Genomic DNA, 62,201 nt, shown 5'->3' on the forward strand with positions numbered 1-62,201 from the left:
TCAATGTCTGCCCTTATCCCCATCTCAGGTCGCTCTTATTTCCCGCAAATAGATACCAACGCAGTATATTGTTAGGATCCGTAAGTGCCTTTGGCTATTCTTGAATTTATTCAAGCATATTTTTCTCACTTAAGCAATCTATGTATTACTATATATTAAACTGTGGATAATCTTTATAAGTGTTATGCGTTGGACGAATCCGTATAGATATAGACATGGTAGGAATAGGAGAATAGAACAATGTTAAGTTGAACTTGGAACGATCAATGGATGTGGAACTCTCCATCCTCATCTTCAGTTTCTTCCGTTGTTTTGTTGTTGTTTGATATTTATGCTGGATTGCTTTGATCTAGGATCGGCATACTAAAGAAGAACAATCGTATACTTCATTGAGTACTCCTCACACACCTCTGCACACACACTCCGCACTCCGCTGATGCGCTGTAAAAGGAGCCGCCTGGCCAAATGTTCCTTTTGCCAGCCACATTGTTTGCCTACCCGGGTGGACAGACGGAAAGCCAGACGGGGAACAAAGGATGTTCGAGTTATTAAAAACAATATTCGCAGGCTAAGCCGGGCATGCCTGGCTGGGCACTGGCAATGGCAAGGAGTCGAATGGGGAGTGGACTTATCTCGCATCTCTGCATTAACACTTCGCCTTCGACGCACACACATACACACACACACACACAAATACAGCTACAGATACAGATGCAGATACAGATACACTCATGGCACAGATACAAAATGGCAGCCGCGAATGGGATGGGATGGGATGGGATGTGGATTGGAATTGGAATTGGGATGGAGGGAGGCAGCTCTCACTGTAGGCCTTATCTCAGATCATCTCGGCACTGCAATCGCAGCGACAATGAAAATTTAGCACCTTTACCGAGTACCCACTCGACGACACTCACTCGCACACTGACTCGAGCACTCACACGACACCAGACTCGGAGACCTGAGACCCTGCCTGCCTGCCTGCCGGCCTGCCTGGCTGCCTGAACACCCATTTACAACTTCTCAAAGGCATTGGCATTGGTCAGCATCTCTCTGGTCAAGCGCCAGACCTGCTTGGCCGCCTGCTCCAGGGCGCTGGGCGACTTGCCCTTGAACATGTCCAGGCTGGGCAGAAAGTAATGGGGACATCGGCGGTATTGCAGACAGGAGATCAGCTGCAGGAAGATGCCATTGATGCGGTCGGCAATGCAGCTCTCGTCCCACTCGTAGTCCCGCGGATGCTTCTCGCACTCGTAGAGGAGCAGATTCTTCAGGTGATAGGCGCTGATCGGGCTGCCGGGTAGCTCCAAGTGCCGGTCACGCAGCGTCTTCAACATGCTCAAGCAGCGGCGGCGGCAGCCACCTTTGTGTTAGAGAGGGGAGAAAGAGAACCGTACGTATCGGTATATCATTTGGAATGGATCTGGAAAAGCTCGCTCTCACCTTGCAGCAGACGGTTCTCGGCCTCGTAGAAGCTCAGCACCCAGGCATCCCCCTCCATGCTGGCCGCATTGTTGTTCTTGTTCTGCATGGCGGCACTGTCCTTGGAGAGCAGATCGAATCCCTCCGTCTTCACCTCGGCCACGATATTCGGATGCGGCCAGGGGATGTGCGGCATGGGCCAATGGGCCGCCGAGCGTGGCCAGATACCGGAGCACTTGAAAGCCGGCGTGATCTGCACCACATAGCGCTCCCTGATCCTCAGTTTCACCTCCGTGGTGTCGCCAATGATCTTGACCATGTCCCGGTACATGCTCTTGTCGCAAGCCTGCGCCACCAGCGTCTGGAATCGGGAGCGGATCTTCCGCGACGATAGATACCCGGAGGCCGTGATGAACTCCACCCACAGCGACATGGAGCGCTTGCGGCCGTCGCTTAGCTTCAGCACCGCACAGCCGGGCAGGGTGCCGTCGTCCACAAAGTTGAAGACGCCCATCTGGTTGAGGTACAGCACAATTTCGAACTCATTCGGCGAGATGACCTCAACGCCTTCGAACCTAGACAACCCGAGAAAGTCAGAGAGAAACAGAGAAAGAGTGAGAGAGGGAGAATTGGAGATACGGGTGGCAAGAGCCACAACCGCAGACCCATTGAATCGACACTGGTTCTGCGTAATTCCGGTGACCGGATTGACTGTCATCGCACTGTCCTCCTCCTGCTGCTGCTACTGCTCGGTCCGCTGCGCCCGGGGCCACTGCAGAGTAGAGTCGCATCATTACATGCATCGTGCATCGTCATTGTCAGTTAACTGTCAAGTCATGCTCGTGCAGTGTCCGTCAGTCACTGTGCAAGCTCCTCTTTCCCACTCCGTACCGATTCATTGCTCCGCTTCGATGCGGGGATGCTTGAGTTGGAGATCGATCTATTGATCGGGGTCACCACTTTAGGAATTTATGTATATTGATTTCTCCAGATGAGCAGTTTATTGGTCAACTTTTAATTTGTTTAGGAAATAGCTTATTAAATTCAGGATTGCTTATTCGCGAAACTTTATATGTCAGTTAATTGATTGATCGTGGTCACCACTTAAGAGAATTGGGGCATGCTATGCTACTTTGCCACGCTGTAATTTGTCCTGCCATCGATTGATATTCGGGGTCACCAATTAAACGTCAAATTTAGATACTTTACTCATTTTATACAGTCATTTAAGTATTCCTGAATAGCTAACTATCTCACACCCTAAAAGGGTTATGTTGGGGATTAACCAACTGTATGACATGAAAAAATGCTCAATGGTCGGGGTCACCAGTTTCAATGTACGAATATGCACTCTTACTCTTACCTGCCATTGCACTCGACGAGACTCGAGATGAAGCGCGGCTCCTGCAGCTCCACCTCCTTGAGTATATCCTGGACAATCTTGCAGATCTCCCGTATGGCTGTCGAGGTCTTGAACATGCGGGCCTGGACACGCTCGGCACAGTAGCGATTCATCTGGTAGATCATGCGCGTCTGGGCGACCAACATATCCGGCGGCACCAGCATGGTGGAGGAGCTGTCTTTTGTTCTCTCCCTCTCCCTTGAAGCAGCGGAGTCGTAGCTCTGACCTGGCTCTGGCGACGCTCCGTCTGGCGGCCAACTACAAAGAAAAGCAACGAACGTCGGCAAGTGACTTTTAGCCAATTATGCGAAATTCGGGAGCAGGCAGGTCTCTCGGTCAGTTCAACCCGGAGCGGGAGTCGAAGTTGGAGTTGCTGTTGGAGCTGGAGCTGGAGCTGGAGCTGTGGCTATGGATTGATCTGCTGAATCTCTGATCAGGATCGTATGGCGGCGGTTGTGGTGCTGGTGCTGCTCTGGTGCTGGTGCTGTTGCTGTTGCTGGTGCGGATGCTATTGCGGATGCAGACAGAACAAAGGAACAATTCAATTGTGAGTTACGGTGACAGCCGGAGAGCGGCAACAATGGGCACAAGTGGAGCACGACAATCGCCAGCTTTGGTAGTGTCTGTGTCTGTGCCTGGACCTGTACTCGTGCTCGTACCCGTAGTGGTATCTGTATCTGTATTTGCACTTGTATCGGTATCTGCATATGGGCAGTAGCAGGGACTCCGCTTATGAGAGTTTTTGTTGTCTTATTGGATGTGCGGGGATACTGTATCTGTGTTTGCTAGCGAATTAGCCGCATACGGATGCGTTAAGCGAGTCGTTTTCGTATCGAATGCCTCTCTGGCAACGATTCCACAGAGCGATGCGAGTGCCCGTAGTCGTAGTCGTTGCCGCTGCCATTCCCCGATTCCGATACCGATTCGCACGAAAAGATACGCTACGCTGTCGACGCTGGCTGCTTGCTGGCTGCCGGGACTGGCGTTGTAAATCTCGCGGATATTTACAGCTTCGGGGCAGATAAAGCGCTGAAAGTGCAGCGCCTGCATTGCTGTGTGCGTGAGTGTGGCGTTGCATTGTATCTAACGAATGCGGCCGCCATCTCGTTCGCATGAATGGGCCACAGACACAGCTGCAGCAGCACCACTCACAGATACATCTCAAACTACACCAACAGCAACAGATACATGTCAGGCTGTCACGTGACAGGCGTCGCGTCAGTGTTTCTCTGTCTCGTGCCATGCATTCCAGCGCTCAGAGCCCCAAAAATCGATGCGAGATACTGTATCTGTATCTGTATCAGTCTCTACAGCCGGCGTATCTGTATCTGCAGCAGTAAAAACAAACTTCAACAAGAAAAATATAATAAAAAAAAAATAAATACAAATCACATGCCGCCCGCCGCCTCCAGGCACTGTATCTGTGTATCTGTGTATTTGTATCTCTCTCTCTCACTCGGTGGCGGTGCGCGTGTGTCTGTGTGAGTATCTGTGAGAGCGCTACTCGTGCATTGGCCCTGGACGCGGCGGCACAAGCTCCGCCCACAGTGCGGACCCCGACGGCATGCTGCTGCCTGCCACGCTGCGGCGAGCTCTTTGATGTTTTGCTGCTTCCGCTCTCTCTCTTTCTCTCTCTCTCTCTCTCTCTGTGCAGCTTTGGGGCTGTATCTGTTGTATCTGTGAGAGCTGTCGGTGTTACGGTGTTACGGTGTATCTGTATCTGTTTCTGTATTTGTGTTTGTGTGTAAATTTAATTTGTTAAATACATTTTGGTTTGGCTGTTGCCGTCGCATACGAGAGCTGTGTGCAATAATTTATCTGAAATGTGCACTCATTTAGCAAAGAGCAACCCTCGTCCATGTTCCCCGACAACCACAGCAGCAGCAGCAGCAGCAGCGATATCTTTATATCTCACGGATACACAGGCACAGGCAAAGGCAAAGGCACAGAGGCGGCAGACAGAGAGCCCCGGAGCTCAGAGCCAGAGCCAGGGCCGCCGCCACAGATACATTTACACTCATAAATATGTCGCGTGGATTAATGTGCCAGTTGGCAATTTTTGACAGCGTTCCAAGCAAGCAACTTCCATCCACTCCACTCCACTCCACTCGCACCATACCCGTACCGTACCTCGTACCCCAAACTCCTCCATCCATTCCTTCCTCTATTCCACTCCTTCGACCAGCGCCATTTTCAGGCTCCCATATACATAGGAGATATATGTATATGGACATACATGTACATTGATTGTGTATGAAGGGATATGGGATGGAGCTAAGGTTACTTTCTGTAAGCTTTCTTTCGACTCGCCGCCGACATCCGTTGTCATCCGTCCTGCCACACGCTCGCCACTGACTCATGACTGACGGACATGTGGCAACATCCAAGCAACAACATCAAAGCGCTCTGCAGTCGCCTGCAGCCTCCTCCAATTAGACAAATCTCTGGCGCTGTTGCCACTAATTTGAGATGAGGCAAAACACCGAACAGTAGAATAGCTGCTGCCCACGGAACACACTTTTTGGCATTGTTTTTGAAACTTTTCTAACTACACGTAGGTCGGTTCAAATTTGTAGATACATACATAGCTTCTGGGGAACATTTCCTTGATTCGATTAGATATCGATTCTCAAGTCAATTCAAATCTATTCCATACTCGAACTGATGGAACAGTAACATCTCATTTGAAGTTAGCTTCGAGGGAGCTGGAAGACTGCGATCGACACCCAACCATTTGAAAGTCTTTTGTTAAGGCCTTAGTGACATCAATTAGTGGCAGTTTTTCAAAGAGATTATGGCTATATCTAAATGGGATTCAGAGCCCTCCATTCTTATTTGTTGGTAACGCTTAACGAGACTCTCGGCTAATGGGATGAATGGAACGGAGATGGATCAGTCCAGGTGTCTCGATCAGCCGACCGCCACTTGGCTGATTTTTGGCGCAACAGAGAAAAGTGGCCGAGAGATGGTAATGGAGATGGGCCAGGGCCACAGCCAGGGCCACAGCCAGGGCCAGGGCTAGGACTGTGGACAGTGGGGACTCCTATCTACAGACAGATGTGGGCATATCTGCATAAATTGAAAACAAAGGTCGAGAGAGAGCCAACATTTTTGTTGGGTTCTGTTCGGTTCGGTTCGGTTTGGAAAATGTCAGGAAGGAGACACAGGAGGACAGGAGGGTGAGGATCGGTGATCGGGATAGCCGCTTGTTTTTTTTCGTGTGTCTGTTTGTGTGTGTGTGTTTTCCCGTATTTATATATCTTTTAGATCTCAAAGAAATTTGAATATAATTTATGTGCAATCGTCGCTTTTTTTCGGTTGGTTTATTTGCTCGATGCTCGTAGTCCGCTGTCCGCTGTCCGCTGACCGCTGTCCGTACCCGGCCCGGTCCCCGGGTTCGCCTCGTATCGGCTGGTACCCCCAAAATGAAGAACGATCCATCCATCTAAACGTTTGTCACTTGCTGGCGTTGTCGCCGAAACGTTTGTCTTCTTGCTTCTCCGCCAGCTCTGCTCCTTCGTCGTCGCGTCAGCGTATCTTTTGTCTTTTGGTTCCTGTACCCCGTACCCACCAGCACCATCATCATAGCAGTCGTTTATTCTACTGGAACATACAGACATATATCAGACGGGCCAACCATTCTCTGGAAAAACAAGTAAACCAGAATCTTATTAAAAAAGTAAAAACAGAAAGTGCTAAGATCTATTGTAGATACTAGCAAAAGGAAAGCTTACAATCTTTTACACAGATCAAGATTGAAATAACCGAAATTCTGTATATTTATTCTTTCTTGAAAGCCAACGCCTAGATGGGATCATCTGTGTACCAAAGTACTCCTTTCCGCCCAGATTATAATAATCATAGCCATAAACAGAACCCCTATCGGATGTCTTTAGTAGATGGGTTTAGATATGATAAATTGTATAGAGAGAGAGAGCGTAGAGTCTCTCCTGGAGACATCGCATGTCCAAGCGACACGGCGGCATGTGATGAATTAATAAGTAGAGAGAAACCTGCGCTACCCCCGCCTGCCACGATCCTGGTGCAGCCGCGGTCGCAGCCACTAAGCGGATTTGCGTTTCTGGCCATTAACCCTGGCGCTGATGCGTGCGTGTGTGTGTGCGTGTGGTGCATCGGAGTGAGTCGCCGGACAGCGGATGATGACGGCCGGGGAAGGCACATCAACATCCACATCGATGGATCGCTTGAGCCGTGCGCTTTTTGCGTAAGTCCAGCTGACATTTGACTACTTTATTGAATTATGACAGCGAACAAATCAGCGACACGATCCTCGATACTCGATCCCCGTTCCCTGATCCCATTCGAGAGGGTTTTTACTGGCCCGCGTACCTCATTACGCATGCGACGCCGAGTCCAAGTCCCAGTACCAGTACCAGTACCAGTACCAGTGATGATCTACTACTGCAGTTCCACAGCAGGGACATGGCATTGCGGACATGTGTTCGCCATCATCTGATTGGAATATTAATTGTGACGAATGCACCCGACGATCCGATCTCTTATGCGAGATCTCTCTGGTACCTTGCTGGCCTCCTCTTACGATCTTGTCGACAAGTGCACGCTAATCAAGTCTGCCTCTGAGAGGGCCCACTGATGTCATTTTACTTAACATTAATTTCAAATAATATCATAATTTATCGTTACAACAAAAGGGATGGATACCCATTCGGTTGATTCGCATTTCAGACACGTACTCTCGAATCGATCTCAATTTCGTAGTTCCAGATATCACGCGCACACACAGAGGCCGAAAACCCAAAGATCGACATCGACCCGGCTGGCCGCCACGTTCCAGGTTCCCTCCAGGCTTGCTTCTCTCTCTCTCGCTCATGGAGTGTATGTACATGGACTCCTCCCGGTCTACTATATGGCCAATATATGCGATGCGATGCGATCCAATGCGATGGGCCAACTCGGAGTCGGCGGCCCTTTTCAAGATGCCACGATCACGTTGACATTTTGCCTGCCGTTTGACTCGAGATGTGTACTGCGACTGGGACTGGGACTGGGACTGGGACAGGGAATGGGTATGGGTATGGGCTTGGCGAGGGTGTCCCCTCTCAGTCTTAGCCCCCGCCCCCGCCTCTGCCCGTGCCTGTGCCTCGCTGTTGACATGTCGCCTGGCCGTGATTGATTTAGGGCTCGTTGGCCGCTTTTTGTTTTCCGCTGAAGCGCAGCCGTTTGAACCCATTGTTTTTAACCCAAAAAAGGGCGTATGACGATGTCAGGCAACGTCGTCGACAACCCAGCAACCAGCAACGTGAGCTGCCGTCGTTTCTTGGACTCGGACTTGGAGCTTGCATTGGAATTGGAATTGGAATTGGGCCCCAATATCTGTCTGTCTTTTGGGGTCTCCCATGTTAATTGATATCGCTTTGGATTAGTTGGATCGATAAATGCAATGCATTTGATATGATTTCCTGGAAATTTTCTTGGTTGCTGGCTGCTCATTTGAATTATGAGAAATAAATGGGAACGAACTGAATTTGGGAGTAGCGGTATCGAAGTGGAGGCCTTTCCATTCATTTTCACTAGGGAATCATCTTTAAATACCTCCGCACTTATGAGGTTCTATAGTAAACACTGGGTTCTGGGTTCGTTGGTTGTTCTGGGTTGGTTCAGCGCGGGCTTTCTGCCTGAAATTGAAAGTTCTATGTGTTATTTATGAGATAGAGATCAACGCTGCGGTTAACAATTGTTCGACTCTTCCACAATCCGCCACCTTCCCTCTGTGTGAGGGTCTTTCTGTGGTTCGGCAGGGGGCTATCACCTGTAAATGTAAGACCCTTTGTTCAGGTGAAATTGAACAGCAGCCAAGAAGAAGCAACGGAGGAGTCGGTGTCGGAGTCGGAGTCGGAGTCCGTGTTCGAGATGTTGCCGTTGCCTTGCGGCGCTCTTCTGGCTCTCCTGCCTGGTACGAAACGTATTAAATTAATATTTACTTTTTGTCAAAAGGCTATAATCAAGCACGCTGGCGATGACAGGCTAAGAGGCTCTAATTACAGCTTGTTACCTTGATGCAGCGGCCACACAGGTCGTGGCTCACTTCAACTTCGACTCGGGACTTGGACTGGGACTGGGACGGGGACGGGGAAGGGGACTTCGACTGGTACTGGTACTAGGGTACTGATACTGGACCCCGCCCCGGATAGCGTCTTCCGTTTATGCTAAGTGGCAAGCGCCGTCTCCGTCCTCCCAGTCCTCCTCCGATCTCTCTCTCTCTCTCTCTGTCTCTGTCTCTCGCTGCTATTCGCATGATCCTCTCTGCAGAAGCAGGCCCTGGCTGCAGCGGGTTTAAGGCACAACATCAGCACTCAACTCCTTCTCCTGCCTCGAGACGTCTCCACCTTGTTGCAGTTTGATTGAAGTCAGCAAATTAAAATCCCCACAGCCAGGCTCGATCCCATCCGATCCGATCCGCTCCGCTCCGGTTAGTGGGATTCCAAATGCAATTCTCACGATTTGGCAGCAGTGGAGTGCCCCAGTGCCTGCCCCAGCGCCATTTGTTCCCCATTTGTGTACCTCGGGCCTCATCATCTCCTTGTAAGCTGCTCATTTGGCCGTTTTGCAACAAGCCAACAAGGCCACAGATGCGAGACCGGCCAGCGGTCGGCCGACTGGAGCTGATCAAATTAACCATTTAAATAAAACATTTGTTTTGATTTTGCTCTCAAATTGTGAGGCAGCAGCAGCAGAGGAGGACAAGGCAGCAAGGAGGCAGCAACATGCTGGCTGACAGGCGTGCAGAAGAGCAGTCTCAGAAGGAATGGAATGCAAATCCGAATGCAAGCCACGATATCCATATCCATATGTGGTATAATCTATGGATATATGTGTACGTGCACTCCAAATTTGTCATGCGATTGAGAGTACAGAGCACAGCATACATGGTTGGATATCGACAGTTTATCGATTGGTCCATTGATAGAGCGCGATCCCTGAGAAAAGGTTGTATCGATAAATCCAATGAAAGCAGCTTCCAATCTATGTACATATCTAGGACCCACAAATATATGCAGATATTTACTTTTAACGCTTGAAAAAAACCGAGCCTGTGACTTTGCTGCTGCTAAAAGTACAGCCTCTATAAATAAGTTAAGTTAAAATCATGATTTGAATATTCATACGTGCGCTCTTCTCCCATTTGGTACTGCCATAATGTGGTGTGGAAATAAAAATGAATATCTTTAATTACTCTGCCATATGCATATCTGAGTGGGTGATGGGGTATCCACAGGGGCTGGGGTGGCAGTGGGGATGGCATAACAAATTGTGTGTTTAAAATGTGATTATGAGATGTTCATAAAATTTGCTTTTGCGGCCATTAAAATGAATATAAATTGCATGGAAACGAAATTCATTAAGCAAAAGAACCACCAAAAGTGGGGAACAACAATTCAAAGAGGGAGAATGAGAACGAGAAGCGAAAGAATGACATTTAGTGTTGGCAATGCCGTCAAAAGTAGGGTTAAGTGCAGGGGAAGAGCGGAAATCGATTGCCAAATTATTATTTATTTATTTTAAAAATGTAGATCAACAGACCGAGAGAGATGTGTATAGAATAAAAGAATAAGACGCCGAAAGGTCACATTTGGTGTTGGCAGTGCCGTCATAGTGAGGTTATGTGAAGCGCAAGCGGAACAACTTGAACCGTTTGCCAAATTATCGTTTATTAAATATTAATTATTGTTTAATTTGTGTGGGAAGCGGCGTATCAAACAATATCGTCTCTCAATGAAACAAGTGGTCACAAAAATGTCCAAAATATCATCAAATACGAAGAAGCACGCACACGCACACGGCCCATCGCCAGAGCACAACAAATAATAAATTCTAATTCGGGCGAATCAAAATGCAAATCAAAGCCAATAAAACACAACTCATTAAAAGCGCAACTAGGCGGGCAACAAACCCAAACCCAAAATCAAAATCAAATCGAGTTGATATTCGAAACCGCCGGCGGCATAAATGGAGCCCATCGCCCACACGAATCCACAGTTCCGATCTGCCGTCGAGAAATCAAATAGTTTTGATATTTTCGGGAGGAATTTCTCCCTTAGAAACATCCTTGAAATACAGATACATCTATAGGCATCTACTGCTAAGCGGTTTAGCATAGTTTATTGGGATTACAGAGGGTAATCTTTGATCGTATGATGATTGGGTTGACCGATCCTTGACTTTGATAGGGTATTTCCAGGTGCGTCTAGCCCTATTTACCTTGCTCTTCCGTACTACTCGTACCTTTGCAATTGTCATTTGCAGAGTAATTTACAGCAATGAAATACAAAAGCCGCATATGCATAAATCAACGAGGGCCACAAAAAAGTATAAATTAAGCCAAAAAATAATGGAAAGCCGCAAAAGCACAAGACAGACAGCAAACCAAAAAAACCAATAAAACACCGAAACTGAAATTGAAACAACATCAAAAACAATGCATGGCAAAAAATGAAATTATTTAATTTATGAATGACATAAAATTTAATTTGAATGTTATGTCTGTCGCTCGAAAAGCGAACCTGACACGTGATCAAAATGTTGTATGTGCCCGCATCCGACCATCGATCGTCCATGCGAGTCAGAGACAGAGTCGGAGTCGGAGTCCGGCTCAGAGGGATTTTCTGCCACAAATTATGTTAAGTTTATTGGGATTGTAAGCTGTCCGCAGAATTGCTGTTAATTCGCCATTAAAATGCGCAACATGTCAACGTCCAACCAAATGTCAATCGTTGACATTTTCCATAGTCATCGGCAGCAATCGAAATCGTGTGTGCGCCTATCGATACCGGCAAAACATCAAACAAACCTGTACAATCAGGGGAGCAGAAACGTTTAAGGAGCATACCGAAATACTTCCCAAGAAAGCCCTTTATAGATCAAATGGAATAATGTGTAGTAGAAACGGCAGAGACTTAATAGATTGTATTATTAATGACACCCAATCATATCGAATATAATCGTATATCAAACTTGAGAAAGAAAAATGGAATTGATATCCAAATAATGTTCGATAAATTACGTCCAAGATCAAGCACTACTTATCGCCTTTGGAACTGACTATGGAATCATATGTATCTTATTTTGAAATACCTTAACCATTCTTACCTTACCTTCGCCCAGATATGTACAAAATACATATCTGCAGTACCTTCCACCGTAAAAGAGAAGTAGACAAAAGATATTTTCAATGAAAAACTTAAATTTTATTGACTAAACTCACAAGAAAAAGGCAAAAACATAGAATAAATAATTTATGACCAATCAAAAAATACTCCTCCATAGTTCTTCTTTCTTGCTTTCGTATCATCCGACCTAATGTTTAATTTTAGCTAATTTTGCTCTGCACTTTGCTAGCAATGGACCTCAAAAAAAAATATATATATTGTATGTTTACTCGTATAGTATGCTGGCAACTCTGGCTGCCGCCCTAGAGATGATACTCGTAGTTTGAGCGTGTGTGTGTTTGTGTTTGTGTGTGTGTGCGTGTGTGTGTGTGTATGCGGTAACCCTAGTCATAGGCTCTAATTGTAGGAAACTCTGTAAGCGGCGTATACTTTTCGAAAGCACCTAAACTTATTTACGATCTAGCGAAATATCAAATAGTATTTGGGTTACAATTTCACTGCTCCAATGCTCTCCATTCCTTCCTTCCTTCCTCCGACTGCTCTGGACTGCTCCGCATCCCTAGCTCCTGGCTCCTTTGGGATCCTTTGTTCAACGCTCCTCTCAAAACTAAACAAAAAAACTAAAATATTTGAGTCCACAAAAACAAAAATAAAAGAATTCCCAGCGGAGCCTGGAGGTTGGAGGATCTGGTGGGACTGCGGATGATGCTGATGCTACTACAGCTGTGTGTGTGTGCGTTTACCCCCCCTACAGCTCCTCCAGGCATCGGACATTGGTCAGCATGATGCGCGTAAGACGCCAGACCTGCTTGGCGGCGTTCTCCAGGGCACCGGGCGACTTGCCCTTGAACAGATCCATATTGGGCAGGAAGTAGTGCGGACAGCGACGGCACTGCAGGCACGAGATCAGCTGCAGGAAGATGCCATTGATGCGATCGGCGATGCAGTTCTCCTCCCACTCCATCTCCCGTGGATGCTTCTCGCACTCGTACAGCAGCAGCGTCTTCAGATGATACGATGTCACCGGATTACCGGGCAAATCCAGATGACGGTCTCGTAGCGTCTTCAATATGCTCAAGCAGCGACGCCGACTGGCCCCTAGAATTGGGTAAAAATATGGGAAAGCGATTCGATTAGCATTGGAGTATCTACATATGTGAGGATTGATGGTGATGGGCGTCTTATTCTAGCATTAATATGGAATGAAATACTATTGTTATTGCCACAAATCGTTTATGTTCTGTCAGATATGGCATTCATGATGGATCGTGGGATATCTTTTAGTTGGGATCTGTCCACTTATTCATGTCACAGATTAGAGAGAGGTCTTCTTTGCCATTAGACCAACCCAGGTGGATTGTTACCTTTTAGCTCTAAAAATCTAAGGATCAACAAGCTACAGCTCAGATTGGTCCGGACATTCCAGTACTCAACTACGAGTTACTCCAAGTGAAATTGGTTTATCTTCTTCCCATCCTGATGGACTTTTCTTAGTTAGAGTTTATTCTGGCAAACAATCAGGGTTCTTCTTTTTAGATTGCTTAGAGAAGGACTTTGACTTTGATTGATCAACCCTTCAACCATTTATTCGTAGTTTGTTTTCAATTTCGTGTACTTCTTGGAGCAAGTGCTACGAATATATGACGTTTATATGTATGTATAGTATGTACGATTCCAAATTTATTATGGCCAAGTATGTTGGAAACACATAAATCATGACTACGTTGGCACCATGTCAACCGGGCTAATCTCGGCTCTTGCCCGATAATCACGTCTGCCTCTCTCTCCAGCCTGAAGACTCCCGGGCTCCTATAGAGTGGAGGAGTGCTCCGAGTTCCGTTTAAAATTTTAGCCTAATCAATATTGAACGATATTGCCACAATACGAGTATTGGCACTCGACAAACAAACATTTCGGAGGTACTGTAGAATCGAGTCGATGTCAAGTGGAGGCTAATTTAGTGTACAAGTGACAGTGCTAATTATAGTCATGGATCGCATCGTATCGGATTGGATTGGATTGGAGCGGATCCCCCATCAATCGATACCTGATATCGTGGCCTTTTTCCGAGGAAAGTTACTCCAAATCCAAATGGCAGGGGGAGCATTCAATGAAATGACAAACACGCGGGGGAACAAGCCGGCTCAATATCGATCAGAGATCGAAGATCAGGGATAGGTAGAAGTAGAGGAAGATGAAGATGAAGGGGCACGGATTGTAGATTGGAGATCGTTGTCAGGGGCCCCCAGTCCCAGACCCAGAATTGATTTCGATTTTGGTTTCTGTTTCGGTTTTTGGTTTAATTTTCGTTTTTGTTTTGGTTTTTTTCCCATTTCTTTTTGTCTTAGCTCTTGCCTTGCTTTGCTGTCCATCTCCTCTCTGTCCCACTGTCCTCCCGCTTCTCTCTTCTCTGTTTTCGCGTTTTCTTCGTCTTCTTACTCTTCTTTCTGGCCAACGCGCGCTGTTGTTTTATTTATTTGTTGACTTTATCTAATCGCCGAGATTTAAAATATTTATAAAATCGTTTAGAAATTTATTTATGGCCCATCCATTGGCATTGTTCATATGGAAACCCGTTTTCCTCCAAAACGGTGGGGTCCGGGGGCCTCTGAGACTGCGCTTATCTCTCGGGGATCAGCAGATTTGTGTGGCGTTGTCGCGCTGCGGTCGGAGCGGAACCTGGGAGACACACGGAGGTGGTGGTGGAGGTGGAGGCGGAGACGGAGGCGGTGGTCGCATGGAGCTGTCCAAACTCCCCGAACGAACTCTTTTTCTCCGGTCTGGCCGATCGGATCGAACAACAGATTTATGATCGTACCCAAACCAGGCGTCGCTGAATCGTATCTCATATCATATCTGGGGCCCCCAATAATCAGATGTCTCGTTGGGCACCGGTGGCCAGTCATCGACTCGATGACTGGACCCCGTCTAAACGATCGTCATTCCGGGGGCTGCCTTCAAAAGACCCCCTATATCATATCATATTGATCTTAGAGAGCGAATCAATTGATCTTAACTGATCTCCAGTAGACGGACGCCATTCGCAAGCGAAAGACTATCGAATTATTTTAGTTTTGAGATGATTTCAGATGGATCTCTTGAACAATGTGATCTCAGTAATTGACAAGTATCTCTGATGACAAATACTCCGCATAACGGGTCCCTTTACAGAAATTAACTTGGTGATCTTCAGTAGATCAGCAAAACGCTCCTCAGGAACTGTTACCAACTTGATTTACAGACTCATGGGTCCAAGTAGACTTAAACGTTACTATGAATTGATATTTCCCCCAAACAATGTCCCGTTCTGCTTTTAAAACATTTCCGATCTAACGAAACGATCTCCCGGCCAAACTTCATTCCTCAATCTCCACCAGCCGGACAGTTTCGTGGTTAATTTACAATCAATTACGGGCATACCAAGCTGGAGGAGTCGCTGATTTGTTGGGAATAAATCAATTCCATTTAAGTGTGTCACTGATTACCGATGCGAGATTGGGGGACTGGCGACATAGAACAGGGAGCTCACCGCACGGGGAGTTGAGTTCTCTACTGATTTCTGGCGGATAATTTACTGCCGTGTAATGGCTTTCCGTGCGATCGTGATGGATAAGAACAGAGCAGAAACAGAGGAGTTAACTCACCTTGCAGGAGACGATTCTCGGCGTCGGTGAAGCTCAGCACCCAGGCGTCGCCCTCCATGGCAGAGTTCTTGCCCTGGAGGGCGATGCACTCCTTGGAGAGCATGTCGAAGCCCTCAGTCTTAACCTCTGCAACGATATTGGGATGCGGCCAGGGTATGCCCGGCAGCGGCCAGTGGGAGGCGGAGCGCGGCCAGAGGCCGGCGCACTTGAAGGCGGGCGTTATCTGGACAATGATGCGCTCCCTGATCCTCAGCTTCACCTCCGTGGTGTCGGCGATCATTTTGACAATGTCACGGTAGGCACACTTGTCGCAGGCCTGCGCCACCAGCGTCTGGAAGCGGGAGCGGATCTTTCTGGCCGACAGATAGCCGGAGGCCGTGATGAACTCCACCCACAGCGACATGGAGCGCTTGCGGCCGTCGCTTAGCTTCAGCACGGCACAGCCGGGCAGGGTGCCGTCGTCCACAAAGTTGAGGACCCCCATCTGGTTGAGGTAGATGATGATCTCGAATTCCGTGGGCGAGATGACCTCGAGGCCCTCGAAGCGACCGTTGTAGTCGTTCAAGGAGGATATGAAGCGCGGCTCCTGCACCTCCACCTCCTTGAGGACGTCCTGGACGATGCGGCACACCTCCTGGATCTGTTTGTGAATCTGCGCCTTCCGCACCTGCACCCGATCCGCGCAGTATTTGTTCATCTGGTAGACCATTTTGGATTGTGCCGCGATCATGTCCGACGGCACCAGCATAATGGCGGCCCCCGGTCCAGACGTCTTGGTCGTGGCTATAGAATATAGCCGTAGCAGGTCCGTCCTCCTCTCCTCTCCTCTTTCTGCTTATAAATGTATGTATCTCCTTGGGGTGGTTATTCTCTGAACAATTGGGTCATTATCTGGGATAATCACTGGAATAGCGGTTTTATTTTTACACTATATTTTTTAGGCACTGGCACACAGTCACACACAAAAAAGAACAGACAGTCGTGTCGTGGGGCCGCGGACGAGCGAGTGAGCGATTCTACAAATTCTCAATCAACTTTTGTTCCAATTTGTATTAATTTTTAGATGGATAGTTTTTATTGGAACTACTTTTCTGAATTTACAAAAATATTCGACATATTTCTGTGTTTCCTTGTCCGCGGCCGAAAAATTTGTGAGATACAAGATACAAGTTTTATACATTTCCACAGCCGTCGAGATCGCAGCTGGCGTCGCTGTCGCTGCGTTGCGTTGCTTTGCTGCCATTTGTTCGGAGAGAGCTCAGTTTTGCGTTCCACAATGAGTTCGCGAGAGCCAGCAGCTAGAGAGAGAGGGAGAGGCAAAATGTTAACTCCTCCCTCATGTGGTACGCTTGCCGGTTGCAGGGTATTGAGTATGGAAGTTTCTATACCCCTTGTCCTATGTTCCTTCCCAAAACTGAAACCTAAAATTGATGACTGATAGATTCAATTCCACATAGGACACCGACTGAGAGTTGAATGTAATTAATATTCATATTTTTGTGTGTTAAATAATAAAGGAAAATATATATTTTGTATAGCTCTAGCTTAAAAGTAGCTTAATAGTGATTGAAAAATTTAAGAATATAAACTGAAATGCTCAAATACAACGCCAAATTGAGCATCGTGCTCTCATTCAGCTCCTCTCACGCGCACTCCGGAGAGCGAGATAGCTGCAGCTTTCTGTTTCGCTCTCTGCGCGTGCATCATGGCTGGAGTTCCTTCATCTCCTCTGACTTTGTTCGGTTCTCTTTGTTGGTTTTGTGTTCTTCGTTTGAATGGTGGGAATTATGGTTATGTTTTGGGTACATCCTTTTGTCCAGGCTTCCCAGAGTTCCGTTCCCCTTGTTACCCCGGAAACATCAACCCTGGCCGAGTGGGCCCAACAACAACAGTAATGTTTTCATTATGCTGCCACTTGGCTCCGCCTCTTTCACACACTCTCACTCTCCCGCGAAGCATAGAGAGCCTCTCACATAGATAAGCACCAATACAGCAACGCACTCTATATCGCACTCTCCCTCGCACGCGCACTCGTCGGCCTGTGCGGGTGTTTTTGTTATTTGCTCTTGGGGGTGGGTGTGGGTGGAAACGGTTGGCTGGATAAATGGTCGAATCGGTTGACGGTTATTGGGGGATGTGAAGGGATTCCTTAGGCCACAGACAAATGCTGAATATGCATAAGGCTCTCCGGCTCGGGATAAGGAAAAAGAAAAACAAGCTCTTGCTGAAAAAGTGGCTAGGAATATTGATTTTAGGGCTACTTGTGGGTATTATGGTAACTGGAAAGGTGACCCCGATCTGGTCACTGTTTTAAAGGGATAATTCGTAAATCAGGTAGACTAAAATCGTTCAATTTAAGATTGCTGGCTAAAAATCAGAGATTTGTTATTATTTTCCTTTTTTAACCGAAACAGTGACCCCGATCTGATCAAAGAAAGGTCCAGTGGATGTTAAGATTTCTTTGGCTACATTTTCTGGAGCTACAACTTAAAAGATAACTATAAAAAATCTTGTTGTGATGGAAAGTATCCGTTAATATTTCGATTGTTTTTTAAAACGACTTTAATTCCATTGTTCGAAGTTTCCTTAGCTATATTCTGAGTCAAATTTCTGAAAATATGGGTGGGAAAGGTGTCTCCAATCTTCTGTTCCAAAGTTCTTCATCAAACTATTCAATAGGAATGGGACTGACTCCCACCCAAACACTTTTCAATGAGGCCCACTCAAAGCTGAGATAGAGCTACATACATATCTATCTCTGTCGTCCTCCCTCCTTGGCTATTCCGTTGGATACCGTCCTGAGTTAATGCATATCTAATGTGATTAATGAGCGTTTAACACGAGCTTGGAAGGCTGGGTGTACACTCCGCTCCACGGAATGGGATGGTGTGGTATGGTATGAGTTGGGTGGGGATATCTATATATCTGGGGGTCACCACTCACCGTCCGAGACGGCAGCCATTGCGGAGTCCCTGCTAGAGGGCCGGGCCTGCCTGCCTGTCCACTCGAAGAACATTAAGTTGCACTTTAAAGAGCGGCGAACAAATTATTATGTATAATTCAATTTGAACTGTGTGCCGGAACGTGCATTAAGATAATGCTAATTAACACCTCAGAGGGCCACAACCTACCACTACCCTAAAAGGTAGGACTACGACTACGATTACGACTCTATATGCATATTCCCCCCAAAGATGCTTTCCATCCATATCTTCCACTCTCTCTCTTTTGGCCCCCGATAAGCGAGGGGGAAGGGAGGGGAACCGCAGCCTGTCCAGAAATGGAAATGAGAAGAGCGCCGCGCTGATAATGGAGAAGGAGGAGTGGTAGAAAAATGCGGCTGGAATCATTTTAATGGCCGCGTAAATGTGGAAAATTATCAAAGGAACACGAACTTAATTGCGGCCATTATCGCTTTTATGGCATATAAATTGAAAATGAATTATGCAACGGTCTGGGGACGGGCAACGAACACGGCAACGGCACCTCTAGAGATCTTCATTAGTTGGGGGCTCAAGGTCAGGCTTCGAAGACGATTGCACGGGAAGACAAGGAGGAGGAGCAGGAGGAGGCTGTACCTGGGAGTAGGGTCCATCGTTTTTCCACCTTCCTCGTTTATCAGTCATGTTCATGGATTTATCGGCGATTGGCAATCAACGATCGATCCTCGATAGGTTGCAATCGATTGCTCTGCGGCTGTAGCCCGGTAGTCGCATCTTTAATTAAATTGTGTATGTTCGGGACCCGGAGACGACTTCATCTGTGGACTCGGTTCCATTTATCAGCTGCACGAGATCTCCATGGTTACTCCTCCTCCTCCACCTCCTCCCCATCCTCCATCTCCTGGTCACATACGCTTTGTGGTTCGCCTTCAGTGTGGACTCCGAAATGGGCAAATGGCGGAAAATTAAGCAGCCCGCAACAGAAGCGACAACTGCAGCACAGAGATTGCAATCGCTGCCACAACATCCCCATTCCCTCTTTCCCCTTCCTGACATTCCCTTGTTGGCCCTTCGAGGAAGCGATGTCCAGCAGCTGCTGCTTCCAACACGACACGCTGCCCCTTCTGCACCTTCCTTCCCTGTTTCCCCTTTTGTGGCGCTTTCGCAGGGCGACACTTTGACGGGGACAAGTTCATTTCGTCTGAACAGAGTCCCAGAAAGGAGTCCCAGGTCTCTCTGTATGCGAAAGGAGTCCAACTAGTGGTAACGGCTGGATATAACCAATGCCCTCAGGAAAGTGTTCTCTTTCTCAATTATCAATCGAACCTTTATTTAGAGCAGATCTTTTCGAGGGATATCTTTATCAATGCTGTCAAGAAAATGTAAACATCTCAGGTGTACTATAGTAATTCTTTAAAAAATCAATGGAACAATCGAATATCAAACGGTTCAGGATAACGTATTCTGGTTCTGTAAACTCGTAATTTCTAGCAATTAAAACCACTCCATGGAATCCGCCACGACAGATTGATACTTACAATATCAGTATAGAGAGGCCATCAGGCTTTCGTTGAAAACGATATCTGTCTATGAGACACAGGATTACTTACAGTTTATTCCTAGCATCAAGAAAAAGAGAAAGGTCTGAGGAAATCTTAGACAATATCTGAGCGGCTAGCCCACACACGATCTGTGGATTAGGTTCGTGTCTAGATTGGGCTTCCTTGGCGGCAGAGATGCATAATGAATGATCAGTCGATCGAAGATCGGAGACAAAAGCCGAAAAGGTTATTGGTAGTGGAAGGACAACGACAACGACAACGACAACGCCAACGCTTAATTAGGCCAAACAATGATGCACCTTGCAGGAGTCGAATCGGGGCACGATCATCGATCATCGATCATCGTTCATTTTCCGATTGAGCTGGCCCGAGAGCTGGCTCTGATAATCCCCCAGTACTTGGCCCTCTTCGGTCGAGAGAGCGGCAGCGGCTCCATTGTGCAGTCGAGTTTGTCATTCGATATGATGGCTACGTTGACAGGGCCGAGGGCTTAGCTGATGAAGACAACTGATGGCGCTTGGGCAAGGGGTCAAGCCTGGGCCCTTCTTCGCCGCTGCTGCCACTGGCCACTGGCCGGCACTTGTGTGTGTGGCATGTGCAAAGGTCAGCTGGTTGCAGAGGGCAATGGCATTCGGCAGCATTTTAACATTTACCTGCCATGTTGCCCTGTCCCTGCCCCTGCCCCTGCCCCTGACGTCGCGATCCGAATCCGAACCGATCCGATCCGACTCTGGCCAAGTGGCGCCTGCATCCCGTCGTGCGTCGTCTGCATATGCGGAATATGCGTGAGCGTCGCCCTGGCGGGGGCATGCCACACGAAATGAGACTGGCGAACAAGCTCCACTCCACTCCACTCCAGTCGACTCGACTCGCATTCAAATCTCTCCCGCTCCCCAGGCACCCCCCACCGGTGTGTCCACTGCCCTCTGTGGACAACACACACACTCCGACATTAAAGAACCAGTAAGAACGGCTTCAGTGGATGATTTAGACTGAAATATACCCTATACCCCACGGAATGAGGAACATTATCAGCACTCCTCCCACGATTGAACCAAGATGGGGAGTCCACTCCCTTTTGCTAGATCCTTCTAGGAGTATATTATTCCTTCAGGCTGTCACATGCGTCTGCACGATTACCATATACCCCTTGGGGGCCCTCAGAGTACCGGGTATAATCAGCGACATGCGGTTAAATATGCTTAAGTTTTTCCGCGGACAACTTGAAATTAAGTAGATGCCAGAGTCAGAGAAGGAGCTCAGAGACAGAGACAGATAGAGAGAGAGAGAGAGAGGGAGAGAGCGCCTAAGACCTGGCAAATTGTTAGCTTCGTGGCTCCTTCCCCCAAGTTCCAGTTCCAGTTCCAGAGTCAATCCCCATCCCCATTCCAATCCCTGTTCCAGCTCCCACTGTCAGACAGGTCCCCGTGGTCGAAAGTCTCATGTAGTTGCCTCGATTTATATTTTGTTTGGTCAGAGGAAGTATCAACGCGTTTGCGTAAATGCTGGCTTAATCCATTCATTATGGCCATTAGGCTTTGTATAAAGCTGATGTGCTTGTGCCCCCCTCTCTCTCTCTCTCTGCCTCTCTTTCCATTCCTTCGAGTTCCAGCTGGATCCGGGGATCTGGCTACCAATAATTGCAGAGAGAGAGAGAGAGCAATTGATTAATCTCGACTCTTGGGCCATGTCAACGGGCCGTAATCTTCTGCCACTGACACGTACGTAAAGTGCAGGTATCCGGGGGGAGGAGTAATGGTAATTGTGGGGTAACAGACATAATTGTATGGGCCCCCAGTCCTCTCTCTTTCAGACCTAAAGGAAGTTAGCTTCTGTGTCCTGAGGGAACTCTTGCGATGTATTTCGATAGTAATTTCAGGTTCTATAATTGAATATGATCGGTGAAGAACATTTAAACTGATGCTCTAAATGCTCTAAATATCCATAAGAATCAAACAAACGAGTCATGGATTGTGATTTTCATCACTTTCTGTTCTTTAGATCATTGAGTGGAATTCCGATATCTGGAATACATATACATACAATAAATTTATACCCATTCGACTACACGTCCCACAGAATGATCGTTTAGGATCACACGAAGGCACGGTCTTCCCACAGCATCAGACTGAGTCCAGGTGAGATCGCTGCGGGCTCGAGAGGCAGCGGTAGAGGTAGTCGGGAATGAGATCATTTAGCGATCGTTCTCATTTAAATTATAACCAAAAACACATGCAGCGCTCGCCGTCAGAGGTGGAGGTGGAGTTTTGCAAAAAAAAGAAGTTGGAGCTGGTCCAGGTCCATGTCCAGGTCTCTGGTAGGAGTCGGAACTGGTTGGGATTTGGTATGCAAAACTGGTGTGCGAGAGGCTGTTCTGTCTTATCGCCTGCCTTCATTTAAATTATGGCAAAGAATTTCAACTCCTCCCTGTCGTTGGTTGGGTTTTAATGCAATTCCTGCGATCGGTCTACATGCCCTGATGAGCCATTAGGCCATTAGTCGCCCGTAAAAGAGCCACCAATGCGAGGGGATCAGCAAAAGGAAAACAGCCGAGGACCCAAACATTTCCTCAGATAACAAGAGAGCTTATGGATGGAGTGTGTGGCGCCCATAAACATGAGATTGCTATTATAGAATGCACCCAAATCCTGCTACCAAGGGCCAAAGAGGGCTGGCACTTTGCATTATCGACGAGGGAATGCGAATTCTTCCTCTGTACATCGATCACTTGACTCCACTCCACACCATTCCACTCCACACCACTCGACTGCGATTCCTCCTGCAGCATTTCCCATTGTAAAATTGACCAATTTATGGGGCAAACACGTCGCAGTCCCAAATCCCAGTTGGCTCGGCTCGTATTGTACAAGTGTTTATTTTGATGGCCATCACAGTCAGTCGCTAATTAGGATGTCCTGTCCCTGGTCTCTGTCCCCCCTGGGTCTAACTCGAGCGAGCTATCTGTGCTATCGTTAAAATCAGAATCATGCAAACGTTTAACTGCGCTACAAAACTTGTCGCAACAAACCCCATGCACCATGCCACATGCCCCATGCCCCAATGCCCGTGGACGATGTGGGACGAATACTTACGATCATTATGAGCCCGATCACGAATCCACGATCAGTCGCTGTCTGGCTGTCTGGCTGGCTGGCTGGCTGGCCATACAGGATCGTAAAAATGAGGCAGTTACAAGGCAGTTGGGGCCATTGGCGCTGGACGAAATCCCCCATAAACTTGGCTAACTGATGGCCGTAGAAAGCTGAAGATCCAACCAAAAGACTGAAGCTGTTGAAGCTGGTGTCTGGCTGTTGTCTCCTGATGGTTCACAATTTGTAATTGAATGCATGTAAATTGATTTCATCTACCAAAAGTCATAATTTCCAGCATTTTATTGGGTGCACCCCAACCCCAATCCCAGACTCGGCTCGGCTCGGCTCTCTCTCCCTCCCCTTGCTTACGGACTTCCAACCGAGTTCCAGTTGCAGTTCCAGCTCCAGTCCTGGGCCCCTAAGTGATGCCCATGTGCTTAATATTATCAGCAAGTACACTTTAGGCCATTAGCAGGCCATTTAGTAGCCCCTGTCCGCCTGTCCGTGTCCGTGTCCGCCGCAGAAGATGATCATTTCACTCTCTGGAAAGGCGGGCGGGGGGCGACTGGGGCTGGGAAGTTGATTGTGATAATTCCTGTGAGAGGTGATCACGCTGCTATCTTGAATTATGTCAGTTTGGTAATTTTATGCGAATCTTGTTAATTGCGCATAAACCTGCAGACTATTGGCTCTCTCTCTCGCTCTCTGTCTCTGTCTCTATCCACACGCATGCGCACACGCACACGCAAGTGGCAGCTGCGCAGCTGGAACGAAGCTGTTGGAAAGAAGGAACACTGAAGGCTCCAGGAAGGGGAGGCAGGCCCAACAACATGCTAATGAGAAATGGCCAATTTCACAGGAAGCATTCAATCCTGTGAAAGGAAATCCACACTTTGCGCACAGGGAACTGTCATGCATTCGAAAGTCACTGGAAGTGCGCACAGGAAGCAGTCTCAAAACAAAAATATAAGAAAATCCAATGAGGTTTTCCCACAAGGATTGGAGTGCACTTGAATTGATTTTAAAGTGATTGAAACTGACCTGAAATTCTTTGCGAGTGATGATAAGTCGTCGACTGTAGAAAATGCCCTGGAAGCTCATGCGCTCTCTCTCTCTATCTGTCTGTCTGTCCTTTTCTGTCTCTAAGTGATTAAAGAGTAAAACCTGCATTGAATGAGTTTTCGTAGTGATGATAGTCCTCCACTGGAAGCTGCCCTCAAAAGGGTAAATAGAATAACACTGAACAAAATGTTCAAGCAGAGCGGCTGCACGATTTCTTCCAGATATTCCCCCCAATCACCAATCCCCCCAAATGCGAAGTATATCCAGATGTGCATAATGGATGCGGGAAATCAATTTATAAAACAACAGCAGAGCCGCCGCAGAACCGCTGGCGCCGGCATCGAAGTCGAAGTCGAAGTCGAAGTCGCCGTCGCTGTTTTAGTCGCTATCGCGGTTTCAGTCGCAGTCGCGGCTCTTCAAAATCGCATAAATTGCGGTTAATAACGCGCGCTTAGGCCACAACTCATGTCAAAATGCATCAAGGGGCACCGTATGGGGAATATTTATATTTCGCTGCAGCAGCAGCAGCGCCTTTCGACGCTCCCCCCCCAACCCCAAGCCGAAAGGAATGGAAAGGAGCCACAGCTACACAGCACACACAAAACCAATAAAAGGCTCCACAACTGGAGTCGAGGCTCGGGGCATCACTTCAGCTTGGACTGCAACTGGAGCTGGAACTGTGTGTGGACTGTGGGGACTGGACTGGGGGCCTGGGATAAATTATTTTGGGACAAGCAAAATATCACTTCGATTAATTCAAACAAAGGCCAGCGCTCGGACCCGATTGCTGTCGCTGTCTCTCTCTCCCACATCCCACATGATCTCTCCGTACCTCCGTCGCCGTCTGCGTGGATCGGGCCAATGCAAATAGAGTTGAAAGAAAGAGGGAATTGAAATTCGCTCAGCCACATCCCCTCCCACTCAGCCCCAATGGCGGCCTGATCTGCCACAAGAGAGCAGCGCACCGCAGTGTATACCCTTTCCGAAAGACATATTACTTCGCACAGATACTTGAAGGCATTTCCGTCTGCTCTTGTTTTGAATCTATAAAAACTAGACCTTATAAATCTGCTGCCAAGATTGGATTACTATATGGATGATGCCATAGGAAGCCCCCTTTAAAGATAATCCAACCAAATAACTCGCTCGAAGGAAGCTCAATATCGGATGCAAGGGTATGATGAGTTTCGGCCCACAAAACTAGCACCTTGTCTTCTGGTTATTGTTTTTTCTCTCCTGTAGATATCTTCCTCCACCTCCTCCGCATTGTTGGGTTGCTGGGTTGTGGGGGCTGTGGGGCTGTGGGGCTGTTGGGTGCGCTTGTTTATTCGGGATCGAACTTAATTTGGAAATGATAAGTTGCTCTCTGTCGGCTGGGTAGGGCGGCAGTCTTTTATGTTTTTGGTCGGGGAGGCTTCACAGGTTGGGCGTGCGGTGTGGCATATTGATGTTTTACTTGCAAATCGACAAATGCAAAAGCAATGTTCTGCTAGTCGATCTTTCGATTACCATAGTTGAACGGCATTTAATCGCAGAAGTAACTTGATTCGAATTTTATCGATTGCTGTTGAAGGAAGGTTCTATAGTCGCAGAGAATTGCAAAAAGTATTTGTAGTATAGATCTTCTTCAAACAGATTTGTTACTGTCTTTTAATCAGACTCAATATCTTATCTTTACCTTTATCGATTCATGCATATTTTTAAGATAGTCATCGGCGATAGTCATCACACTGATACTGCTTATCGGACAGGTTATCGATAGGAACATTACTGCCACCTCTTCCCCACTCTCTCGACCTTTCTCTCTTGTTAGCCACACACGCAGTTCAGTTCACAGCAAAAGTGTCTTAAATTGCATACCCAAAGCACATGAAAAACAAGCAATTTAGGGCAATTTCGATTAAAATCAATATTTACAAGGTTCGAGCTAAAAAAACAAAAAAAAAAACACCAAAGGATGACATGGGTCTGGAGACTCGGGAGAAGAGGTGCGCGAAGAGAAAGAACAGCTCCAGTCACGAGGCTCTGACACCACGGGTGGGGCCTGTGGGGCGAAGAGTGGGGTTTTCTTTGCAGTGCGCCAAAATTACAAATTTAAACATGAAATGTTATAAATAATGCGACGATGATGGGGCTGCAATGGGATGAGGGAAGCACCAAAAACCTACAAAAGAGAAGGCCCCAGCTCCAGCTCCAGTCAAAGCCCAAGTCAAAGTCAGAGCTGCAGAATGGAGAATGGAGACTCGAGACTGTTTCGTACCTCGATATGGGCCTGGGCCCCGAAGGCGGAAGACCCGATCCGATCCGATCGGACCCTACTACACCCAGGGGTGGGGCATACACGGCACAGGGGGGGCTGTGGCTGTGGTTGTGGCTGTGGCTGTCCTAAAGAGCTGTTGATGTGGCTGGGACCTGGTCTGGTGTTGTTGGTTTGCTTTGGTAATCACCTTTTGTTATAAAGACTGTAATTAGGGCTTCATTAAAAGGGTGGTCCAGGCTTGTCTTCGCCTTGGCAGGCCCAGGCCCATGCCCAGAACGTTGATTGAAAACGTTCGGACGGTTGATGGTCGCGGGACAGTGGGACATGGACAGGCACAGGCACAGGCACAGGAGGGGCCTGGTATGAAGCGCCGATCAACAAGCGGGCCACGCCCACAGCGCACGCCTCATAAATAAAGTGAAATGTGCGTGCGTGCGATCCCCTCCAATCCAATCCAGGCGGCACAGTGGTTCCACACCAGTCAGTGATCCCATCCGAACAGCAGGAGGAACTGAAGCATAAAAGTGGCACCACTGTAATCCAAGCAATGCCTTGACCGGGCCAAAAACAAATAGCAAACCCTGCATAATTATAGTCCGAACAAAGTGTTCTTTTATGAAGGGGCGGACATTTGCAGCGCAGTTTATTCACCTGCCACGGATGGATCCATGGATCCATGGATCCACGGACCCACGGACCCACGGCCCACGGTGGCCGAGCAAGACCCACCGCATGTCAGATCGAAACTGGGACTGAAACTGGGACCACATTGAGGAAATTTCACGCCTTGCAGCTATTTGCAACTCCAGGTTTTTGGGATCCATCTCCGTCTCGAGAATTGGACTCTGATTGCGGACTCTAAGTCTGGTCTGAGCTTGCTGCTCTCTGCGTTCTGTTTGCTCTGCTAAACGTCGGCCGCAATAATTAAAATGCCATCAATGCACCTGACGCACTAGACGAGGGCTGCTGCCTGTGTAGCCTGAAGCAATGCCTCATACCTGTCCCTCGCCGCGGCCATGGCCGTGCTGCAGTACCTCTGGACTCTACTCTGGTGTACCTGCGGTTGGGCCCCAGACTCTGTCTGTCTCTGCAGTTGGATTGATCGCTTGATCACACCGATAAGAACGGTGCAGGAAGAACGTAGAACGTAACCAGGACAGAGCCTAGAACAGAAAATGTCACCAGATGCGGGGCGTGGGTGGGGGGCGTTGGCTCAATGAACATATGATTTATAGATCGGGCATGTCGTTGACAGGCCGCAGGACAGGCTGGGCCCAAGGCCCAAGGCCCAACCCAAGGCCAACCAACTGTCTCACCATCGGGGCCTCCATCGACATCCCTCTAATCGCTTCTTGGACATTAGATAAAACTACCATCAGTCTTTGGCTAGGGAACTGACTGCCTTCCCGTCTGGATCTGTCCCGTGTCCCTTTCCTTCAAGCCGCGTGACCCAAAATATCCAAATGTTCCATTCCTGTTCGGCTCTCTTGCTCGGGGAATGAGTTTAAAGATGTCTTAGAGTTGACAGCATTGGTAGCTTGAGCAATCGATTGCCCCAAACTTGGATCTTTTAAATACTACTAAATCCAAGTCGAATCTAAGTCCCTAACTCTTTAAATATCTAAAATTTAATCATAATTGCAGCTATCATCAATATTTTGATTCTTTTTTAAGCTCCTTTTAGAGCCATTACACACTTATATTCTTTTATGTATGGATTTCTTCGAATTATTTCGTTATAATGTTGTGACTGCATGGATTGTGCCTAAACAATGGTTATTATCGATAGCTTGCCCAACCAATTTCCACTCTTCCCCCACTCTGGGGCTTTTGTCAGTTCATTATGGCTGCTGTTGTCCCATTGTGGCTCCCCTCGAGCTGGCCCTGCGGGTTGTCCGCTCGCCCGATGACCTGCCTGCCCGTTATCCCATTGAGAGAGTGGCGCCACAATATGGAGTGGAGCTATGAGTGGCTGCTGACCCGAGGCCTAATCGAAAACGTTTCGATGGTGGATTCCAGGCCAGACAATGTGTCATTTTAATGCTGTTCCAAATGATTTTTATTGTGCTCATTTGGGCTGTTGGGTTACACTCTTGTGGCCTCCTCAGCTCCTCTGCTCCGGCCTCTGAGATCTTGTTGGTATTCCTACCATGTCTGGAGGAGGGATCGTAAACATTTATTAGTTACGGCTCATTTCGGGGCGAATAAACAAACAAACAAATAAACGCCCAGACACAGGCACAGACAGAGGCAGAGGCAGAGACATACCCTGTGCACAGGGCACAGGGCACTGGAACCGCCACCTGCCGCCGGCGTGGATCTTCTCGGAGCACGGCTTTTGGGTTCCACGGATCGCTCCGATCGCAGATCCTTTCACTTTTTAATGAACCTAATGAACGGCCGCATAAATCATCGTTCGAAGAGCCCACAAATGTCGAAAGTTTGTCGCGCTCATTAAATGGACACACGACCACGGAGACCACAACCAGAGGGCCGCCACGCCCAGCTGACGGCGTTAGGTCTCATTTCACGCTTCAGGAGGAGATGGTTTCCAAGGAGTGGGGTGGGGTCCCGGCGAGCGATCATGAAATTAATGCTATTAATCTATTGGATTATGACCACTGGAAAATTAACTTGCCACATCATTTGTAGCCCTCTGCCTGTCTTCCACTTCAGTACATTTTATGGGCTCCTGTTGTGCCGCCGCTGGTCCTGGTCCAGCAGGTGGAAATGGCTAGGACGGGGCTCCTTGAACTGGCCAGGATTAGCATAAAGAGTGTGTGTTGACTAATTGCAAATATTCAGGATGGTATCTCGATAACGATAACGATTTCGATTAGCGTTGTATCATCGCTAATGGCTTCGCCTTGCAATAAACGGAAAATTCTCCTCTGAGGGCACGGCCCTGGATTCCTTTCAGCTTATCCAGTGAAAAGGTAACCAAATAGTTCTCTCATTGTTCCACTGCTGATCTCGGTGGTGCATCAATCATCATTTCATTTATTACAACAGCTGAGGCAATAACAACAGCCACGCCCCTTCCCCGAGAGGGAATAACGGAATAACAATAGACCGAACGTCAGCTGACAAAAGGCTCGCCAAAATGGCAAATTCTGGCAGTCCTCTCGTAATTGTTTGCTTATCGGGCTTGTTAATCAGTTTACAGCCCTGCCTGGCTTGCTGCCGCTCCCCTTCCCATTCCCGTTCCCGTTCCAGTTCCTGCTTCTGTTCCTTGTTCCTTGTTCCGGCTGCTTCTTATCGCAATGCCTCAGCTTTGGTTTCGTATTACCATCAAAGCGATGTCAAAAAGTAAGATATGCCCCTGGCGATTTGACACGTGATTGGAGATACATGCATATGATGAGAACAAGAGAGAGAGGGAGCTTCTCCCGCCATCTTCGGTCTGGATTCAGAGCCGCTTTGGTGAGTTCTTCTAACGCATTTCCATAAATATTTATTGCTGATTATATTACGGCCTGCCAGCACGATATCGGAAACATGGAAACATCTGTTTGCGGCAGTACCAGATCGATAAAAGACATTCTGGCCAAGGGCCCTTGGACAATACCCTCGGAGTCGAGAGGCGGTAGTCGGTAGTCGGGAGTGCCCATATATGGTACTATGTATATGGTCGCCACAATGGGCCAAGTTGAGTTGTATCGGGGCGTAAAGCAACATGTTCCATGTTCCACATTGTGACACGATACGCTTCGCATACCGCACACGCGCAGTCCTGTTCCGTTCGTTCTCAGTTCGGTTCCTTTACTGTTACTGTTACTGCTCCTGTTCTCTCCCTCTCTATTTGGGCCCTTGTCTTTCTCTGTCCCATGGAATTCCAAGGCATTCTGCTGCAGCTATTCTATTGTTATTGGTGTTTTTTGTTAATATCCCTGGATAGGGTAGTATGATTTGTCCCATGTGTTTGTAGTGCCAGCCTTATATGAGTATATGCTTTAATAATAACTCTTCGATCTTTCCAACAAGATTCCTTCTTTGTGAGAAGCTTTATACATAGTTTGTGATTGTATTGTATTGATATCTCCATAAAATGTGGTTACCCCAGGAACGAAACGATGAATCCGCAAGGGTATCTAAGGCTTCGGCCCGATACAACCCTTCCTTTCTCTCGGTTCTGTGCTCTGTTGTATTTGGTGTTGTTTTGTCGTGTTCAGTTGCCGTAATGTTTGTGTTAGTGTCGTTTTCTGGAAGTGTACGAGTCGTATTTGTTTGTTTTATGGGCGCATAAAATTTAATGCCGCATAAAGTTATCGCCTAACGAGCTCAATGGGCAACAGAGAAAGAGAGAGAGAGAATACAACAGCCAAAAGGAAGGAGACGGGGAGCTAAGCGGCTCTGAGGCACCCTGTAACCCAGCAGCAGGTCCCGTCTCCGAACGATCGACCGATTTGTGAGCAATTTTAATTTGCGTTGCATTTTCATTGCGTCGCAGCTATTTTCAGTCCATCTCTTTGGATATTTCCACTTTTTTCAGTCCGTATCTTTCTCTCTCTGTCTCTCTCTCTCTGGACATGTCCACTTTTTGTGTGCAATGTGCACCTCTCCGCCTCTTGTAATTTGAGCGTAATTCACGTAAACGACACATTCCAATGCAGCCTCGGCGGAAAGCCAGAGGCCTCGACAGTAGGGGGTAAGCCCATTCGGAGTTCAGATTTTAGTTGCCATTCCCCTCTGATCGACGCCCCTGATCAAGGCGATAAGCTCTGGCAGTCAATTTGCTTGACACCTCACGTTCATCAATGAATGGCGATGCTGATGCTGCTGCTGCCGCTGCTGCTGGTGCAGCCTGCTGTCGTCCGCAGATCTCTCACTTACATAGCTCCTCGTCATTGCTGTTGCTGCTCTGCTTGCTCCGCTGTTGCTGGCGGTTCGCTCATGTCGTCGCGTCGTCGTGGACGAATCAATCTGTAAATGTGTGCGTAATTATTCCAGCAATTTGTTGCTGTGCCAATTGCTGCTTGCATTCCAAGGCCATGAAGGCACACACTGCTCTCCCCCTCTCACACTCTGCTAGCTGAGGCGGCTGCTGCTCCGCTCTGCTCTGCTGCTGCTCACTCTCTGCCGTTCCGTACCAGTCTGTGCCTTTCTCTTTCTCGCGCAGTTGACAAATAATTATGTTAAGTTGCATGTAATTGGCAATCCTCGCATTCGCTCTCCTCTGGCTGTGATCTGTGGACTGCGGCAGAGACAGTGTGTCTGGAAATTGTTCGGCCACAGACCATGCGCAGTTGCTACAGGCCCCAAAGGGCGGAGACTTTCCGCCCTCAGTGTGGGTAGATGTACGAGAATGGGCTGTTTCTTGATTTCTTTTTTCTTTTTTTTTGTGTTGCTTTTTTTCTACCCTTTCCTTTGGTTTTCTTTTTCCTCGCAGAAATGTGCACAAAATTTATCGCCTGCAATTTGGCTGCATGTCATTCCAAAGGCGACGGCGACGTGGCAATAATTAAAAGCGGAAATGCCCTGATGAATGGCGGGGAGATCTGGAGATCTTGAGATCCAGGAGCAGTGAGACGAGTACTGCCCTGGGGCGTATCGTACAGCCCCGTGGGCCATTATGTCAAGGGCAGCCCTAATGCGTCCCCATCCATCAAGCGATCTCTGCTTCTACAGCAGATGTCTATGGGTGTGTGTGTGTGTTGGTGTCCATCAAACGGAGAAAATCAATTGCGGCCCTTAATGGATGGGTGCCTCATCTATCAAAATAGCACCTGCTCGATCAGAAATACAGGTAGCCACTGCACTGCGGCTTGTGGGTCAAGAATGGGCTCTGCTCTGAAGTTTCGGGGCACGCGCGACTCATTTATCATACGCAAAACTCTCCAAAAGATCAGCGGAAAGAACGGATAGACCGCACAGGCCGGAGGGTTTCTTCTGCGCTTATTAAGGGGCGCCCCAAAATTGACATATTGGCAACGCCCTCATTAGCCACAGTCGCAGACCCAGACCCAAAAGGTCACGGACCGGTATACGGAATCCCCATCGAATCGGCCAGAACAGAACAGAACAGAACGAGTCCAATCCGATGATGATTTATGCAGATTTTATTACACACAACAGAACTGAAGCCGGAATTCTCGAAGTCGAACCGAGTGGAACCCCCCGGCGCGCATCGATCCAAGGGATCGAAACTAAGGCAGAATTAAACTAAACGGCCACACGATCCATTAAGATAATCTTTATGTCAATCCTTAGTCACAGTTTCACTCACGGAGACAATCAGTGACTTTTGTTTTGGGCAAATGTTTTGCAGATTTAATGCCCCCATCTATGGTATGGGAATGGGTATGGGTATGGGGGGACTCGGAGGCGCCCCTGATCTATGGCCGAATGGGCGTTAACCATAAACTTTTAATTATGCCCCATAAAATCGACCGTCCGGACGCCAGAGTGTCCCAGGCACAGGCCCAGGCCCAGGTACAGATGAAGCCATAAAATCCAAAACAAAATTGAGTTGTTGGCCAACATTCTGCTGTGATCCCACTGACGATGATCGTTGTGGTGGATCGTTAAAATTACACAGGAGAATGTTAAGCCTGACGATGAGGATGAGAATGGAGATGGGTGGTCGCAGAACGAATCGGATGATTAAATGTAGAATTCAGCAAAAGTTTTTATGTGTTCCCCTGAAAGATTAGTCTACAAAGAGAGCTCTTACTGTAACATGGTCTTACTAGTCAATATTTCATTTAGTTTCATCAATACATGCTCCCTCTCTCTCCTTATATAGACCATTGCATTTGTCGAACCTAACGCGATTACAACACAAGCTCCTCCTAAGATCCAAGAATCCTCCTTGCCCCAGGTCCAAAAATTGAAACACTTCAAAGAAACTCGAGCGTAAAAACAGATCTGAAGTCAGGATAAAGCAAAGAGTGGTTGAACAACATTAAAGGAGGGAAAGGAGAGAACCGCTCCGGGTCCGGGTCCAGGCCCGGGTCCGGGCAGGTGCCGGTGCCGGTGCCGGTGTCCTACTGTACACTGAAGGGGAACGACTGTGGAGAACAAAGAAGACAGCGAACGAACCCTTTCCTATGAAACCAAAGCTGCCAGTTCGAATGCTGATGAAGTCTTGTTATCATTTTAATCCCCAGAAGCAAGACAGAGAGGGGCAGGAGGGATGAGGGATGGAGATGGAGATGGATGGATGGATGGAGACTATCGATGCGAAGTCGCGTTTCCTTTGAATGAAACCCAAAACCGAGAACGGCATGCCCTGATCCCGATTCCGATCCCAAGTCCGATTCCTCCAGCTCTCGGGTTTGTTTGGATGTTGCATCAAGCGTGAAAATACCGCGAAATTCCTTTTGTCTGTCCCGTTCCTCTGCTGCTACTCCTCCTTCTCCGTCTCCTCCCCAGACTCTTCTCTGTTTGCTGGTTATTCTTCTTCGGCTTCTTCTTTTGTGCCCTCTTTCACTTCTAAGCTTGGCTTCTTAAGCCCCAAACGACGACACAACGACTTTGCCAGCGTTGAAAATTATAAAAATGTAAACAAAAAATAAGCGTTAACATGGCAACAATGATGTCCTGCTGCGACACTGAAATATTGTTGTTTTAAATTTTTATGACACTGTCCATTTGGTAGTGGACTCACACAGATACGACTGTCCTACGTATGTAAAAATGGTTAAAATATATTATGTATCTGCATGTGCATCGTGGGTATCTGTGTGAGAAGCATCGCTAATTATCAAGCGCCCACAAGGTTAGACTCCTATTCCCGAATCAGTTTCAGTTTTCATTTGACGTGGAAAAATGTAAGATGTCGACCATAATGCAAAAATTTGTCTTCAAGTGAAACCGGTTGAACGTGGCCTCCTTCCTTAAATCAGTCTTTCTTTAAAGTTCTTCTGTGATTTATATCCAAAATATTGAAGTAAATTATTGTCTTCTTGGTCTTGGTTTGAAAATCCTTTGACATACGATCTATGCGATTTGATTCTCTACTATTTAAAGAATGGAAACACTTGCGACACAAAATAAATACCAATAGAAGGAAGGGTTTCTGTAATGGAGACTTGCAATTTGCGGAGTTGCTCTGGATTCATTCCCTAATTCCCTTCTTCAGTCAATTAACCAACACTGGACTGCAGGCAGTACCAAATGGTAGCTTAACTATGATTTAAACAACACTGTTTGGCAAGAGTTTTGGAAAAGAGATATCTATAAATATCTGCTGTGTTACGATCGCGCATCCCCCACTTTTGATTTTGGTATTATAGATAGGTAAATATCCAATCAAATGGTAAGATGCCATCTCTATGCAGGTGGAGGCGCAGCTTTGTTCTCTCCAGTTAGAACGTTCTCTAGTTACATTCGGTGGATTTTCAAAGCATCTTTCAGTGTTGTAAAAGGTGTTTCCTTCGGGTTCTACTTGCCTCCAATCTTAATGCATTTCGTGTGCACTAATTGGAGAAGAGTCGCAAAGGATTATGCATTGAATGGAGTGGGATGGGAGGGCATGGAATGGGTGACGTGACGGGCTGAAAAGTGTCGGAAAATGAGCAACCTCATAAACATCAACAGCTCGGCAATCCAATCAGAGATTAAAAAGCCGCCCCGCAGAGACAACGCCCACTGATTCCTGTGTTCCTTCCTTCCTTGCTTTCATCCGCTGCCTCATCCTTAATTCCCTGTCGCCCCCGGGGTTTCTGTTGTGTCAAAATGCAAAATTCAATTGTTTAGCCCTTCTTTTTGGCTAGAGAGGGGTTGCCGCTGCCAGTTCCCAGTCGCCGTTGAAGTGGATGGCAGCAGGAAGGTGAGTATCAGTAATTTGGGAAACAAAAATTGACATAAAAATCCATTTGTCAGCCCCTTTCAGATTAAAATCAAGGATTTAAAGTGTAATTTGATTCAGGGGCTGCAGGGGAAGAGGCTGGGGAAGGGGCTGCGATTGCGATTGCGATCAAAAAGAGCAAAAGCGTGACCCCAGAACAAAATCACACAATCCTCCGCCGGAGGAGGAAGAGGAAGGAAGGAAGCCCCGGACAACACCAATAAATGACAACAAACACACCCCTCCGCCGCCCGCCCCCACTAGCAACATCCGCCCGTCCTTAACATCCCATCAGCATCCCATCCTCCTCCAGGAGTGGGACGAGAGTCTGGGGTGGCTCATGGACTAACGCGAAACGGAAGAGTGATTTTAACGTGACTCCTGCGGCAAGAGGACGAGCACCACACACAGGAGGGTGTCCGTGGCCTGCCCTCTCGATTCTCCTGAGTGCTATTTTATGCTGAAGTGTGCCAGACGCACTGAACCAGTTCCCCGGTAGCTGGTGACTGGTGACTGGTGTCTGCTGGCTGCTGGCTGCTGCCTGCTGCATGGTGGCTAGTGTCCCTGCCCAAGGATGCGACCACGACGGCGCCACCATGGAGTTTCGATGGGATTTCCGAAGAGGGGAGCGGAAGAATGTGCTGTGCAACCGGTTGAGTCCATTAATCATTTTCTAATTTGTGGAATGCAGAGTGCGGGCGGACGGACGAGCACACTTGGGGGAATAAACACAAACATCCCCCTTCTGGGGGCAGGACACCGAAAATGAAATTTTCACATCTGTAATTTGTTAAGTGCGTTTGTTATTCCACCGAATTATTTCACTTTTATGGGTTAAGTGCTTTTTGAGTTACGAGTAGACCGATGTCGGGCAATCCTGGCCCTGTTTGTCTTCGTTTTCTGCTTTCTGTTCCTGTTCCTGTCTCTGTTTTGTGTTCCAGGACCTTGGGGTTATGCCGTGGCATGTTGTCCTGAGCCGATTCCGATTCCGTCTCCCGACTCCCCAGGAGATTGACATTAATTAGTTGTCTGGGAATTTGCCTCCCCAGTTGGTATTGGGAAGAGGCATTCGATAATGCTATTATGGGAGAAGTTCCAGGAAGATCGGAAGGAAGTGGGGAATGGAACTTGACTCATGGAATCTTTTTGTGTAAGGCTTAGTTTATATACCACCTACTACAAAATAAAGATATACTTTCCCACTCGGATAATTGGCATTTCCCTTCAAAGGGACGATAGCCTTAAGATATAGGTTCCAGTTGGGCTTTCAAAGAAATATTCTGTGGGATCCATTCTACATATACATATTTGTTAGATTTGCTTGATTAGTTTTTATGTCTAAGAATTTCTTTCGGCAAAGGCAGAATCTTAAATTTAACTCAGCATCATGGCATCATATGGAAAGGAATACAGCTCAATATGAGGATCATTCCCTGGGATTCCTGTAAATGTTTTCTCCTTCAAGCAGTGACATTTTCTGCGGATTTCTTTGGAAGAACATCAGCAACATAATCATCGCCCACTACAACCAAATGGATATGGAGATGTCATCATCGATCACAACATCTCTCTGAGATGTCTGGAGGGCCCAATGAGGCCTAAGGATGGAAATCAGACAACTGTAAACTAATGACATTTGCCGAATCCATTCATTCACCCTGCCCCCTGGTCCTGGCCCTGGCCCTGGCCCTGATGATGCTTCTGCTGTATGCTGAATGCTGGATGCTACTGCTGTGGTCTCAATGCGTATCCACTTACAAATGAGAGGATGGGGTGGATGTCCTGGCACTGCCACCACCAGGAACCAGAAACCGAGCACAACGAGGGTTGTTCGAGTCATTTGTTTGTTTTCGAGTGCGCTGCCTGTCCAAATATGCGGCAGCTTGTAACAATTACCAAATGACACCCTCGACAATCGGAAATGGCCATTGTAACGGGCCAAGGACACTGGGACACAGGACACAGGACACTCGGCACGGACCAGTGACAACAAATGCGCAAAATGCGCAATAAGAATGGATGAAATGGGATGGGATGGGATGGTATATGGATGGCATGAAGGGAATGAATCCACTTGTCGCAAAATCAATGGCAATATTTTCACCATTAGTTGTTTGTCCTTGTCCTGATGAAGTAATCAAGCGGGAATCAACTTAAAACTCAGTTTGAGGGTAAAATTTATGGGCTGGAAGTTGAAGTGCTTTACTCCCGTGGCCGGGCCAGGGCTGTCATGGCTGGTGGGGATTACAATGGGGTTGAATGTTGTCTTAACAAATAGGTTTATTCTGAGAGTTGGTATTAAGAGCGCTAGAAACCTGTTCTATCCTAGAAAGTCCTTGTTACTTACTAGAGCCTGTCTATTCTTTCAATTAGAGATGATCTAACCCCATCTTTCTGTTCCTGTTCCCCCATATCTTATGAGTTTCAACTAACTATTGGAAATCTCTTTCAACTATGTATATATCTGCTGAAGATCTATTACAACCAATGAAATGTTTCAAAGATCTCCACATCTACTATATACCCCCCCTGCCATGCAGCTGCTTGGAAAAAGCTTTCGAGCGGCAGATGACCCGCTCAAAAAAAAAAGGAAAAACATTATGAAAAACCGACAACATCTGCCGATGTTTCTTCTTTTGGTGTGGAGCTTCTTCTGTGTTGGGGAGCAGAGGCAGCAACAGCAGTCAATATGATTTGTGATTTACAACAGGTTTCAATTAACCAAAAGCATCCCCCCCTAGAGCCCCACTACTATACTATACGTAATAGAATTTTGCATGTTTTTGGGGCCACAAATATAGAGAGGGGAGGGGCGCCACTGGAGTGGCGTGAAGTGGCGGGGGGAGACAACGGTGGCAGCTGAGAAGCGTTGACAGGGACATAAATAAACGGCGGTTAAGTATCGTGTAATGCTAGACGAATAGTTTCTGGGTGTGGTGTGTGTTGTCGCGGCAACTGTAAGTGGAGATGCGATGCTCCCCGGGGTAAACAGCCGCTGTTGGAGACGATGTTGCAGTTGCAACTAATTGAGAACAAGGCGGCAACGGGCAGCGCAGGCGGCATAAATTAGACGCAACTTCCACTCTAAGTGGATTCGTCGGGGGGGCGGAGGCGTCGCGCCAGAAGCAGGCCATCTGATGGATTGTCAAGTCAGAGACTGGCGACATCTTTCAATTAAAAATGCATCTCTTCGTGCCCCACACCCCATACCCCACGCCCACCCACCCACAATCACTCATCTCAATCCATTCCATTCCAACTCTCTCTGGCTCTGATCTGTAATCTTTGGGCTCATTAAATTCAAATGGAATTTGTATCGAAGGCAGAACTTAATCCGCTCGTAAACATCTCCACTCCCCACCTTTCGGCGTCGGCGCCCCCACACACCCCACACACCCCATGAGCCCCACACCCGGTCAGGCTGCTGCCGTTGCACGGCTCCAGTCATAAATCAGTTCTAGCTAACCCAAGGATTTGCCAGGCTCAACTCAACTCTACTCGACGCCGAGCCGAGCCGAGCGAGATGGCAAGCGAATAAAGACAGCGAATGCATATATAGAGCTCTTAAGACTATGGAGTACCCGCTACTATTAGGATATGGAAACTCTACCACAGATACGATCTGCTACAAGGAACTTATCGTTCCAGCCAGCTTTTTCTTCTCTGGCTGTAAAAATCCATGAACTACAACTGGGAAAGAGGAGAGAAGTCAGGGACAGATATCCAGACACACCCCAAAAAGTAGGTTCCTTCCTCTGACAGTTACACAAGTCCCAACGAGTGCAACGTATCCATGAACCCTTCCGGAGTACAGGGTATACAGAAATGGACCAATTCGAATGGGAAGCGTGTGTCGCCTTCGGTTCGCAAAGGCCTCGTAACGAATGCAGGCTTGTGGCTGGGGCTGGGGCTGGGCAGCGGCAGAAATCTAATTTCAAGCACCAGAGAGCAGCGAGAACCAGAAGCAGAAGCTGCCGCTGGAGCAGGAGGACCAGGAGCAGTCCTCGAGCTCGTGGTGAACTTCTGTGCGCCTTTTCCACTTGGCTAGCTTAACGATTCGAACTGCTGTCAGGGTTTTTTGCAAGGCCCCCCACCATACACCCACTTTGTTGTCTATTTGATGTCTTAATGCGAACCACCCCCAGTACCATCCAGCACCATCCAGCACCACCCGGCACCCGCCGCATCAGTAGCACCAGTAGGTGGGGAAGAAGGGACGTATTATCCCAACCCACCCCCTGCAGGTTGCCTCTGCCCGTACAATTTTAATCAAATGGATTTTCTTTCTATCTAATTTTCTGCCTGTACCGTACGGAAATAGACAGTCCCTCCCCCTCCCCCGCCGCTGCCCTAGTCCCACTCTACCCACTTAAGAGCTGACAACAGGAGCAACAATTTATTACGTGTACCCATCTCTTCTATCCCGGGTATTAGCTGGCCTACGGGCAGCCATTATTCATGATTCTACGGATCGGAGTTCATGCAGTGGCAAAAAAAATTGATCTTCAAACAAGAGAGATATATGAACTTATGTATGTGTGTATGCTTATATATAAATATATGCCCTGTCCATCATTTATCGGAGATACAACAGATCTTCGGTGGTTTTTGGTCTGGCATTATGCTTGATTCAAATTACATTGTATATACAAATCTGAGGCAATTTTCCCGTTTTTGGTTAGACTGTAACTTACAAAATTGTTGGACATCCAGCAAAAGGATTTTCCCAGGGTTCTTTTGGACTTTAGATTCTAGATATTAGTATTATTCGTAATTTAAAAGTGTTTACTTCCATAGCACATTTTTTTTCGATTATTTAAATATTTAAATGGGGTTTGTCTCACGACAGAACAGTGTTATGGAGCAGCCAATACAGTTACCATGCAACCGGTTGTGGGCCCCGGTAAGTGCTCGTATTGGTGAGAACGTTTAATGGAGCAGCCAATACATTCACCATACAACCGGGTGCAGCCCCGGGTAAGTGTACGAATTGGTGAGAACACTTTGCTAAATACAGCCAATACATCCACCATTCAAAAAGTTGCGACCCCGGCTAAGTGTTCGCATTGGTGAGAACAGTTTTCTGAAGACAGCTGACTAAAATATTTAAAAAAATATTTAATGATTTTGGTTTAATTTATAACATCGAAATTCAATAAATAAGTTTATAATATAAAATTTATGTAAACACAGTACATAATTGTGGAATTGAGAATAGTGGGTTGGGGGTTTAGGGAATAGGGGAGTGTGTTGCCCAAATAAGTGGAATCAGTCTTTAGCATCTAGAATACTCTTGCCTTGCCTAAACGGTGGGCGCGGGTGTGTTGGGTGAATGTGTTTGGGGTGTGGGATGGGATTTCGTATGCATAGCATACAAAAATGCCGATATATAAGGGCGAATTTCATAGACTAATTTACAAATTGTGCTATCGGGATCTAAAACTGAAACTAATACATAATAAACTTAACTGAAAAGCTGATTAATGGACCTAAACATTGGTCCTAGAAGCGCAGGCCGTAGCGTCCCGGTCGCTTGGGCGCCACCTCGGTTTCACGCTGCTGCTGGCGCTTGCGTGTTGTGTATCCAGCACTAGAACTGGCGGGCATTTCTCCTGTGCCATCTCTAACAGGCGGCGGCGGGATTCGTGGCACTTGGTCCTGGGACTCGCACTGGGACTGCGAGCTGGAGGGAGAGGGCTCCACCGGAACGGGCTCGACTGAATCCTCCAATGGGTTTTGCTCCGGCTCCTCGCTCTCAGCCCTAGCGAAGAGAGTACGCCGCACACTGCGCAGATGGCTAAGCGGATGGCTGCTGGCTGGTTCTTCGGCCTCGTCATCTGTCAGGGGATTGCTTGAGATGGCAACAGATCCGCGTTGGCGTTGTCGTGGAAATGGGCGGTAGTCCTCGTAAATGGCCAGGCAGACTTCAATGTCGCGCAGGCTAATGCTGGCCGTCGCAGTTTGACGATATCCCAGCGTCAACAGGACGTGCTGCGTGTCGTACAGCTGAATGCCGCCGTCATTTCTGTTCCCCTCGACGTCCTCCATCACACCCCTGGCCTCGACGTACTGCAGCATATCCATGGCGGGTCTGATGGCTGGACGTGGTGGTGTAGCGAGATGGGGGGAACTGCGTGACTGCACCTCCTCCTCCCCTTCCGAATCGCCCACCGCAATGCGCCGTCCCTCCGAAATGGCGCGTTCTCGTTCCTTCTGCTCGTGCATCCGGCGGCGCACTCGCTCGAAAGTTGGACCAAACCACTCCTTAATGAATACCTCCTTCGATGGAGTGCAGGGGCGGGCGTCTTCAAAGCCAATGTGCTTGAAGCGGTTAAATATCTGGGTGCGGATGAAGCCCGTCACAGCCACGACGCCCCTAATTTGGCGCCCGAAAAGGCTGAGCATGCAGTCATCGGCTAGATCTGCACGCACAAGCCCAGTGTCCACGCCCACGATGAAGTTCTGCACAATCTCGCTTGCTGATGGCTGAACTAGAGTCGCGGAAAATTTGATTATTGGTTAGAGTCAGCCTTAGTCAGAATGGTCAGAATGCCTTACCCGCTGTCTGGTTGCTGCCGTTTGGGTCCATTCTGCCGTTGTACGAATTCGTAAAAAAAAAATATTTATACCAGGCTTCTCAAAATATATATAAGAAACTAAACTATATTTATATTATCCATTTAATAGAAAAATGTCAAATTGAAAACAAAGCCAGCTTGGCAGTGTGACCGAGGACTTATCGATAAAATATGCCGTCCAACCCTCAGAAATATAACGAAACATACTGTCTCAATTAAAAAATATATCGTAAATATACTGACGAATTCAAGTTCTATTTTACATATTCCTCGTTTGTGATCTTCCGTGGAATATTACTAGCTACATAGAACTTTCAACCATGCCCACATAAATGTATCCGATTAATAAATCAATTTTCTACTTAACTGGCTCATTTTAACCACTTGCTTTTATGGCATATTGTGTCAAAAGAGGTTTTGCCGAAAATGATCAAACAAAAAAAAAAAAAAACGAAAGAGCATAGTCGTTCCTATTGTTTAATATTAATATTAAGTCGAATACTATTAGCTAGATAAATCCTTTTGCCATTCCCACATAATTTGATCCGCTTAGTCTCCTATTCTTATACTTGCTTTTATTGGATTTCTGTAAGCCTTTTAAAATGTAATTAATAGATTGACGAAATTGAAAAACATACCATTATGTACCATTATAATTTTTACCTCTAAAACTACCGAAAAGTATTAAAAATACCGTAAAATACTGCCACCCTGCAGCATGGTTTTACCTGGAACCGATATGCCGACACACATTTTGTAGGGATGATAATAAATATATCGATACATTGATCTATAAATAGGTGCAGCCATTGCTAAAATAAACTTGCAACCTAAATCATACAATTTTATTTTATTCAATAAGAAAATCAGAAATCAGCTCTTAGAAATCCTGCAAAAATATTCCTGCTTCACTTCCCGAGCAAGCAGTCGCAATCCTCTCAGATTATACCATCGATCCGACCACCTATGTTATCGATAGTACTATTATCGCTGGCCCACCACTGCTGCCATTTTAGCTTATTTTGAGCTAGATTTAGCTTATTCTAAAATCAGCTTAGCTAATTTTGGCTTCAAACAATTTTTGTTTTTGGATTGTATTGTAATATTTGTTAATTTTTATCGAGAAATCGGACAAAAATCATATTTGTTGTTCGTATTTTGGTATCATCCAATTTTGTGTATAAATGTCCATTTACATTCATAAAAATGTTTATATAAATAAACAAAATTTCCACAATTTCTGGTTAAATTTCGATGAGTTTAGGGAGTGGCTACGCAACTGACCACACAAAATCGTACTGCTGCTTTTGTAAGGCAGCAATTGGGGCCAAGTTGTGCGAAGTAAGCCAGCATGCTGTCGCTAAAAAACATATTGCGTCCAGTTCAAGCATAATATGGATAATGGATAATATCTTGTCATTACTTTAATTAATAATTTAAAAAAAATATATCAATAGAATTCAATTATCCATTATATTAGTTTATTCTAGCTTATTTTTTTCTGCAATCTAGCTTATAGTGTCTCAAAATCTGACAACACTGTTTCCCACCTTTTAGCATCAGCTGCAGCACTCCCGGGTATTAAAAATTTTAGCAAAATGTTCAAAAAGTATGTATAAAATCTGAAGATTGGTGACGCAGTTGAGCTGGCACTAATTCAAATGAATATCTAGATTCGAGGAGAAGGACAGTATCTCGTCCATACAACAGCTTAAATCGTCCGTACAGAAAGGCATACGTGCCAAGCTGCTGGAAGCCTATCCCAAGTTAGAGACACACATTGATCTGATATTGCCCAAGAAGGACTCGTATCGCATTGCCAAATGGTAAGTTGAGAGTGCCGTGCCTGCCCTGTTTGTACAGGGAGTATAAAATGTATTCTATCCTACGGCTTGCCTCCCGACAGCCATGACCACATCGAGCTTCTGTTAAACGGCGCCGGCGAGCAAGTATTTTTCCGGCATCGAGATGGCCCATGGATGCCGACGTTGCGCCTTCTCCACAAGTTTCCCTACTTTGTGACCATGGAGCAGGTGGACAAGGGTGCCATTCGTTTTGTTTTGAGTGGCGCGAATGTCATGTGCCCTGGCCTGACGTCGCCGGGCGCCTGCATGACGCCGGCTGAGAAGAACACGGTGGTGGCCATCATGGCCGAGGGCAAAGAGCACGCGCTGGCCATCGGTCTGCTCACGCTATCCACAGAAGAAATGTAAGTGGGAAGTGGTGCACGGCTGATCTAGACTTAAAAAACGCTTTCCCTTCTCCGATCTATTCCCGCAGTTTGGCCAAGAATAAAGGCATCGGTATTGAGACGTACCATTTCCTCAACGACGGCCTTTGGAAGTCGAAACCAGTAAAGTAAGGAGTAAATCGGGACCCGGACCCCTGCACACGCACACACGCCATGTGCTCGTCGCTTTTAGTCTGAGAGCAAAGAATGGTTTTTTTGATATGCAACTAAATCCTGATCATACACTTTTTTTTGTCTTAATTTTAACTGTCAGTCAAACTATTTAAGCCGATGCGAAATATAATTAATGGCATTTAAAATAGTTTGTCCTTAGATCAGTGGAAGGTCAAAGCAAGAACCACCTAGTGGAAAATGGTACAGAACACATTGAATTATAGACTCTCTAGAAGCCCGTAGATGGAATGGAGTTTGCTGTGGACCTTTTTCCAGAGACTGGACAGGCCTTCCTGGAACTTTGTTTTACGGATCGTCTAGTTTTCATAGAATCAAACATAGACGGAGATGCCTCTATTATTCATATGTTATTGAGCAATCGTCATACATAACATCGGAAAGCAAATACGGAAATACAAAATTTTCGACAATGAAGTACGCCCTTGCCCACTTGCCCATCAAGGGACAGCCGCCAATGACCGAAGAGGAGCTTCGCAACGTACGCCGTTTGGCTGTGCAGAAGCGACGCAAGTTTCTGCGCCATCTAGAGTTCGACAAGAATCGAAATATCAATGATGTGGGTCTGGACCGAGACGATTTAAGCATGATGTCGAAGGCCGAGACATCGGTTGACATCAAGATCGGTTGAAGCATGTTTTTAATTTTGTATTATTTTGTAACACCCTGATTAATATCATAAACTATCTATCCATCTATAAAATACCAAGATGGTTTTTTATCAATCGATTAAATTCTTTTGTTAAAAGATCGAAAAAAGTCGATTTAACACAACAGATTCCTAGCATGGTATATCCCTGGCCCAGTTATCGATAGCAATGCTGAAACAGCTGTTGGCTGCCGGTCATGCGCATCGCCCAGAACTAACGGTTATAGCTGTTAGCTATGCTCTGCTCTGTTTTGTTCCTGCGTAATGGACCGCTTTTTGTTGCCAGCCCAGAACAACATTTGTGGTGTCACACGGCAACTGCAGTAGCTTGAGGCACCACACAAAAACACGAATCGAGGAGAAAGCGGATCCATCCATTCGCTCGGCTCTCACATCAAACCACAAGTGGCAGGCAGCAAGTGAAAAGTTGTTCAATACCACCTTCCGCTATCGAGGAAGTTTTATTTCAATATGGTAAATGGCGCAAGACTCTAAAAAACATTCAATAAACCATATAAAAATACATATTATGTTAAAAGTCTATGTCTGGGTCTGTGGCATATGGAATGTACGAGACGACTTTTCTCAGCAGCATTGAAAAATCACCGTTGCAGCTAGTGCAGTGCGTGTGTAATTGTGTATGTGTGGGTGTACGAAAAGTTTTCAAGGAAAACGGATACACACTGTTTGAACTTTTTGAAGGTGCACCCGAGATGCAATGCAGTGCAAACTTTTGCGAACAGTGGGAGGACATGTTGAGTCACGTACACAGATACGGTTACAGATACAGATACACAGATATACAGTTACACTGCTACGAGCGCACTTTCAAGGGGGCACATATGGCGGCATCTAACATAAACAATATCAAATCCCCTCTTGGTTATTTTATTGATTTTACTCCAATTTTGACAGGCGACAACAACAGCAACAGCAGCAGCAGCAGAAACAGCAACAGCCACATCGGCAATAATGGAGTTGTTATTGATGGCGTGCAAGGAGGCACTCGCCAACTAAGGCTCCCTCCCTTCCACCCCCCAAAAGTCAGCACCAAGCAGGAGCAGCAACAACAGCAGCAGCAAGGCCTACAATACCATACCCCATAACGGAACACGACACTCCGTGAGCAACAGTAACAGAACGCGAGCAGCAGCTGGGTGGTGTGAGAGCGAGAGTGCGGGACGGAGGGCGGAGGACGAAGGACGGAGGACGGAGAGGTGGCCGTGGCCCTACTCTCCCAGTGCAATATGGAGGACCTTTTTCTGCTAATTATCAAGGAGTCGACGGGCACGAAGCATAACGCGTTGCGACAAACGGCACAAATTGCTTACGGTATGTGTTTTTATGCATGTATATATGTGTGTGTGTGCTTGTGTGCCCGTATTCCTAGCACTGAGAGAGACAAAAGAGAGGGAGAGAACAAAAATGATTAAGAGCGAGCTAGCGATATTGAAAACATGCGAAGACGCCATTTCCTTTCGTTCATCATGCCTTTCCGCCTTTCTTTCCTTTTGTCGCTTGTTGTTGCCATTTGCCAATGTTCACCGTTACTATTTCCACTTCCTTTATGACTTTTTGGCGGGTTGTTGCTGTGGGGGGAGCATATTCGTTTTAGTATCGTTTTGATCTGCGGCTCTATGAAGGATTGTAACGTACATAGTAGAGAAGCCATGCTAAAACCTTTCTGTACGACCCATTGCCCTGATAACTCGCAACCTGCTGATGGTTCAGATAACTCTACCATATATTTACATAGCTACATACTCAGGTAGCTATACATATATCAATAAACATATGCATTGCCATATGTACATTTAAACTGCAAAAAAACAAGAAAATATATTTACGTTAGAAATTTGAGCAATATTTGACTACTACGTTTGTTCTAATTTTGGCATTTATCAGCAATAGATAATAATAACGAGGGGGAACGTTGTGAGTTGCCGCAACTCTACATTTATACCCGATACTTAGTCAGTATGACTCTCCTCTGGCAGACGCCGCTTATATTAAACGACGAGTGCGTGCGAGAGAGACAGAAAATCAGTCTGAGCGTGGCGCAGCCACTGCATTTGATTTGTTTCTTTTGGCTAAAACGTGATCCGATCTGTCCCTAGACGCTTTTATGGACGGACAGACAGACATGGCTCAATCAACTCGACTATTGATGCTGATCAATAATATATATACTTTAGGGGGTCGGAAACGATTCCATCTGGACGTTACACACATCCATTTTCACCACACATCTAATATACTTATTTTGAGTATCGGGTATAAAAAGATTAAAAGTAAAATATAACCAGTATTTAGGGTATTTCCCACTTCCATACGCACTCTTTCAAATTTTCTTGTTGGCGTTGTGGCTTTTGCTGGAATGTAGGCAATGATTTGGTCAAGTGCTGGGGCTCTGTCTGGACCTCGCCCGAAAAACACCCTGTGGCTCTCTGGTTCTGTGGCTTTGTGTCTCTTTTGGATTTTAATCACCTTCCGCTTATCGCGGGGAAATTTTAGTGTTTTTACTGTTTGGTTTTTACGAGTGGCCATGGATTGGCTGGCTGTAACGTTCCAATACCGATAATGGTTTGTGCTTTATGTTCTTGCAGATAAACTGTACCGCCAGCATGGCATCCACCGGGATCCGTCGCACGAGCTGCGCTCGGTCTGCTTCACGGCCCTGCAGATGGCACTGGACACCAAGCGGCCAAAGTTCATCACGATGGGTCTCAACGGGCTGCATGTAAGTGGCAGGATAATCAGATCCGGAAGGAAGGAAAGGAAAGGGAAGGGAAGGGGAGACTCATCATTGAATATGTACATATTTTGTACTCTTTGTGTGGCCCCCGGGGATTGGATTGGCTAATTGCTCGGAAATCTCTTGTGCCCTGGAGACCCGGCAGCCTCTCTTGTTGAGAGGAGAGGGGGTCCTTTCCTTTGCTTTCCCTTCTGTTTATCCACATTCTTCTGTATTTCTTCTGGTATTTATTCTGTTTGATTTCGGCTCCTTTCTACAGCGCGTTATCAAGGACGAACGGTTCTATATTGGCCTTGAGCCCGAGGACGATTCCGTATGGCTGCCATCGCAGCTGCTGCGTGCCACCAATGGCATCCTGCCATCGACCAGCAGCGAGGACACCGTCGTGAATGTGCTTCGGCTCTTCCTGGCCATGGCCTGCTCCCCGGCCTGCACCTTAAACGGGCGCCTGCTCATCGAGATACTCTCACGCTGTGGCGAATGCTGGGAGATGGGCTCCAGGGCCACCAAGGCGGCCTCCTTGGCGGCTGCCTCCCAATGCCTGCGCACCTTCTGCGCCTTTCTCATCGAGGAGGCCGAGGAGGTGAAGAAGACGGCGCCGGCGGGCCTTATGACCCAGACGCAGGCCTCGGCCGTCTACAACGAGGTGATACCCGTGATGCAGTGGCTCTGCAGCCGTCTGGTGGAGCCCAATGTCAACACATCGCCGAACAAGAAGTGCGAGAATCACAGCTCCCTCTACCTAACCGAATGCATACTGACCCTCAGCTCGGCTCTGCCCCGCAATGTCCATGCCAATCCGCACTTTACCTCCTTCCTGTGGCAAAAGTTCTGCCCCACATTGGCCGCCGCCCTGGGCTCCCCAGGACGCATCAATCTGGACAAAAAGTTCACCTACAAGTGAGTGGACTGGAGTGGCGGCAGCCATCGTCTTTTACACCATTCTTATATTCATTTCCATTTTTGTTGCAGAGACGCTCTCCACATGATTGAGAATGAGGCACGCGGCTTCTTTACGGGTCCTGGCCTGGACGGACCTCAGGCACGATGCGTATACCTGACGGCCATTCAGCTGCTGCGCATCGCCGGGGCCCACGGCTCGCTGCGTCCTATGCTGGAGGCTTTGTTCCATCGTATGCTGCTGCTGCCGTCGCCCCAGAACCGCACAGAGCCGCTGCGTTGTGTCCGCGAGATATTCAAGAGCCCCGAGCGGCTGATCGATCTGGCTGTCATCCTGTACGTGGACAAGAACACGGCCCAGGGCTGTAGCGATGAAATGGCCCTGTTCAGACTGTAAGTAAATGCGAAACAAAACGAGATAAAATCTATAAAAAAAAACCTTGTATAGCTTGGTGGATGCCATGGAGGAGTGCGCCTACGGGGCCAGCGGCTCCGGGGGCAGCGCCTGCACGGAGGCCAGCCTCCAGGCCAGCGTCGAGTGCATGGTGGCCCTGCTGGATAGCCTCCAGGTGCTGTGCAGCGGCGAGCTGACCGAATCTATGATCAGCGATCAGATTGTCCAGGTCGTGAACTCCCGCCACGATTTGCTGAAGGACGCCGACTATTCGGGACCTTTGACCTACCAGAGCATGGCCCGGCTGCCGGCGCCCTATCGGGATGCCATTGTGGAGTTCCGTCAGAATGTGTTCGAGACCTCCTCGGGGTCGGAGAGCGATGGCGAGCCGCCGAACGAGCAGGACGGGGCCTCCAATGGCTCGGGCGATACGGAGGGGCCCGAGGACGATGAGCACAGCAGCTCCAGTGATGAGACGTCGCGCGTGGAGAATCGCTGGCCCTACTCCCACCTAGAGGCCCCTGTTATGCCCATCCGTACGGACAGCGACAATGATCGACAGCATGCCCGGGACTTTGCTCGTGCCTTGCGGCAAGATCTGGTGCCGAAGCTCCTGCGCCTGCGCAGCTGCGTGGAGCTGGACGAGGCCATGCAGGAATTCGCGTCGGCTGTGTGCCAGGAGAACAGCATGAACTTTTCCGACTTTGACTACAATCTCACGGCCATCAATGCGGATGGCATCTACCTGGCCATCTACTCCTCCCTGCTGCTCAGCCTCCAGCTGATGCGCGCCGGCTACTACGATCAGGCTCTTCCGGCGCCCCCCAATCGAGACATTCTGGTGCCCATGTCCGAGCAGCAGTTCGTGACCTCCGTGCAGAATACGGGCGTTCTGGTCTACCTATCATCGCCGTGGCTCTGCGAGCTCTATCAATCTGTGACCATGTGCAACATCCTCGAGGCCATGTCTCGCCAACAGCTGGAGGGCACTGGGCCGCGGTGCGCCCTCGTCGATATGCTGTGCGATGCGGGCGGCCTGGGGGCCACACAGATGCTCTCCGAGTGGCAGCGCCTGCAGACGGCCACGCAGGTAAAGCACAGCGATGACGAGCAGCACGACAAGCGCCGGGAGGCGGCCAAGAAACTGTGCCGCCGCCTCCTCACCTGCTGCTGGGACTCCATGGTGATTGTGCTCAGCTCGGGGCTGGGGGATCTGCAGACAACGTCTGCCTCCAACAAACTGGTGGCTCTGTCCAAGCGCACACTGAGAGTTAAGGCCAAGGCGAACAAGTCCAACGGTGAGGCCTTGTATGCCATGTGCCTGGACGGACTGCATTCGGTAAGATCTGTCTGCTCTGAGTAACCCCAAAAAGGACCATAAATATTCTTTTCATTTCTGGTACAGGCGGCCACGCTCAGCAACAGTCTCAATCTGCAGCATTTGGCCGGAAAGATCCTCAATCTGTTGGCCTCCAATGTGTGCCAGACCACGGGACCGCGCATCTCCGCCAGCCAGGCCATGTCCATGGATGTGGTGCTCACGGGTGGCCTAAATCTGGGCAGCTACAGTGCCGACTGCTGGCCGAGCATCTTTGCCGTCTGCCGGCACGTGAGCCAGCTGGAGCATGAGATCTTTAGCATGCAGAATCCATCCATATCCGCATCGCCGGGCAGCAGTCGCAGGGATCTGGAGACGGGCGAGAAGCTCAGCAACGGCAATGCCCAGGATAAGCTGAATCTCTCTTCGATACCCATCGATGATGATGAGACCTGGTAAGGCGTGGCAGTCTCCGAAGTCCATCTGCAAAAGTCTATACAAATATCTCTCTCTTTTTCCCGCGGCAGCGTCGATGTCTACAGCTTCCTGCAGGCGCCCATGCAGAGCCCCAACACGAACATCACGTGCATACTGAAGGTCTACTCGGGCACCAACGAGACGGTGCTGCTGAGCCAGTGCGACACCTCCAAGGTGCTGTGCGCGTTGTCCCATCAGGCGGAGAATCTGTTCAGCGATGCCGCCGAACGGCTCAGCCTCCCGTCACTGTGCCAGTTCCTCAAACATCTGTGCCGCGCCTCGCGCGACCAGCTGTACAAGAGCCAGGTGGCCCGCAAGGGCACGAGGGTTTGGTGGCCCAGCAAGGGCTGGAAGAAACTCGATTCGCTGCCCATGTCTCTGCTCCTGCATCGCATCGGAGACGTGACGCTCAAGGTATTTCGCAGCTCGAGGCCGCTGCTGCACGTGCTCAAGGTGTGGGCCATTACGGGACCGCATCTGATGGATGCCGCCTGCCACAGGGATCGCATGATCTCGAAGCGGGCCATCGAGTACATACACGACATAATAACGGCACTGCTGGTGGAGCAATCGGAGCTGCCGTATTTCCACTTTAACGAGGCCCTGCTGAAGCCCTTTGAGAATCTCCTCAGCATGGACACGGATGTGGATGTGCAGGATCAGATTGTGGCCTGCCTCTACGAAGTGGTGGAGGCACATCGCACCGAGATACGCTCCGGCTGGAGGCCGCTCTTCGGTACGCTGCGCAATGCCCGCAGCCGGATGCTCAACATGAGCAATATCATTGACATCTTTCGGGTGTTTCTCGACTCGGACAACACGCTGGTGTTTGCCAACGCCGGACTCGACTGTATTCTGTGTCTGCTCTCCTATCTGGAGATCTCAGGCGGTGGCACCAACAACAACAACAATACTTGTACCGGCTCCAGTAATGGCGCAGGAGGAGGAGCAGCTGGCGGAGGGGACGAAGATAATGCCTTTAGGCCCACAGACTTCCTGCACGAAACGCTACGTTTCTTGGAGCGCTGCTCCAGCATCCTGGGCTTCATGTACAGCATGCCCAAGTGCCCGAACTTCCACTCCACGTACAAGATCAAGGGCATCTCGTACACGCACATTATCGATGCGAACATCCCCAGTTCGATGGAGAATTTCACCTACTTTGGGAACGACTATCTGCAGACACGGAACGAGCAGTACATGATCTCCTACCGCTCCCTGCATATCGACAAGGACACCATCGTGAAGATCGATGAGATGGACAAGCCCTCGGGCGTGCTCAAGGTGTGGTTCCTCCTGCTGGATGGCCTCACCAACTCCCTGATCGTCTGTCCCTACTCGCACCAGGCGCCCATTCTGCAGACGATCTTCAAGCTCTTCAAGAACCTGCTGGCCACGCCGGGCATCGATTTCGGGTTCTATTGCATCAATCATCTGCTGGTGCCGATGATCCAGGACTGGCTGCGGTACATCAACAAGACGGGCGCCTCCTGGCAGCTGATCGAGAAGAACTTCAAGCACTGCTGCTGCATGACCACCGATCTGGTGGTGGAGTTTATTGAGAAATCTGTGCCCGAGCAGCGTCGGTTGGGCGCTGGGACCAAGACGCGTCTCGCCCAGATCGTCCATCCCGCCGATAATCTCATCTACTCGAAGCTCAAGTTCGTGACGGAGCGGATCGAACAGCAGGAGCTGCCGAATCTGAATCTTAATCCCACCACACAGGCGGGTCCCGACAGTAGTCGGTACGACAGCAGCTCCAGTTCGGCTAGCGAGGAGCAGAGCAAGGGCTGCTCGGGGGTGCCCCCAGCTTCAGCTGGGGCTGCCTCCACCTCTACCGGCAGCAGCAACCTCATCGAGTCCCCCACCAAAATATCCAGCTCGGCGACGCTGGCCCTCAAGCAGCTCCTGCTCGTACTAATCGAGTGCGCTGCGCAGTCACAGGAGGCGATTGCACGGATTTCGGTGTCCTGCCTGAAGCACGTCATCCTATCGACGGGCATGCTGTTCAACGAGTCCCAGTGGATGATCGCCTGCTCGGCCATCCATCGCGCCTGCACCGTGACCATCGCACCGCTGCGACAGCTCTCGTTCGCCTTCCACGAGAAGTCCAACAGCTTCTACGGGGACTGTGCCAACGTGAAGGTGGCCGCCCGCCGCGACAGCAGCCTGGAGGAGCTGGCCCGCATCTACTCGCTGGCACAGCAGGTCTTCCTGTCCGACAATCAGCGGGAGCCCGGCCAGGGACAGGGGCCCAGTGGCACCGGACCCGGTACGGGTGCGGGAAGCCAATGCAAGCTGTCGGACGACCGGAGCTACTCCTTCCTGCTGTACCCCCTCAACAATGGCTTCAATTCGAATCTTGACAACTTTGTTATTCGGATTCCGTTCAAGAATCTGGTGGTGGGGCTGCTGGCCAACCAAATGCTGCTGCAGCTGGTGGCTAAGCTGCTGCTGTCCCGGCTCAAGTGCGTACCGCAAGCGGTGTCCACCTGCATCTTCGACAATTATGCGGGAGCGGCGGCCACGCCCAGCCACGACTATGATCTGGACTTTCGGTCCAAGGAGATACTGCTGCGCTGCGTCAAGCAGTACCTGATGTCCGCCCTGGAGTTCGACTCGCGGCCTGGCCTCAAGTTCCTCATGCAGAAGGTGTCCAACATCGAGTACGCGGCCAATTTGTACAAGCAGATGACCTCCTCCTGGATGATCTACTACATAGCCCTCGTCGACTCGCACCTCAACGACATTGTGGTGTACAACCTGGGGCCGGAGGATCTCAACTTCATTCTGGAGTCCTGCTCGCGGCTGAACACCACCACCGTGAAGAAGAAGGAGAACTTTGTGCGGTATCTGTTCTGCCTGCAGGATGCCTGGAATCTGGTCTGCGAGCTCTACTTGAGCAATTCGGCCCTGCACGACCTCGAGACGGGCTCGAGCAGCAGCAGGCTACGGGGGCCGGAGCAACAGTCAGCGACGGCGGCGGCTTCCAAGAAGCCGCCAATGGCGGCGCCGCCACACCATCCGCACCCACACATCCACCCCCATGCGCACCAAATGGTGGGCAAACCCATGTGCATATCGCTGAACGGGAATGGCAATGGGACTGCTGATGCCGAGATGACCGAGGCCTCAGGATCGGGTGGATCGCCCAGCAAATGCGTTCAGCTGCAGGAGGAGGAGAACGTGACGATGACCACGCTGATCAGCGAATTCCAGCCAAAGTGCCGGAACAATCCGTTCGATACGAATCGGCAGGCCAAGTCCGAGGCCGAGTCCATATCGCCGGAGATTGAGCAGCAGCGGGCCAGCAGCATTCTAAAGGACTCGAACTACAAGCGGGCGGCGCTCGCCCAATTGGTGGTGGCCTCCATGGAGCTGCTGCGCTCGCTGCCCGGCGAGGCCGAGGAGAATCTCAAGCTGCTAATGACGCCCACCATACGGGAGGCCTTCCGCCTTGTCCAGCTGCAGGGCAACGAGCTGAAGGTCAACCAGTTTTAGGCAATGCTTGTTGAGTTTTATTTTGATCTGTAGGCGCAGCTAAAACCGGCCCCTACTCCAGAATCCAGTATCCTGTATCCTGTATCCTGCTACCAGTTCCCAGTTCTCCTAATCCTAAATCCTAGTCCTACTGCCAATGGCTAATTTACAGCTACGTCTGCATCTTGAACTGCTCACGCCCTTGCCAAAGGTCACCCTCTAACTCTCTATCTCTATCTCTCACTCTCTATCTGTATCTCTGTGTCTCTCTGTCCGTCTCTATTATTCGCCCGCAGTTCCCCAGCACAGCAGGCAAAACCATTTCAAAGTAAAAGCTCAACATGTCAGCCAGCACAAAGCAAAACTAAGCAAAAGTACAACGGTATAAACGAAACCGAAGGAAAGGAAGAAAGATCACTAAGGTCAGGATTCTGAAGAAGATATGTAGATGAAGATGAAGAAGTAGATGACTAGAAGAACTAGCATAAGCAGAAGCAGCAGTAGCGTTAGTCAAGAACGTGTGTAGTCCTGTAAATTATATTTAGTCGAAAACTTTCTCTCAACCTGAAAGCCGCCCCTCCTGAAAGCACTTTTCCCCAATGTACGTTTATTGTAAAGAACTGTTAGCTAGCACTGACTCCCAAGCAGATCCCAACCCGACCCCCAATAGCAACCCAAAGAAATCTAATATAATATAATATAATATAAAATAATATGCATTAAGATTATAGCAAACTGTAAACGTATGTAAAACTTATAGCGAATGTTAACTAACACAAAATCAGTGCCGCCCATTAATCCACGATTACCACCATTAACGATTAGACACACTAACACACACACACACACTAACAAACACAGCCTAAAACATATAGAGACATACGATATGATACACATATTGTGCTGCAAATATAGCATGTGCATATGTGTGTCCGAGTAGTCCCGTGCTGCCTTTCAAAACTTGCATACCTATGTACCAGTGGGTACCAAACCCAACCAAACCAAAGCAAACAAAAATTAAGGATAACCTATCACCTCCTGCACTATCCGAAGCTTATTAGCCTCTCTGTATTTTCGAAGAAAAACCCCAACTAAACTAAGTGGAGCTGATCCGTAGCCGATAACCAAAGAAAGTAGCTCAAGGAAGAACTGGAACTCTCGATCTTTTTGGGGGATCAGTCCTACTGCTCTACCTTAAAAAAAGTAAACGCACTCCCACGCCCGCGCTACATACATACAGACATATACATATACATATACATCTACATAAATATATATATGAAGCTATGTGCCCTACATAAAGATCTAAAGAGTTAGATGTCTATATATACTATATACATTAAAACTATACATATAAATGAATGTACTTATACATATGTATTATAGTTGTACTCGATGTTGTAAATGTCTAAACGGAAAACATTTTTATATGTGAAACTATTAGCAACAGCGCTACAAATCTATACATATACCATATACATATAAACTATACATAAATATTTATTTATTTTCGCTTCGTGGTATATACACATAAATTTACAGACATACATATACTATATACATATACATATATAAAGAACTATGTACTTGTGTTATTTACTTGGCCCCATCTTGCCTCCTCTCTATAAGCATTACTCGTCTTTTGTCGCTCTCTCTATCTCCAGCCCTGCCCCGTCTCTTATTATGAGAATCTCTAACTGTACTCGAATCTATCTTAAAACTGTAAAACTGTAAGTGCGAGAAGAGAGTGTAAGTGAAAGTGCAAGTGCGCAAAGCTCTGTCGGAAGAACGATCACAGGACCGGATAGTAGTATGGAAGGACCATATGCTAAGTAACCATATGTTAGTACTAAAACTCTCCAAGAGTGTGCATATGTAATGTGGAATGAAAATAAAATGATTTAACAACGCTTTCGCAACTTAACTAAACAATTTAAATGTGTTTTTCAAGGCAGGGAGACTACACATATGTATGCATATTATCTAATGTATTTATAAACCTAAAAGAAGAGGCCGGTACAAGTGTGCGCACTATAGTGAGTCGCGGTAATAGGTCAACAATCACACTGTGCACAGTATCAAAGCTGTCATTTGAATTCCGCTTGCTCCTTTTATTTGCTGACTGACTGACTCAGTCCTGTCGTACAGAAGAAACCAGTATTTTAATGATATGCCGATCACGAAAAGAATTGCCACGCCCAGATCGGCAACTGTTTAGTCGAGATATAGCTTGTAGAAAAAACCAGTATTTCAAAGATACGCAAATCGAAATCTTCGGAAGGCTATATCGTGGACAAATAGGGCCAGATCGGTGAAGGACCTACTCTCTCAGGATCCTGAGAACCCAGTCGATTTGCAGGACTTTCCCGATCACGGAAAGACATGCCACGACCAGATCAGCAGCTTTTTAGTCGAGATATAGCTTGTAGAAAAAACCAGTATTTCAAAGATACGCAAATCCAAATCTTCGGAAGGCTATATCTTGGACAAATAGGGCCAGATCGGTGAAGGACCTACTCTCTCAGGATCCTGAGAACCCAGTCGATTTGCAGGACTTTCCCGATCACGGAAAGACATGCCACGACCAGATCGGCAGCTTTTTAGTCGAGATATAGCTCGTAGAAAAAACCAGTATTTCAAAGATACGCAAATCCAAATCTTCGGAAGGCTATATCTTGGACAAATAGGGCCAGATCGGTGAAGGACCTACTCTCTCAGGATCCTGAGAACCTAGTCGATTTGCAAGACTTTCCCGATCACGGAAAGACATGCCCCGACCAGATCGGCAGCTTTTTAGTCGAGATATAGCTCGTAGAAAAAACCGGTATTTCAAAGATACGCAAATCCAAATCTTCGGAAGGCTATATCTTGGACAAATAGGGCCAGATCGGTGAAGGACCTACTCTGTCAGGATCCTGAGAACCCATTCGATTTGCAGGACTTTCCCGATCACGGAAAGACATGCCCCGACCAGATCGGCAGCTTTTTAGTCGAGATATAGCTTGTAGAAAAAACCGGTATTTCAAAGATACGCAAATCCAAATCTTCGGAAGGCTATATCTTGGACAAATAGGGCCAGATCGGTGAAGGACCTACTCTCTCAGGATCCTGAGAACCTAGTCGATTTGCAGGACCTTCCCGATCACGGAAAGACATGTCCCGACCAGATCGGCAGCTTTTTAGTCGAGATATAGCTTGTAGAAAAAACCGGTATTTCAAAGATACGCAAATCCAAATCTTCGGAAGGCTATATCTTGGACAAATAGGGCCAGATCGGTGAAGGACCTACTCTCTCAGGATCCTGAGAACCCAGTCGATTTGCAAGACCTTCCCGATCACGGAAAGACATGCCCCGACCAGATCGGCAGCTTTTTAGTCGAGATATAGCTTGTAGAAAAAACCGGTATTTCAAAGATACGCAAATCCAAATCTTCGGAAGGCTATATCTTGGACAAATAGGGCCAGATCGGTGAAGGACCTACTCTCTCAGGATCCTGAGAACCCAGTCGATTTGCAGGACCTTCCCGATCACGGAAAGACATGCCACGACCAGATCGGCAGCTTTTTAGTCGAGATATAGCTCGTAGAAAATCAGTATTTCAAAGATACGCAAATCGAAATCTTCGGAAGGCTATATCTTGGACAAATAGGGCCAGATCGGTGAAGGACCTACTCTATCAGGATCCTGAGAACCCAGTCGATTTGCAAGACTTTCCCGATCACGGAAAGACATGCCCCGACCAGATCGGCAGCTTTTTAGTCGAGAAATAGCTCGTAGAAAAAACCGGTATTTTAAAGATACCCAAATCGAAATCTTCGGAAGGCTATATCTTGGACAAATAGGGCCAGATCGGTGAAGGACCTACTCTCTCAGGATCCTGAGAACCCAGTCGATTTGCAAGACTTTCCCGATCACGGAAAGACATGCCACGACCAGATCGGCAGCTTTTTAGTCGAGATATAGCTTGTAGAAAAAACCAGTATTTCAAAGATACGCAAATCGAAATCTTCGGAAGGCTATATCTTGGACAAATAGGGCCAGATTGGTGAAGGACCTACTCTCTCAGGATCCTGAGAACCCAGTCGATTTGCAGGACCTTCCCGATCACGGAAAGACATGCCCCGACCAGATCGGCAGCTTTTTAGTCGAGAAATAGCTCGTAGAAAAAACCGGTATTTTAAAGATACCCAAATCGAAATCTTCGGAAGGCTATATCTTGGACAAATAGGGCCAGATCGGTGAAGGACCTACTCTATCAGGATCCTGAGAACCCAGTCGATTTGCAAGACTTTCCCGATCACGGAAAGGCATGCCCCGACCAGATCGGCAGCTTTTTAGTCGAGAAATAGCTCGTAGAAAAAACCGGTATTTTAAAGATACCCAAATCGAAATCTTCGGAAGGCTATATCTTGGACAAATAGGGCCAGATCGGTGAAGGACCTACTCTATCAGGATCCTGAGAACCCAGTCGATTTGCAAGACTTTCCCGATCACGGAAAGACATGCCACGACCAGATCGGCAGCTTTTTAGTCGAGAAATAGCTCGTAGAAAAAACCGGTATTTTAAAGATACCCAAATCGAAATCTTCGGAAGGCTATATCTTGGACAAATAGGGCCAGATCGGTGAAGGACCTACTCTCTCAGGATCCTGAGAACCCAGTCGATTTGCAGGACCTTCCCGATCACGGAAAGACATGCCACGACCAGATCGGCAGCTTTTTAGTCGAGATATAGCTCGTAGAAAATCAGTATTTCAAAGATACGCAAATCGAAATCTTCGGAAGGCTATATCTTGGACAAATAGGGCCAGATCGGTGAAGGACCTACTCTATCAGGATCCTGAGAACCCAGTCGATTTGCAAGACTTTCCCGATCACGGAAAGACATGCCCCGACCAGATCGGCAGCTTTTTAGTCGAGAAATAGCTCGTAGAAAAAACCGGTATTTTAAAGATACCCAAATCGAAATCTTCGGAAGGCTATATCTTGGACAAATAGGGCCAGATCGGTGAAGGACCTACTCTATCAGGATCCTGAGAACCCAGTCGATTTGCAAGACTTTCCCGATCACGGAAAGACATGCCCCGACCAGATCGGCAGCTTTTTAGTCGAGAAATAGCTCGTAGAAAAAACCGGTATTTTAAAGATACCCAAATCGAAATCTTCGGAAGGCTATATCTTGGACAAATAGGGCCAGATCGGTGAAGGACCTACTCTCTCAGGATCCTGAGAACCCAGTCGATTTGCAAGACTTTCCCGATCACGGAAAGACATGCCCCGACCAGATCGGCAGCTTTTTAGTCGAGAAATAGCTCGTAGAAAAAACCGGTATTTTAAAGATACCCAAATCGAAATCTTCGGAAGGCTATATCTTGGACAAATAGGGCCAGATCGGTGAAGGACCTACTCTCTCAGGATCCTGAGAACCCAGTCGATTTGCAAGACTTTCCCGATCACGGAAAGACATGCCACGACCAGATCGGCAGCTTTTTAGTCGAGATATAGCTCGTAGAAAATCAGTATTTCAAAGATACGCAAATCGAAATCTTCGGAAGGCTATATCTTGGACAAATAGGGCCAGATTGGTGAAGGACCTACTCTCTCAGGATCCTGAGAACCCAGTCGATTTGCAGGACCTTCCCGATCACGGAAAGACATGCCCCGACCAGATCGGCAGCTTTTTAGTCGAGATATAGCTTGTAGAAAAAACCAGTATTTCAAAGATACCCAAATCCAAATCTTCGGAAGGCTATATCTTGGACAAATAGGGCCAGATCGGTGAAGGACCTACTCTCTCAGGATCCTGAGAACCCAGTCGATTTGCAAGACTTTCCCGATCACGGAAAGACATGCCACGACCAGATCGGCAGCTTTTTAGTCGAGATATAGCTCGTAGAAAAAACCAGTATTTCAAAGTTACGCAAATCGCAATCTTCGGAAGGCTATATCTTGGACAAATAGGGCCAGATTGGTGAAGGACCTACTCTATCAGGATCCTGAGAACCCAGTCGATTTGCAGGACTTTCCCGATCACGGAAAGACATGCCCCGACCAGATCGGCAGCTTTTTAGTCGAGATATAGCTTGTAGAAAAAACCAGTATTTCAAAGATACCCAAATCCAAATCTTCGGAAGGCTATATCTTGGACAAATAGGGCCAGATCGGTGAAGGACCTACTCTCTCAGGATCCTGAGAACCCAGTCGATTTGCAAGACTTTCCCGATCACGGAAAGACATGCCACGACCAGATCGGCAGCTTTTTAGTCGAGATATAGCTCGTAGAAAAAACCAGTATTTCAAAGATACGCAAATCGAAATCTTCGGAAGGCTATATCTTGGACAAATAGGGCCAGATTGGTGAAGGACCTACTCTCTCAGGATCCTGAGAACCCAGTCGATTTGCAGGACCTTCCCGATCACGGAAAGACATGCCCCGACCAGATCGGCAGCTTTTTAGTCGAGATATAGCTTGTAGAAAAAACCGGTATTTCAAAGATACGCAAATCCAAATCTTCGGAAGGCTATATCTTGGAGAAATAGGGCCAGATTGGTGAAGGACCTACTCTCTCAGGATCCTGAGAACCCAGTCGATTTGCAGGACTTTCCCGATCACGGAAAGACATGCCCCGACCAGATCGGCAGCTTTTTAGTCGAGAAATAGCTCGTAGAAAAAACCGGTATTTTAAAGATACCCAAATCGAAATCTTCGGAAGGCTATATCTTGGACAAATAGGGCCAGATTGTTGAAGGACCTACTCTTCAGGATCCTAGGAACCCAAACCGTCGATTGGCATCAAAATCTCGACTTCGAAAATGAGGCCGATTTTTTGAAAATTTAATGATGTAACCATCATGATTTTTTGCGAAAATCGTGAAAAAATTGATGTCCCTTTTTCCAATGGCAGTCGATTTGCAGGACTTTCCCGATCACGACAAGACATGCCACGCCCTGATCGGTCCATAAATAGTCGAGATATAGCTTGTAGAAAAAACTAGTATTTCAAAGATACGCAAGTCCAAATCTTTGAAAGGCTATATCTTGGACAAATAGGGCCAGATCGGTGAAGGACCTACTCTCTCAGGATCCTGAGAACCCAGTCGATTTGCAGGACTTTCCCGATCACGGAAAGACATGCCCCGAACAGATCGGCAGCTTTTTAGTCGAGATATAGCTTGTAGAAAAAACCAGTATTTCAAAGTTACGCAAATCGAAATCTTCGGAAGGCTATATCTTGGACAAATAGGGCCAGATTGGTGAAGGACCTACTCTATCAGGATCCTGAGAACCCAGTCGATTTGCAGGACTTTCCCGATCACGGAAAGACATGCCCCGACCAGATCGGCAGCTTTTTAGTCGAGATATAGCTCGTAGAAAAAACCGGTATTTCAAAGATACGCAAATCCAAATCTTCGGAAGGCTATATCTTGGACAAATAGGGCCAGATTGGTGAAGGACCTACTCTCTCAGGATCCTGAGAACCCAGTCGATTTGCAGGACTTTCCCGATCACGGAAAGACATGCCCCGACCAGATCGGCAGCTTTTTAGTCGAGATATAGCTCGTAGAAAAAACCGGTATTTCAAAGATACCCAAATCGAAATCTTCGGAAGGCTATATCTTGGACAAATAGGGCCAGATTGTTGAAGGACCTACTCTCTCAGGATCCTAGGAACTTAACCCGTCGATTGGCATCAAAATCTCGACTTCGAAAATGAGCCCGATTTTTTGAAAATTTAATGATGTAACCATCATGATTTTTTGCGAAAATCGTGAAAAAATTGATGTCCTTTTTTCCAATGGCAGTCGATTTGCAGGACTTTCCCGATCACGGAAAGACATGCCCCGACCAGATCGGCAGCTTTTTAGTCGAGATATAGCTTGTAGAAAAAACTAGTATTTCA

The 62,201-nt window shown here is 47.7% G+C and overlaps 5 protein-coding genes and 1 long non-coding RNA gene across 9 annotated transcripts in view; 3 read left to right on the forward strand and 3 right to left on the reverse strand.

The window, feature by feature from the left end:
- The window catches only part of LOC117184734 (uncharacterized), a 1,094-nt gene extending 539 nt beyond the window's left edge, over positions 1-555 (forward strand). The window contains exon 2 of the long non-coding RNA XR_004470167.1: positions 1-555. This exon is cut by the window's left edge and continues 166 nt beyond it. This is a non-coding gene — a long non-coding RNA (uncharacterized lncRNA).
- LOC5614322 (protein mab-21-like) lies at positions 69-3,921 on the reverse strand. 2 transcript variants are annotated; one of them, XM_001354811.4, is made up of 4 exons: positions 3,484-3,921; positions 2,786-3,332; positions 1,444-1,997; positions 69-1,363 (listed from the first exon to the last, which is right to left on the reverse strand). In XM_001354811.4, the coding sequence occupies exons 2-4, from the start codon at positions 2,986-2,988 to the stop codon at positions 1,014-1,016; spliced, it is 1,107 nt and encodes a 368-aa protein (XP_001354847.1). In that variant the 5' UTR covers positions 2,989-3,332; positions 3,484-3,921; the 3' UTR covers positions 69-1,013. The 2 variants fall into 2 exon arrangements, with proteins under 2 accessions (XP_001354847.1, XP_033239345.1); XM_033383454.1 differs by having other exon boundaries at positions 2,786-3,921.
- An 8,421-nt stretch (positions 3,922-12,342) lies between these two features.
- Positions 12,343-16,857, reverse strand: mab-21 (nucleotidyltransferase mab-21). The gene is made up of 2 exons (XM_001354812.3): positions 15,618-16,857; positions 12,343-13,071 (listed from the first exon to the last, which is right to left on the reverse strand). Exons 1-2 carry the CDS (start codon positions 16,363-16,365, stop codon positions 12,722-12,724), a joined length of 1,098 nt encoding a protein of 365 aa, XP_001354848.1. The 5' UTR covers positions 16,366-16,857; the 3' UTR covers positions 12,343-12,721.
- Positions 16,858-40,448: 23,591 nt separating this feature from the next.
- Positions 40,449-42,079, reverse strand: rux (roughex). The gene is made up of 2 exons (XM_001354810.4): positions 41,885-42,079; positions 40,449-41,817 (listed from the first exon to the last, which is right to left on the reverse strand). Exons 1-2 carry the CDS (start codon positions 41,913-41,915, stop codon positions 40,829-40,831), a joined length of 1,020 nt encoding a protein of 339 aa, XP_001354846.3. The 5' UTR covers positions 41,916-42,079; the 3' UTR covers positions 40,449-40,828.
- Positions 42,080-43,285: 1,206 nt separating this feature from the next.
- Positions 43,286-44,454, forward strand: MCTS1 (malignant T-cell-amplified sequence 1 homolog). 2 transcript variants are annotated; one of them, XM_002134112.3, is made up of 5 exons: positions 43,286-43,302; positions 43,462-43,513; positions 43,578-43,730; positions 43,811-44,113; positions 44,185-44,454. In XM_002134112.3, the coding sequence occupies exons 1-5, from the start codon at positions 43,299-43,301 to the stop codon at positions 44,264-44,266; spliced, it is 594 nt and encodes a 197-aa protein (XP_002134148.2). In that variant the 5' UTR covers positions 43,286-43,298; the 3' UTR covers positions 44,267-44,454. The 2 variants fall into 2 exon arrangements, with proteins under 2 accessions (XP_002134148.2, XP_015041718.2); XM_015186232.2 differs by having other exon boundaries at positions 43,287-43,302; positions 43,417-43,513.
- Positions 44,455-45,116: 662 nt separating this feature from the next.
- Positions 45,117-56,223, forward strand: LOC4814746 (brefeldin A-inhibited guanine nucleotide-exchange protein 3). 2 transcript variants are annotated; one of them, XM_001354808.4, is made up of 8 exons: positions 45,117-45,449; positions 45,891-46,307; positions 47,582-47,715; positions 47,990-48,630; positions 48,703-49,023; positions 49,079-50,363; positions 50,430-50,797; positions 50,870-56,223. In XM_001354808.4, the coding sequence occupies exons 2-8, from the start codon at positions 46,223-46,225 to the stop codon at positions 54,318-54,320; spliced, it is 6,285 nt and encodes a 2,094-aa protein (XP_001354844.3). In that variant the 5' UTR covers positions 45,117-45,449; positions 45,891-46,222; the 3' UTR covers positions 54,321-56,223. The 2 variants fall into 2 exon arrangements, with proteins under 2 accessions (XP_001354844.3, XP_015041717.2); XM_015186231.2 differs by lacking the exons at positions 45,117-45,449; positions 45,891-46,307 and adding an exon at positions 47,295-47,425.
- Positions 56,224-62,201: the final 5,978 nt, after the last annotated feature.

Source organism: Drosophila pseudoobscura, chromosome X (assembly GCF_009870125.1).
Source record: "Drosophila pseudoobscura strain MV-25-SWS-2005 chromosome X, UCI_Dpse_MV25, whole genome shotgun sequence".
NCBI classification, from domain to species: Eukaryota; Metazoa; Arthropoda; class Insecta; order Diptera; family Drosophilidae; genus Drosophila; species Drosophila pseudoobscura.

What these genes read in the sequence shown, in the direction of transcription:
- LOC5614322 (XM_001354811.4), bottom strand. Translation starts at nt 2,988, where the DNA reads ATGCTGGTGCCGCCGGATATGTTGGTCGCCCAGACGCGCATGATCTAC. An exon ending in CTCGTCGAGTGCAATGGCAG is followed by an intron (nt 1,998 to 2,785) that starts GTAAGAGTAAGA and finishes CGGGTTGTCTAG; the next exon opens with GTTCGAAGGCGTTGAGGTCA. An exon ending in CGAGAACCGTCTGCTGCAAG is followed by an intron (nt 1,364 to 1,443) that starts GTGAGAGCGAGC and finishes TCTAACACAAAG; the next exon opens with GTGGCTGCCGCCGCCGCTGC.
- mab-21 (XM_001354812.3), bottom strand. Translation starts at nt 16,365, where the DNA reads ATGCTGGTGCCGTCGGACATGATCGCGGCACAATCCAAAATGGTCTAC. An exon ending in CGAGAATCGTCTCCTGCAAG is followed by an intron (nt 13,072 to 15,617) that starts GTGAGTTAACTC and finishes ACCCAATTCTAG; the next exon opens with GGGCCAGTCGGCGTCGCTGC.
- rux (XM_001354810.4), bottom strand. Translation starts at nt 41,915, where the DNA reads ATGGACCCAAACGGCAGCAACCAGACAGCGG. An exon ending in CGGCAGCAACCAGACAGCGG is followed by an intron (nt 41,818 to 41,884) that starts GTAAGGCATTCT and finishes CCGCGACTCTAG; the next exon opens with TTCAGCCATCAGCAAGCGAG.
- MCTS1 (XM_015186232.2), top strand. An exon ending in TCGTATCGCATTGCCAAATG is followed by an intron (nt 43,731 to 43,810) that starts GTAAGTTGAGAG and finishes GCCTCCCGACAG; the next exon opens with CCATGACCACATCGAGCTTC. An exon ending in ACGCTATCCACAGAAGAAAT is followed by an intron (nt 44,114 to 44,184) that starts GTAAGTGGGAAG and finishes CTATTCCCGCAG; the next exon opens with TTTGGCCAAGAATAAAGGCA.
- LOC4814746 (XM_001354808.4), top strand. Translation starts at nt 46,223, where the DNA reads ATGGAGGACCTTTTTCTGCTAATTATCAAGGAGTCGACGGGCACGAAG. An exon ending in TGGGTCTCAACGGGCTGCAT is followed by an intron (nt 47,716 to 47,989) that starts GTAAGTGGCAGG and finishes TCCTTTCTACAG; the next exon opens with CGCGTTATCAAGGACGAACG. An exon ending in GCCTGGACGGACTGCATTCG is followed by an intron (nt 50,364 to 50,429) that starts GTAAGATCTGTC and finishes TTTCTGGTACAG; the next exon opens with GCGGCCACGCTCAGCAACAG.